The sequence below is a fragment of the Oncorhynchus nerka genome, linkage group LG8 (assembly GCF_034236695.1).
Source record: "Oncorhynchus nerka isolate Pitt River linkage group LG8, Oner_Uvic_2.0, whole genome shotgun sequence".
NCBI classification, from domain to species: Eukaryota; Metazoa; Chordata; class Actinopteri; order Salmoniformes; family Salmonidae; genus Oncorhynchus; species Oncorhynchus nerka.
In genome coordinates this window covers 43566419-43627366 of record NC_088403.1, presented here as the reverse complement: position 1 = coordinate 43627366, position 60948 = coordinate 43566419, and the positions used below count along the sequence as shown (strand labels likewise).

The 60948-nt window shown below is 43.5% G+C and overlaps 2 protein-coding genes across 2 annotated transcripts; both read right to left on the bottom strand.

Annotated features, from left to right (window-relative positions):
* Positions 1-283: 283 nt before the first annotated feature.
* LOC115133348 (adenylate cyclase type 4-like) lies at positions 284-33772 on the bottom strand. Its single transcript, XM_029666485.2, is given in 28 exon segments — positions 284-1177; positions 1294-1418; positions 1704-1818; positions 2195-2302; positions 6972-7118; positions 7659-7817; positions 8016-8100; positions 14453-14628; positions 14818-14898; positions 15014-15151; positions 15248-15332; positions 15654-15751; positions 20065-20128; positions 20222-20281; positions 20373-20404; positions 23047-23223; positions 24824-24983; positions 25306-25464; positions 25854-25981; positions 26511-26622; positions 27316-27452; positions 27697-27846; positions 29378-29539; positions 29951-30012; positions 30015-30147; positions 30569-30671; positions 31043-32146; positions 33678-33772. Coding segments are annotated over 27 exon segments (3996 nt in total). The 5' UTR covers positions 31966-32146; positions 33678-33772; the 3' UTR covers positions 284-1060.
* A 6092-nt stretch (positions 33773-39864) lies between these two features.
* Positions 39865-60890, bottom strand: LOC115133347 (uncharacterized). The gene is given in 10 exon segments (XM_029666484.2): positions 39865-42365; positions 42560-42661; positions 47043-47150; positions 47450-47546; positions 47771-47901; positions 48203-48625; positions 48627-50494; positions 50663-50797; positions 59648-59937; positions 60750-60890. Coding segments are annotated over 9 exon segments (3537 nt in total). The 5' UTR covers positions 59912-59937; positions 60750-60890; the 3' UTR covers positions 39865-41956.
* Between the last annotated feature and the right edge of the window lie 58 nt (positions 60891-60948).

Genomic DNA, 60948 nt, shown 5'->3' with positions numbered 1-60948 from the left:
GTGATGATCAGTTCGTTGAGGTCTGGAGATGCTCTGAAAAGTCCATTTTAGCATTTTTTGGGGAAATCAATTCAAAATTCAAAAATATAGTTTAATATTGAATTCACGTCATCTTGCTTCACCAAACTAACATACGTCGAAACAATTGTTTAAATATGACATATTTCCACACGTCCAGTGCTTCACAGGTTCCTGAAACGTTATGAGTAAAAGGAAATACACACATTTTCATGAGCTTACAAAAACATCAATGCAATTTGGTATTTGGTAGCAGACACAGAAGCACAACCTTCCACATCTTAGTTTATTTCTATGTACATTCATATACTGTATGCCCAGGCGTGCTTATAAAGTCGTTCAGAATAGACAAAATATATCAATCTCTTTTAAAAACAAAATAAAAAACATTGATCTGAAATTACACGATCAAAAGTTAAATACAGTAAGTTATATTGCATTTTCATGGTATTAAAGTGTGAATGCAGATGGATTCAAAAGTGTGAATGCAGCAGTACCTTTGGCAGTGATGGCCTACTGTCAACTACTTCCTCGTCCATTGAAATAACATAACAGCCCATATGAATTCTTAGTATATATAACATCCCTTTCAGGAAACCATTGAAAAGTACACAATCTTGTGTTTCCATATGGCCTTATAATTTCCTAATAAGGAACATTCCCTGTCATTGCTCGCCTTGAACCCACTCTGTGTCACTGTCATTAGTAAGAGCATATTCCTCAATGGCTTTGCTTTGTTGTCTGTCAATCAAAGATCACACACAGATAGATACAGTAGTTCACGAGTCATGACAGATTCATTCAAAACACAAATAATAAATGATCACAAATTGCCTACCAACCAACTATTTATTTTTTGACATCTGTAATTGGTTTAACTTATTCATCCAAAAGACAGCACCTCCTTCCTCCAAATGCAGTGTCCCCGTTCACAGCATTACTGCATGAGAATAAATAAGGACGACTGAAGGTCAGAGTTTGATGTGTGGCTGGATGAGTGATGATGATTGGTTGGAGAGGTCAGAACAGAGAAGATGATTGGTCAGTCGGTGTTGATGAAGTAGGTCGTAAGTTCTCCCTTGCCCTTGACGGTGATGACTCCTCTCTTGGTCACACTGAAGCCAAAGGTCTTCACCACCTGCGCTGTTTCCTCTGTCACCTGTAGAGGGAGACAGAACCATTTAACAAGCGCTCTCTCTCATTCAAAATGTTTCTCCCCTCTCTCCAACCCTTCACTCTCGCTGTCCCTCCCTCCCCTCTCCATCTCTCTCTCACCTGGATCTTGTCTAGTACTCCGGTGCTGTCCATCCTACTGGCCACGTTCACAGAGTTCCCCCAGATATCATACTGTGGTTTGTGGGCTCCGATCACCCCCGCAATCACTGGACCATGGTTTATCCCTATATAAGGCAAAAGAGATGAAGTGATGAAAAAGTTAGTTGGGAGGGGGGAGATGGTTATCAAATTAAGGGAGTTTAGTTGTAAAAGTCTCAATCTCTTTTTGTTGTCCGTTGATTCCGTGCATCCTTTCTCAACCATATTGAAAGAGAAAGTCCAAGGTCCCTCCTGTCTGACCTTCTTCTCCAAATACATTTTGAGAAGCAGGCAAGGAGAGAGGATGCACGTAATTGAGGAAAGATGAGTCCATATCTTTCTTGTCCATCTGGCCATACAGACAGACTCACCGATGCGTAGCTTAAAGCTGTTGAAGGAGTGTTGGTTGATGGACTCCAAGTTGTTCTTCAGAGCGATGGCAAACTCTACCATGCTGCGCACATGGCTGTAGGACACATCACAGTCCTGTTGGTGGAGACAGAGAACACTCAGTCAGAATCAATTGTGAGCTCAGAATTCAGTCTTGGTTTAACCAGGCTCTGAGAACACACTGAATCAGTTAGAATCCATACAGGCAGACAGACTAGAGACCGTGTTCGAATAAATACTTCAGACATGGATTTCCTCCTTCCTGACTTCCAAGAGTTAAGAGCTTTCACTTCATTGATGTGACCATGTTTGATTGGGGCAATGCAATAGGATAATAAGTAACCTTTCTTTTGCTTATCCAATCATGTACAGGTAGGTCCCTGACTACCTTAGAGAAGGGAGTAAGTAAGGTTGTGTTTGAACAGGACCCGGTGAGGCAGAACAGAGCTGTACACAATAGGCTACGACCAACCTTTCGCTCGTCCCCTATAGCAGGATTGGTCAGACCAGCAGCTGCCATGTAGGTGCTGCCAATAGTCTTGATCTTCTCCACAGAACAGAACTTTGGCTTTGAGAGAAGCTGTTAGAGAGAGAGAATAGAGAGGGGGGCATAGAAAGAGAAAAAGGGTAAGGTTTGGTGACAAGACTAATGGTCAGTTCATTGTTAGATTACCATTTTTTTTTTTTTTACTCCTGTCCCTTCTTCCGTTCTGAGTAGTTCCAGACCAAGCTCTGAAATGACCCCCAGTTCAAAAGTAGTGCATTATATAGGGCGGCTACCCCCAGGGGTACGCACAATGCCGTTGGCGGTACATCAAATAAAAATGTTATTCACATTTTCACACAGTCCATTTCGATTTTCCAACAAGGCTATACATTTGGGTGATGTTTTTTTCTCGCCCTGAGTAGCCTCGTTTCCCTGCCAAAAATAAAATGAAACCATCTAGTGTTCAGCGAAGTAACAACACAATGTCAAATACAGGCATCCTAGTCAAATATCCAATCACATTAATCGTTACTCTCTCGCGGGAATTCCACTAACGGTCTGTATGTATGATTAAAAAAAGTAAGGCCTGCGTGCATAGAGATTACATACCAGCAGTACTACACCTGCACCTGTCGACAACACAAGTTGTTCTGCTTCCACGAGCACATCCAATGCTAGCATCAGTAATTCTGCATGTGTTGCTAGCCCAGCTAGCATGGACACTGACAATTGTGAATCTGATGCAGCCGAAGAGCTACTGCCCCTTTACCCGGGAAAGCACCGAACAACAGACAGGGACATTGGACCATAGAAAGAGGCCCAAATATGACGATATCTACATTGATTTGGGGTTCACTTATACTGGGAGTGGTGCCTTTTCTCAGCTACAGTGTGTTATATGTGCCAAAGTACTATCTCCCAACTTGATGAAACCTTCACTCTTGCGTAGACGTTTAGAAGCCAATTTGCCAATTAGAAAAATAAGCCACAGGAGTTTTTCGAGCGAGAATTAAGACGACTTTCGAGTAGTAAGGCATATATAAAAGCAACAGATACCATTAATAAGAAGGGGCTAGATGCGTCTTATATGGTGAGCTCCCGAGTGGCTAGGACAGGCAAGCCCCATACTATTGTGGAGGACTTCATTCTTCCCGCTGCCGCGGATATGGCTGGGACAATGCTGGGGGAAAAGGCCCAAAAAACTATACAGACAATGCCTTCATCAAACAACACTGTTTCACAACGCATCAGTGACATGGCAGGAGATGTTTTGAAACAATTACTGCTTCGTAACTTCACAAGCCAGTGAATTGTCGGCGTTACAGCTGGATGAGTCAACAGACATGGCGGGCCTGGAACAGCTCCTAGTATATGTCCGTTACGTTTATGGGGGGTCAATTAAGGAAGACATTCTCTTATGCAAACCACTGGAAACCAAGACAACAGGAGATGATCTTTTTTAAGTACTGGATAACTTTGTGACATCAAATGGACTTTGGTGGTCAAGATGTGTTGGTATCTGTACTGATGGCGCAAAAGCCATGACAGGGAAACATTGTGGAGTGGTAACGCGCGTGCAAGCTGTTGCTCGCGACGCCACTTGGGTACACTGCAGCATCTACCGAGAGGCTGCCAAGGTGATGCCTGACAGCATGAAATACTTTTTGTACACTACAGTGAAAATGTTTAACTTTGTTAAAGCAAGGCCCCTGAATTGTCGTGTATTTTCTGAATTATGCAATGATATGGGCAGTTACCATGTAACGTTTTTACAACATACAGAAGTGCGCTCGTTATCAAGGGGCAAAGTATTGACAGTATTGTTGCTAGCCAGTATTAAATCAGGGACAGCTGTCTACGCTTAAGACCTCCAGTGCGCCTCCAAGGCCCAGTGTATCCACCACGCATCAGGCTTCCAGTGCATCTCCCGAGTCCGGTGAGATCTGTTCCAGTTCCACGTACCAGGCCTCCAGTATGTCTCCGCAGCCGTAGAGATCTTTTTATTCTCTATATTTGGTTGGTCAGGGTGTGACTCGGGTGGGAAACTCTATGTTCTGTGTTTCTATGTTTTGGCCGGGTATGATTCTCTATAGGGGACAGCTGTCTATCGTTGTCTCTGATTGGGAATCATACTTAGGCAGCCTTTTTTCCTTTTGTATTTTGTGGGTAGTTGTCTTTGTTAGTGGCCTGTATAGTCCTAGTAAGCTTCACGTTCATTTTTGTTGTTTCTTGTTTTGTTGGCGACATTTATATTAAAGTAAAATGCACGCTCACCACACTGCACCTTGGTCCGGTCATTTCCACGAAGACGGCGATCGTGACAATGAGGCTTAACAGCCTAATAGAAGTAGGATTTGTTTTATTAGGCCTGCTTACAATTGCAACTGGTCAAAAATGTAGCATCCTACATAAAACAATCATTTAAAGAAAAAAAGTCTGCATGTTCCAACTAAAACAAAAGTATTTGATCCCCTGCTGATTTTGTATTGAGATAAACTTTTGTTATTGACCAAATACTTATTTTCCAACATAATTTGCAAATAAATTTAAAATCCTACAATGTGATTTTCTGGATTTTTTTTCTCATTTTGTCTGTCATAGTTGAAGTGTACCTATGATGAAAATTACAGGCCTCTCTCATCTTTTTAAGTGGGAGAACTTGCACAATTGGTGGCTGACTAAATACTTTTTTGCCCCACTGTATGTTTCTCCAGAAATAAATCATTCTAAATAACAAACTGGCTTTATTTACAAATGAGTGAGAATGTCTCACCCCATGTTCAAGAATGGCCTTTTTCTCGTTCACTCTAGGTTAATTGAAAATGAAATCTCCAAAATATTGTTACTTTTAAATAAAGCAATTTTTATTATTATTAATTAATTTAGAATGATATAAAAGCCACTTAGATATTCTCAGATATTCTCACAGATCCTAACAGAAAATGCCTCTTAGATATTAATTTAGAATCCTCCAATCCTCTAAATGTAATTACTGATGTCACGTCATTGAAACAAATATTTTTAGATATACTGTAGGCCTACCATAGGCAAAATGAGTCTCACTAGTGTTGAGTAATGTACTGCTAAAAGTGATGTAGATCTTATTTATTTAAAGAGCATATAGAAGCAATAGGATTTGAAGCAAAAGCCTATAACTATTTCAGCATCGTTTCACGCTGCTCTGAGACAAGCATGGGGACTGATCTTGATAAATCAATGAGATTTTTATTTTCACTTCATCTCCGTTTGGGTATTGGTTAGACTAGAATGAGAAAATTAGGGTGCAGAAATGTTATGCTCTTAGTGTAACCTTTATTTAACTAGGCATGTCAGTTAAGAACAAATTCTTATTTACAAGGACAGCCTACTCCTCCTTCCCCATCGGGAAATTTACCCACGTGCCCTGCCCGCACGACACAGGGATTCTTTAGCTAAATAGCCCAGTACTGTACCCCCGACCGTCACGTTGTACAGCACCATATTTTCCATTTCATCTTAATGGAAATCCTGAGGGTTTTGTTTTTAGTTTTTCTCGGAATAGAAACACCATAATATTAATCAAATTAATTAAGCCAAATTTCTTAAAATCAATGTCATATACTATGTTATTACAAAAAAGGTTTTAAAATCTCTGGTAATGCAAATATAGAAGACTATAAAATGCTTCTCAAAGATGCCCTCTGGTGGTCAAACTAGCAGTAACTTGCATTAACAGAAAAAATGGCTGACAATTAAATAACATGCCACAGAATGCTGCAGCAGCCCGCAAGGTGTTCTGCAGTATGACACAACTGTTAAAGGAGCAACCACTGTATAGTCAATGTGCGGGACAAAATTGAGGCTATGATTAAGAAGTTGGAGCTCTTCTCTGTCTGCATTAACAAGGACAACACACAGGTCTTTCCATCAATCTATGATTTTTTTGTGTGCAAATTAACTCAAGCTTACGGACAATGTCAAATGTGATATAGCGAAGCACCTGAGTGAGCTGGTGTGCAATTACGCAAGTACCTTCCCGAAACGGATGACACAAACAACTGGATTTGTAATCCCTTTCATGCTTTGCCTCCAGTCCACTTATGGATATCTGAACAAGAGAGCCTCATCGAAATTGCAACAAGCGGTTCTGTGAAAATTGAATTGAATCAGAAGCCATTGCCAGATTTCTGGATAAGGCTGCGCTCAGAGTATCCTGCCTTGGAAAATCGTGCTGTTAAGACACCGATGTCCTTTGCAACCACGTACCTATGTGAGAGTGGATTCTCGGCCCTCACTAGCATGAAAACTAAATACAGGCACAGACTGCGTGTGGAAAATGATTTAAGACTGAGACTCTCTCCAATACAAACCAACATTTCAGAGTTATGTGCATCCTTTCAAGCACACCCTTCTCATTAACCTGAGGTAAGCTATTCACAATTTTTGCTGAACAAATAAGGTTTTATATGTAATATGGCTAAATAAAGAGCAAAATTATTGATTATTATGATATTATTATTTATGCCCTGGTCCTATAAGAGCTCTATGTCACTTCCGACGAGCCGTGCTGTGACAAAAACTCGCACTCATTCTTATGTGTAATAAATGTATCGTATAGTGTGTGTGTGGCAGGCTTACAATAATGTCAAAAAACAACATTTGAGAGTGCGCTGACCCTGGTGCTAGAGGGGGGTACGCAGCTGGAGTTGAATGTTTGAAGGGGTACGGGACTATAAAAAGTGTTGGAACCACTGATATAGGAAATAACGTGGCATTTTTGTACCTCATCAAAGTCTGAGATGATCTCATTGAGGAAACGTAAACACTCCAGTCCATCTCGGTTCACACTGCTCTCGCTGTAGAACTCCTTAAACTGGGGTACCGAGGCGAACATCACACACACACAGTCACATGATTGGCTGTACAGGTCCTGCAACACACCCACAAGACACACATTATATCACAACACTGACACAAACATGTTATATACACACACACAAAACACGTTATAACGTCATATCACAACCCACACACATTTCACAAGCACACACGTCATATCCCAACACATACACGTTATATACATACACAAACATATTATATGCATGTACACACACACACACAATAATGACGCCTCGCTTCGTCCTACCCAAGGCCTTGGTATTTACATGGTCATTTACATGTTTTTTTTTAGCATGATGTGGCCCTAACACAGTTACAGCATTGTTGCTGGTGGTGGAGCCCATTTGCCTCACTGACCACTACCCACTGTACTCTCCAGACCTAGGTTCAAATACTATTTTATTTTGTTCAAATACTTGCTTTACCCTGCCTGGAGTCCCAGGTAAGTGTTTTTTTTCCTATTGGTTCCATTGCAACAAGCAAGCTTAATCAAACACAGCGAAAGTATTGAAAATGATCGCAAATAGTACTTGAACCCAGGTCTGACACTGACACACACACGTTGACTTACCTGGTTGCGTATGGTCTTGCCCATGAATTTAGATGCTACATGAAGAGGCAGGACATTCTTCAGTAGTAGTTTGTTAACATTCTCCATGGTCTCCATCTCAACCCTCTCAGTTCTGAAACACTGCTGCAGTAGGAACTCCACGCGACAGCCCAACTCGTCCTGACGAACACACACATCGTTAAACACACACACACACACACACACACACACACACACACACACACACACAATTTAAACACACACGCATAGAGTAAATATACACAAAGACATATACAAGCAGAAAGGCATGGACGCCACAAGCACGTACACATGCTGAAAGCAAGCACGCACTTATGAACACACACACAGACCCCTTACCTGTCGTGCCAGTATCAGGCATGTAAAATAGAAGATGAACAGCCAAACTCCAGCCATGATCTTGGGCTCCTTTAGGACTCCAGGCCTGTGGGAACACACACACACACACACACACACACACTTTGAGACACTTTGTAATCATCCCTCTCTCCTTTGTTCTCTCTGTCATGCCACAGTCTTTCTTAAAACGTACTCAAACAAACACGCATATACTGGTCTGACTCAGCCCAGGTTATTAGAGTTTCTTAGCTTAGAGTCCAGAATGTGAATCCCAGACGACAGTAGCATTTTCCCTTTATTTATTCAAGCAGCCCATATAAAGGCCCAAGGAGATAACACCGCCTCAGGCTTCATTGACTAATGTATTGAGATACATTTACATTTAAGTCATTTAGCAGACGCTCTTATCCAGAGCGACTTACAAATTGGTGCATTCACCTTAAGACATCCAGTGGAACAGCCACTTTACAATAGTGCATCTAAATCTTTTAAGGGGGGTGAGAAGGATTACTTTATCCTATCCTAGGTATTCCTGAAAGAGGTGGGGTTTCAGGTGTCTCCGGAAGGTGGTGATTGACTCCGCTGTCCTGGCGTCGTGAGGGAGTTTGTTCCACCATTGGGGGCCAGAGCAGCGAACAGTTTTGACTGGGCTGCGCGGGAACTGTACTTCCTCAGTGGTAGGGAGGCGAGCAGGCCAGAGGTGGATGAACGCAGTGCCCTTGTTTGGGTGTAGGGCCTGATCAGAGCCTGGAGGTACTGAGGTGCCGTTCCCCTCACAGCTCCGTAGGCAAGCACCATGGTCTTGTAGCGGATGCGAGCTTCAACTGGAAGCCAGTGGAGAGAGCGGAGGAGCGGGGTGACGTGAGAGAACTTGGGAAGGTTGAACACCAGACGGGCTGCGGCGTTCTGGATGAGTTGTAGGGGTTTAATGGCACAGGCAGGGAGCCCAGCCAACAGCGAGTTGCAGTAATCCAGACGGGAGATGACAAGTGCCTGGATTAGGACCTGCGCTACTTCCTGTGTGAGGCAGGGTCGTACTCTGCGGATGTTGTAGAGCATGAACCTACAAGAACGGGCCACCGCCTTGATGTTAGTTGAGAACGACAGGGTGTTGTCCAGGATCACGCCAAGGTTCTTAGCGCTCTGGGAGGAGGACACAATGGAGTTGTCAACCGTGATGGCGAGATCATGGAACGGGCAGTCCTTCCCGGGAGGAAGAGCAGCTCCGTCTTGCCGAGGTTCAGCTTGAGGTGGTGATCCGTCATCCACACTGATATGTCTGCCAGACATGCAGAGATGCGATTCGCCACCTGGTCATCAGAAGGGGGAAAGGAGAAGATTAATTGTGTGTCGTCTGCATAGCAATGATAGGAGAGACCATGTGAGGTTATGACAGAGCCAAGTGACTTGGTGTATAGCGAGAATAGGAGAGGGCCTAGAACAGAGCCCTGGGGGACGCCAGTGGTGAGAGCGCGTGGTGAGGAGACAGATTCTCGCCACGCCACCTGGTAGGAGCGACCTGTCAGGTAGGACGCAATCCAAGCGTGGGCCGCGCCGGAGATGCCCAACTCGGAGAGGGTGGAGAGGAGGATCTGATGGTTCACAGTATCGAAGGCAGCCGATAGGTCTAGAAGGATGAGAGCAGAGGAGAGAGAGTTAGCTTTAGCAGTGCGGAGGGCCTCCGTGATACAGAGAAGAGCAGTCTCAGTTGAATGACTAGTCTTGAAACCTGACTGATTCGGATCAAGAAGGTCATTCTGAGAGAGATAGCGGGAGAGCTGGCCAAGGACGGCACGTTCAAGAGTTTTGGAGAGAAAAGAAAGAAGGGATACTGGTCTGTAGTTGTTGACATCGGAGGGATCGAGTGTAGGTTTTTTCAGAAGGGGTACAACTCTCGCTCTCTGTGTTAGGTTCCATAACACCAAAGTGTATCGGGCAGTTACTAAAAGTGTGTGTGTAAGTGCAGGTGTACAGTTGAAGTCGGAAGTTTACATACACCTTAGCCAAATACATTTAAACTCAGTTTTTCAACAATTCCTGACATTTTGTAAAAATTCCGTCTTAGGTCAGTTAGGATCACCACGTTATTTTAAGAATGTGAAATGTTAGAGTAATAGTAGAGAAAATGATTTATTTCAGCTTTTATTTATTTCATCACATTCCCAGTGGGTCAGAAGTTTACATACACTCAATTACTATTTGGCACTGCCTTTAAATTGTTTAACCTGGGTCAAATGTTCGGGTAGCCTTCCACAAGCTTCCCACTATAAGTTGGGTGAATTTTGGCCCATTCCCCCTGACAGAGCTGGTGTAACTGAGTCAGGTTTCTAGGCCTCCTTGCTCCCACACAGTTTTTCAGTTCTGCCCATAAATGGTTTACGGGATTGAGGTCAGGGCTTTGTGATGGCCACTCCAATACCTTGACTTTGTTGTACTTAAGCCATTTTGCCACAACTTTGGAAGTATGCTTGGGGTCATTGTCCATTTGGAAGACCCATTTGCGACCAAGCTTTAACTTCTTCACTGATGTCTTGAGATGTTGCTTCAATATATCCACATAATTTTCCACCCTCATGATGCCATCTATTTTGTGAAGTGCACCAGTCCCTCCTGCAGCAAAGCACCCCCACAACATGATGCTGCCACCCCGTGCTTCACGGTTGGAATGGTGTTCTTCGGCTTGCAAGGCTCCCCCTTTCTACTCCAAACATAACGATGGTCATTATGGCCAAACAGTTCTATTTCTGTTTCATCAGACCAGAGGACATTTCTCCAAAAAGTACAATCTTTGTCCCCATGTGCAGTTGCAAACCGTAGTCTGGATTATTTATGGCGGTTTTGGAGCAGTGGCTTCTTCCTTGCTGAGCGGCCTTTCAAGTTATGTCGATATAGGACTTGTTTTACTGTGGATATAGATACTTTTGTACCTGTTTCCTCCAGCAAAGGTACTTTGTTGTTGTTCTGAGATTGATTTGGACTTTTCGCACCGAAGTACGTTCATCTCTAGGAGACTTCCTGAGCGGTATGACGGCTGTGTGGTCCCATGGTGTTTAGACTTGCGTACTATTGTTTGTACAGATGAACGTGGTACCTCCAGGCGTTTGGAAATTGAGGTCAACAATTTATTTTCTGAGGTCTTGGCTGATTTATTTTTATTTTCCCATGATGTCAAGCAAAGAGGCACTGTTTGAAGGTAGACCTTGAAATACATTCATGGGTACACCTCCAATTGACTCAAATGATGTCAATTAGCATATCAGAAGCTTCTAAAGCCATGACATCATTTTCTGGAATTTTCCAAGCTGTTTAAGGGCACAGTCAATTTCGTGCATGTAAACTTCTGAACCACTGGAATTGTGATACAGTGGATTATAAGTGAAATAATCTGTCTCTAAACAATTATTGGAAAAATGACTTGCACAATGTAGATGTCCTAACCGACTTGCCAAAACTATAGTTTGTTAACAAGAAATGTGTGGAGTGGTTCAAAAACTAGTGTTAATGACTCCAACCTACGTGTATGTAAACTTCCGACTTTAACTGTACATGTTACTATCTATTATCCAGTCTAACTTGGTGTCGTTGTAGAGCAGTGCTTCTCAATTATTTTCTGTTACGCCCCCCCCCCCCACCCCCCGAGGAAGAAGTAAACATTTCGCGCCCCCCCAACTCTCCGCCGTGAATAGTATCATTTGTCTATAAAATTGTTATAAATACACCTCTGCATAACATTGTATCCTTATTAACATTAAAGAAAAAAAAAGAAAAAAGAAAGAAATATAGATCTACTTACAACAAATAATAACTTTATTAACATTGTTTTTAGTCTGTAACAGAAAAGACTGAAAGTGCATCAATTTGCCTGAAATGTAAAAATAAAATAAAAAATCTTATTTCAACTGTAATTTTTTTTGGACCATTTGAAACTGAAAAATAAAATAAAATATAATCAATAAATAATAATAAATTCAAATTGATCAGCAACATTAACTCAGGAGCACAATATATGAAACACTTTGACCTATAAAACAAAAATGAATAAAACAATTTGTGCTGATTTTTTAAAATCAAAATGAGGAATTCAGGATTAATGGCTACAATGAGCACGTTTTGCAGAGCACAGCTTTTCAAAGCGGGTTTGAAGCATGATACTGCAACTCTCAGCTCCTGCTCAATGTTTAGCTGGGACCTGTACTTGATCTTCAGTGCAGCAACAGCAGAGAAGCCAGTCTCACAAAGATAAGATGTTGCAAAAGGAAGAAGAATGCCCATGGCCCTCTGCCCTAAGAGTGGATACTGCCTCTCTACACTCAGCCAGAATTCACTCAGTGTCTGTAATGTGAACCTCAGTCTCAATGTGGAGTTAGACGTCATATCAATGAACTGGTCCTCCTCTGCAGAGCTGAAACCAGTTGAAGCTGGTGCATTGGAAGGATCTCTCACCCAGTCATATTGGGAACTGGTCCTCCTCTGCAGAGCTGAAACCAGTTGAAGCTGGTGCATTGGAAGGATCTCTCACCCAGTCATATTGGGAACTGTTTTCAGGGAAGTACTTTTTAAAGAATCCCATCAGTGATGAAATATGCTCCTTAATATATGGAATCACTGAAGTGGCATCATAGTCAGTAGTGTCAACAAATTCATGCAGGTTCTCAAATTAATCAGTATTTCCTTCATCAAGTCACCTGCCCCACATTACAAGTTTTCGAGTGAAAGAGCTGATCTTGTCTGTGACCTGAGGGAGGAGTTTATCTTTCCCTTGAAGCTGTAGATTTAGTTCATTTAGCTTTCCAAATATGTCACTCAGGTAGGCCAGTTTTGCCAGGAAGTTCTCATCGCTACATTTTTCTGCGAGGTCATACTTGTGCTCCTGCTCCGAAAACATTCTTATCTGCTCTCTGAGCTCAAAAACTCGGGACAAGACATTTCCTCGTGACAGCCACCTTGCTTCACTGTGAAACAGCACAGCTTGATGTTCAGCTCCCATCTCCTCACAGATAGCAGAGAAGACTCTTGTTTTTAGTGGTCTGGTCTTTATAAAATTGACTACACCTACAATGTCAGTCATAACCTCACTTAATTCAGAGGAAAGGTGCCTTGATGCCAGTGCTTCTCTGTGTATAACACAGTGTGTCCACTCAGCATTAGGTGAGACCTTCTTGATGAGTCCCGAAGTCCTTTTCTCATCCCATTCACATGCCATGGTCTGTGCATCATCACTGCAAACACCAATGCAGTTCTCCCACTTTAGCCCATTCTCAGTCAGGAAGCAGTCCAGCATTTTGAATAGCTCTTCAGCTGTGGCTCTGTCTCTGACATATTTACAAAAAAGTAGATCCACACACAGGGAGTTTGTCATGTCAAAACGTACATAAAGAGATAAACAAACAGTCTTTGTTGCTGTCAGTTGCTTCATCGAACTGTAAGGCAAAGTGTTTGTCTTTGAGTTTATGTACCAGCTGTTCTTTAAGATCGTTAGCAATGTCATTTATACGTCTGGCGATAGTGCCATTGGACAGAGGGATAGTTGTTATTTTTGCAGCACTTGCGTCATCCAGCAGGACAGAGACCAAGTCTAATGCTGCAGGCAGTATCAGCTCCTCTGCTATGGAGTGGGGTTGTTGCACTGGGCAATTTGGTACGCCACCTTATAGGATGCTAACAGTGCTCGCTGGTTTACTGAAGTAGCATTCACAAAGCGGGACGATTGTTGGCAATATTCGGCACGTTTTCGCTGAACAAACTCAAGCGGCTAATCAGCGTGATTGGGGTGTAATGTCTTTAAGTGACGCCTTAATTTATTTGGCTTCATACTGTCCTCTGCCAACATTTTTAGACACAGTAAACATACCGGTCTTTCCTCGTCTCCCACCGTAGTCACAGTGACGACAAGCGCTACATACGCTTCATCATATCTCCTCGTCTCCCACCGTAGTCACAGTGAAGACAAGCGCTACATACGCTCCGTCATATCTCCTCGTCTCCCACCGTAGTCACAGTGAAGACAAGCCCTACATACGCTCCGTCATATTTCCTCGTCTCCCACCGTAGTCACAGTGAAGACAAGCGCTACATACGCTCCGTCATATCTCCTCGTCTCCCACCGTAGTCACAGTGAAGACAAGCGCTACATACGCTCCGTCATATTTCCTTGTCTTAGCTTTCGGGAGACTTACGTTTGTCTCATTATCTCCATCTCTCTCCGCCTTTCTTTTCATCCCTGTTAAGGGTTTGTTATCTGCACTTCATATCTCCTGCTCTGTGCTGTGTGCTCTTGTTCGGTGCAAAAAAAACCTACTCCCTGCGGCAAAAAAAAGCATGTTCCCCGGGGTCACACGCGCCCCCCCTGGCATCGCTCCGAGCCCCCCCAGGGGGGCGCACCCCACTATTTGAGAAGGACTGTTGTAGAACAACGTGTGTGTGTGTGTTAGTCTCACTTTGTATCGTTGTAGAGCAGGGCCATGTAACAGTCTGAGCGAGGTGCGTAGACGTAGAGGAAGAGAGACAGGTAGACTACTACAGCCAGTGTGAGGAGCAACACCTTGACGGACAGGCACGTCCTCACAAACACCACCACACCTAGCATGGCCAGCAGGCAGCAGTACAGGTAATACTGTGGGGGGGGGGGGGTATGGACAGACAGACACAGATGGGAGAGAGGGAGAGAAGAGAAAGAGAAAAATATATTGATATGACCAATTACCGATAATAGGCCCAAGTGTAGTTGTATGCACTGTGTGACAAGTGTATCCATTACACTACATGCAAATGCAGTTTGATTGATTGGTTGATTGGTACTTACAGGGACGGTGTACAGGTTGAGGTTCTGTAGTTGTGATGTGTTGTACGAGTTGGAGGCACAGTTGTCTCCAGGTAGAAAGAACTGGGGGGTGAAAAACACAATGGGTGTGTGTATCTGTCAGAGTGTGCCAATGTACGTGGATTTATATATTTGTGCGTATGTGTGTGTGTGTGTGTGTGTGTGTGTGCTGACTCACAAAGTTCAGTATGGCCATAAGCAAGGTGATGAGTAGACAAAGGCAGACCAGCAGTAAACGTGCCGCAGGCCTTGTGGCCACTCCTTGCGACAGCGACGTCACCCACTGTAGACTGAGAGGGATTTTAGAGCGCCATCTCTAAAAACACCCACACAGACAATACCTGGTTAGAAATGTTCAAGAGAAACATGCAGCTAGGGTTGAGCCGTCGTTGGGGTTAGGTTTAGTGTTTACCTTGAGGTGTCCCGTGCAGACCACAGAGAGAAGCAACACTAGAACAGGGAAGGTGACACCATACGACACAGCCATGTGAACGTTTCTGAGAGAGAGAGGGAGAGAGAGAGAATGAGAGAAAGAGCGAGAGCAATGAAATGAATTCTCAATTTCTCTCCATTCGGTCCTCAGGCCCTCGACACCTCGCCCCCCCCCCCCCTCCTTTTATCTGGATGTTGTTTGTGGTTGATGCTCACAGTTAGTGCAAAACGCAAATTCCTTTTTTTCTTCCGTTCTCTGCGACATTTGCATGAGTTTGCATTGTGACGTTGGCATTTGCATCAAAACAGCAGTATGTGTTTGGGTTTTTGTGTGTGCATAATGTGCGTTGAAAGGTTTTTGTACCTCACGCACATGGGATACTCACTTCTCGGAGACGAGCATTTGGACAGTAAACAGAGACACGAAGATGAGAGCCATGCAGCCTACTGACTGGTGTAGACCTTTGACCTCTGAGAGACGAAACTGCAACACACACACAACAGACAACACCATTAGCCTATATCATTACACAGACAACACACAACCCTATAATACCAAACACAACTCAGATATAATTCCCACTAATAAATTAGGCACAACAACAGGTACACCGCCATTACATCAGATACACCGAACTAACACAACAGTCAGTCATAATAGGTTTGGAAATGTCATGTCATTAATATAGCTGTCAGTGCTGCCGAAACTGCAATCAAGTTTGACAGAAGGGGGTCCGCCCTATATTCCCTCAGCCCTATGTTCCCTCAGCCCTATGTTCCCTCAGCCCTATGTTCCCTCAGCCCTATGTTCCCTCAGGATCCAATGAACCAATTCCAATCAAAATTGGCTCAAATGCTTATTGTTATAATGTAGAAAATGCTGATTATTTCATGTAAGGATATGGGACCTACTGAACGTGTTCAATCACTATGTCAATATTACAGCGGCCCGCATTGCATTTCCAGAAGAAGACAAAAATGGATCTCAGCATCTACTCAACACATTTATATAATGATTGGATCAAATGTGTCAACTCATATGGCCTAGGACCTACTGAAATATTGAATCACTGCTGAGGACATGAAGTTGGAAAATGGCTCTCCCTCTCATTTGGTTTGACGACCCCTGGTTTAGAAGTTAGACCTGAGGGAACATGGGGCTGAGGGAACATCGGGCTGAGGGAATTGCCATGGGCTTCGTTTCAAATTCATAAAAGACACACCCTCGTCCACTTATCCTCGCCTTATGCCCTTGGGGGAATCCCAGTGGCCATATTTGTCGTCGGTCCAAATGATTAGCCAAGCAAGGGAAGTTTGCAACATAAGCCCCTCAGCCCTCGTTTTTAATGGAGTTTGAGTGTCCATTTATGTTCCCTTCGGGGCCTGAAACGCCCCATATTTCAATTCGCGATGATTGTAAATCCGCTAAGAAAAGTCTGCCAAAACTTAAAACCTCAACATCAATATGGAGTCAACATACAAGTGTAAGTAAAAACTATTGTAAATAAGTTACAAATTGTGCTACTAATGCATAAACATGTTTCGTAAAAGTAATGATGTTTTTGTTTGGTTAGCTTTTGGAAATTGTAGAAATCAAACATTTTCCTTCTTCAAAAGTTCCAGCTAAGCAGGCTAACGTTAGGTAGCTAATTAATTTGCTAGATTTCATACAGTAGGCATATATTAATAATGATATAGTTAATAAAAGTAGACATGCAATCATAATTGACTGCCGCTGTCACACTCTGACCATTATTTGCTCTGACCTGGTTTAGATCTTATCTGTCGGAAAGATATCAGTATGTCTCTGTGAATGGTTTGTCCTCTGACAAATCAACTGTAAATTTCGGTGTTCCTCAAGGTTCCGTTTTAGGACCACTTTTGTTTTCACTATATATTTGACCTCTTGGGGATGTCATTCGAAAACATAATGTTAACTTTCACTGCTATGCAGATGACACACAGCTGTACATTTCAATGAAACATGGTGAAGCCCCAAAATTGCCCTCGCTAGAAGCATGTGTTTCAGACATAAGGAAGTGGATGGCTGCAAACTTTCTACTTTTAAACTCGGACAAAACAGAGATGCTTGTTCTAGGTCCCAAGAAACAAAGAGATCCTCTGAATCTGACAATGAATCTTAATGGTTGTACAGTCGTCTCAAATAAAACTGTGAAGGACCTCGGCGTTACTCTGGACCCTGATCTCTCTTTTGAAGAACATATCAAGACCATTTCAAGGACAATTTTTCCATCTACGTAACATTGCAAAAATCAGAAACTTTCTGTCCAAAAATGATGCAGAAAAATGTATCCATGCTTTTGTCACTTCTAGGTTAGACTACTGCAATGCTCTACTTTCCGGCTACCCGGATAAAGCACTAAATAAACTTCAGTTAGTGCTAAATACGGCTGCTAGAATCCTGACTAGAACCCAAAAAATTGATCATATTACTCCAGTGCTAGCCTCCCTACACTGGCTTCCTGTCAAGGGCTGATTTCAATGTTTTACTGCTAACCTACAAAGCATTACATGGTCTTGCTCCTACCTATCTCTCTGATTTGGTCCTGCCGTACATACCTACACGTGCGCTACGGTCACAAGACGCAGGCCTCCTAATTGTCCCTAGAATTTCTAAGCAAACAGCTGGAGGCAGGGCTTTCTCCTATAGAGCTCAATTTTTATGGAATGGTCTGCCTACCCATGTAAGAGACGCAAACTCGGTCTCAACCTTTAAGTCTTTACTGAAGACTCATCTCTTCAGTGGGTCATAAGATTGAGTGTAGTCTGGCCCAGGAGTGGGAAGGTGAACGGAAAGGCTCTTGAGCAACGAACCGCCCTTGCTGTCTCTGCCTGGCCGGTTCCCCTCTTTCCACTGGGATTCTCTGCCTCTAACCCTATTACAGGGGCTGAGTCACTGGCTTACTGGGGCTCTTTCATACCGTCCCAGGGAGGGGTGCGTCACTTGAGTGGGTTGAGTCACTGATGTGATCTTCCTGTCTGGGTTGGTGCCTCCCCCTTGGGTTGTGCCGTGGCGGAGATCTTTGTGGGCTATACTCGGCCTTGTCTCAGGATGGTAAGTTGGTGGTTGAAGATATCCCTCTAGTGGTGTGGGGGCTGTGCTTTGGCAAAGTGGGTGGGGTTATATCCTTCCTGTTTGGCCCTGTCCGGAGTGTCCTCGGATGGGGCCACAGTGTCTCCTGACCTCTCCTGTCTCAGCCTCCAGTATTTATGCTGCAGTAGTTTATGTGTCGGGGGGCTAGGGTCAGTTTGTTATATCTGGAGTACTTCTCCTGTCCTATTCGGTGTCTTGTGTGAATTTAAGTGTGCTCTCTCTAATCCTCTCTTTCTTTCTCTCTCTCGGAGGACCTGAGCCCTAGGACCATGCCTCAGGACTACCTGACATGATGACTCCTTGCTGTCCCCAGTCCACCTGGCCGTGCTGCTGCTCCAGTTTCAACTGTTCTGCCTTATTATTATTGGACCATGCTGGTCATTTATGAACATTTGAACATCTTGGCCATGTTCTGTTATAATCTCCACCCGGCACAGCCAGAAGAGGACTGGCCACCCCACATAGCCTGGTTCCTCTCTAGGTTTCTTCTTAGGTTTTGGCCTTTCTAGGGAGTTTTTCCTAGCCACCGTGCTTCTACACCTGCATTGCTTGCTGTTTGGGGTTTTAGGCTGGGTTTCTGTACAGCACTTTGAGATATCAGCTGATGTACGAAGGGCTATATAAATATATTTGATTTGATTTGCGTGTTTTGTTTCTATGTTTTGTTTGGTCAGGGTGTGATATGAGTGGGCATTCTATGTTGCATGTCTAGTTAGTCTGTTTCTATGTGTTTTGGCCTGATATGGTTCTCAATCAGTGGCAGGTGTTTGTCGTTGTCTCTGATTGGGAACCATATTTAGGTAGCCTGTTTTGTATATTGGTTCGTGGGTTATTGTCTATGTGATGTTGCATGTTTGCACTCAGTTTTGATAGCGGTCACGGTCGTCTTGTTATTTTGTTTGTTTAGTGTACTTCGTGTTTTTTTCGTTTTTCATTAAAAAGATGTATTCACATCACTACGATGATCGTGACAGCCGCGCATATAAAGCACCCACAAGCTACCGGTGGTTGAAAACACAATCATCGTGGGATGACGAATTTCGGTCCATTAAAAATAATAATTCCTTCCTCCCTCCCTCGCCCCTTGCCCTGTAAGTGTATACTCGTCACACGTCATGAAACGTTATCAGAAGTGTCCACTTAATTTGAGGGCTGAGGGGGAGAGGGTGTGTCTGTTAAGTGTTTGAAATGCAGCCATGATCCTGACAGATGAGATATTAGCCAAACGGGACCTGTATTGGCATCAGGGCTAGTGATTTCGCAGTCCGTACATAAAAAAAAAAAAAAAGTGAACCTTGACCTCTCCTTAACCAGTTTCAACTGAGATGATTTCATTATGAACTGTACTTGCTAGCTTAGTTCGTTGTTAGCTCGCTGCTCACTAGCTTGATAAAACAGTTCTGGCAATATTTTTGTCAGATAGCTAAATTGTACAGTCAGCATTTTGTCTAAATTGATCCTCATACAATAACCAAACGATTGGATAAACAAATAATTTGTGGGTTCTATATAGAACCACAAAGCAGCCTTATTTTTTAGGATTGTACTGTAATACCAGACCGATCACGACATACGACACGGACATTAACACCACACTTCAAAAGACAAATCTAACACACAGACATGTCACAAAACACAACTATTACACAACAAATGAAAAACAGCAGCATTAAAACTCCCACCTGTTTCTCCAGCTTTAGGTCATTGAATAACAGCGTGAAGCAGTTCAGCTTCTTTTCTCTCCGCCTGTGATAGATAGAATAAGAGAAGAGAGGAGACATATAGTGGAGAAAATAACTGAAAACAACAAAGATCTTACAGATATGGAAACACACTTACCCTGCACCGTCAATAGTATCCAACGACCCTCGTATGCCGTCGTCCAGGACCTGACTGGTACTAAGGAGGGATTATTTTAATTAATTATTTAAAATTACACTTATACAACAATTGGAGAATAATTCTAAGTAAAATGGAAATGCATGTTTACCTGCTGGAATCGGTCTGAGTTGGTGGTCTATCCTACACACACACAAAATCAAATATTATTTGTCACATGTGCCGAATACAACCTTACAGTGAAATGCTTACTTACTAGCCCTTAACCAACAATGAAGTTTTAAGAAAAATAACTGTTAAGAAAGTATTAACTAAAATAAACTGAAGTAAAATAAACAGAAAATAAGAAAATATACACATTAAATAACAGTAGCGAGGCTATTGGTCACTGCAAAAAGTCCGGGTACCCATTTGATTAGCTGTTCAGTAGTCTTATGGCTTGGGGTAGAAGCTGTTAAGAAGCCTTTCGGACCTAGACTTGGCGCTCCGTTACCGCTTGCCGTGCGGTAGCAGAGAGAACAGTCTATGACTAGGGTGGCTGGAGTCTTTGACATTTTTTAGGGCCTTCCTCTGACACCGCTTAGTATAGAGTTCCTGGATGGCAGGAAGCTTGGCCCCAGTGATGTACTGAGCCGTGTGCACTACCCTCTGTAGTGCCTTGTGGTCGGAGACTGAGCAGTTCCCATACCAGGTGGTGATGCAACCAGTCAGGATTCTCTCTATGGTGCAGCTGTCAAACATTTTGAGGATCTGAGGACCTATGCCAAATCTTGTCAGTCTCCTGAGGGGGAAAAGGTGTTGTTGTGCCCTCTTCATGACTATCTTTGCGTGTTTGGACCATGATAGTTTGTTGATGATGTGGACACCAAGGAACTTGAAGCTCTCAACCCGCTCCACTACAGCCCCGTCGATGAGGATGGGGGCGTGCTTGGTCCTCCTTTACCTGTAGTCTACGATTATCTCCTTTGTATTGATCACGTTGAGGGAGAGGTTGTTATCTTGGCACCACACTACCAGGTGGCCTTCTCCCTATAGGCTGTCTCATCGTTGTCGGTGATGAGGCCTACCACTGTTGTGTCGTCGTTAAACTTAATGATAGTGTTGGTCATGCTTGGCCATGCAGTCATGGGTGAACAGGGAGCCCCAGGATCCTTAGCTTAGTCATGAGCTTTGAGGGCACTATGGTGTTGAACGCTGAGCTATAGACAATGAATAGCATTCTCCCGTAGGTGTTCCTTTTGTCCAGGTGGGAAAGGGCAGTGTGGAGTGCAATACAGATTGCATCATCTGTGGATCTGTTGGGGAGCTATGCAAATTGGAGTGGGTCTAGCGTTTCTGGGAATGTTGTTGACGTGAGCCATAACCAGCCTTTCAAAGCACTTCATGGCTACAGACGTGAGTGCTACAGGTCGGTAGTCATTTCAGCGGGTAACTTTGGTGTTCTTGGGCACAGGGACTATGATGGTCTGCTTGAAAGATGTTGGTATTACAGACTCGTCAGGGACAGGTTGAAAATGTCAGTGAAGACACATGCCAGTTGGTCAGCGCATGCTCGCAGTACACGTCCTTGTAATCGATCTGGCCCTGCGGCCTTGTGAATGTTGACCTGTTTAAAGGTCTTACTCACATCGGCTACGGAGAGCGTGATCTCACAGTCGTCCGGAACACCTGGTGCTCTCATGCATGCTTCAGTGTTGCTTCCCTCGAAGAGAGCACAGAAGTTATTTAGCTCGTCTGGTAGGCTCGTGTCACTGGGCAGCTTGCAGCTGTGCTTTCCTTTGTAGTCCGTAATAGTTTGCAAGCCCTGCCACAACTGGCGAGTGTCGAAGCCGGTGATGTACGATTCGATCTTAGTCCTGTATTGACGCTTTGCCTGTTTGATGGTTCGTCGGACGGCATAGCGGGATTTCTTATAAGCGTCCGCGTCCCGCTCCTTGAAAGCGGCAGCTCTACCCTTTAGCTCAGTGCAGATGTTGCCTGTATTCCATGGCTTCTGGTTGGGGTATGTTCGTACGGTCATTGTGGCGACGACGTCATCAATGCACTTATTGATGAAGCCAGTGACTGATGTAGTGTACTCCTCAATGCCATCGGAAGAATCCCGGAACATATTCCAGTGTGTGCTAGCAAACCAGTCCTGTAGCTTAGCATCTGCATCATCTGATCACTTCCGTATTGTGCGAGTAACTGCTACTTCCTGCTTTAGTGTTTTCGTGTAAGCAGGAATCAGGAGGAGAGCTTTGTACGCATCTCTGTGTGTTTCGTAAAGGTGGTCTAGAGTTTTTTTCCTCTGATTGTAACACACACACACACACACAATGTTCGAGTTCACGCTGAATATCTACGATTAAACTGCCAATATTGAAAGATTGACAGAAGTGAAAAAAGAGAGAAAAAATACGTTTGTGAACATTGTTAGGATTGCTAAGGCAATATGTTCATGAAAGGCATAAGAACGAGTGGGAGAAAGATTTAGGGTGTCTGTATTTGTGAAAGTATGTCATGCATGTGTGTGTAATAGGAGAAGGTAGAAGGGATTAACAGGGTCATGTTCATTAGGGAACACAATGGTAAACGTTTTAAAATGAGTGTTTCTTGTTGGACAAGTCCAGGTGAGTTTACTTCCATTTGGTGCCTTATGACCCTGGTATGTGACTTACTTAGGAATATGAGTGGGTGGGATGGGATATGGGGTGTGTGTTTGTGAAAGTTTGTCATGCATGTTGGCATGATTCTGTGTGAATGGCATAAGTGTGGATCAGCGTTGAATGCGTGTCTGAGTGAGAACAGAGAAGGTAGGCGGGTTCAACAGGTACATTACTCACTGCGGATGGCTGTGATTGATTCGTGCTGGCGCAGGTCGGGTTGATTGGCAGCTGGGTGGGTGTGGCCTCAGGGTTGCTGAGGTCAGAGAATGGACAGATGGTCTGCCAGGACTGCAGGTACTGAGACATCCTCACCGAGGCTCGCTGCTTATGACCACTGACCGTCAGGATGTTTGTCTGGAACACATGCAAACATCAGGGATGCAGGCATGTACACTAGGGCTGACCCCATTTAGTTGACCGGTTGATCGTTTGGTCGATAGGCTGTTCGTCGACAGATATGTTATTAGCCGAACAGTCTAAAATATATACAGTATATCTTTTCTTTTTGGCACATGAGGGAACAGTCTGATTCACGCCTGTCTCAGTGGACGCCTGTCTCAGTGGAGGCCGTGGGGATGGCACACCAGTATCACCAGTAGTATATTTACCGTTAATTCTCATAATTTCTAATCTACAATGTTTTTTTGGTTATGGTAATTTCTGTTAATACATTCAGTATATTATTATTACAGTCTTTTACCGTTCTCATTGTCGGAGTGGACACGTTGTTTGCGGCCCGCACAACCTTTAGGCTACACTTGTGAGGAACAAGTTTTTGTTTAATTCATCCATTTCGGAATTGACAATTTGTTCATTGTCGTTTGTTTGTAGCCCTCCTGTCAATGTCGAGTAAGGACACACACCTGATTATAGGCTAGGCTACCTGGCCTGCGCACAAATGTAGGCCTATAAATGTGCCCATTTGGGGATCTGATAGTATTTCTGATTGTCTTAACTCACCACCACTGTGGAACTTCTCAAAGTAATTTTTTCTTCACCTCAAACAGCAAGTCTGTTTTTACTTCCATTGTTGAGAGTGACAATAGTTCCTCAATGTAGCCTGTTTGAAAAATCTTTCCAGCTCTCTTTCGATAGAGTGAAATGGGGAGAGAAGTGTAATGCTCTGATCCGGTGGAAACCTCATAAAATAGGCCTAACTGTCTTTCTGGAGCTCACTGGAGCAGAAACTCTGAGAGCCCAGAATATTTAATACAACGTTGCAAGTTTGCTAGCACAGCTTCAACCTCAGTTAGTTGTTGATACAACGTTTCAAGTTCCTTGCAGGCAGGCCAGGCTGAGCCAATTTGATTTATAGGATATTTATTTTTATCAGGATATTTCTACCTGCAGGTGGCAATGTTTTTATTTGTTGGCTTTATGTAGACTATTTTACATAGTTGGAAATGGCAACAGAAGTTACTTTCAGAATTTAGATTTTGATATATGAAGACTTTGTTATAAATTAAATGTAACTGTTCCATGAAAATGTGCATATAAAAATCATAACTGGCACACAGATTGGTAAAAATGGTAAGATAAATTGCCACTCCAAATGGAAAAGGTTGCCGACCCCTGGTGTAGCCTATTAGGAACGTAACAGCAGAATCGCCCCGCAGCAACAGGAGGAAGAGAGTCGGGAAAAGGTATTTTTTCTTCTGGTTAGGCTTGATCTCTGGCTCCCTCCAGTCATTTGTGTGTCTTAATGATTTAATCACACTGCACACACACACACACACACACACACACACACACACACACACACACAAACGTCAGGGATGCACGCACACACAAACACACACACACACATCAGTGATGCATGCACACATACTGAAACATGTACACACACATCATTTTTGTGCAGGTGCAGGCATCTAAGAGAATTTAAATGCGTACATACACACACATACACACAGATACAAGGACAGACTTTCTAAAACATGCACATTGCACACACCTTTTCCTTCCTCTTAGAGGTGGTGTCTTCCTTATGGGGGTCGATCACCAGGTAGGTTTTCCTCCCCTTTAGCAGAGCATCCCGGCTTCCCCCGTCAGTGTCCTCCATTTGGTACACCCCAGCTAAGTGTCCCAGTGTCTCCTCTGTGATGTGGACACGCCTTAGGTGGGTAACATTGCAAATAGAAATGTAATGATTAGAACTGGCACAATTCTTTATTCTGTATGGCAAACAATCATATTTGTTTTACGTAAGGTGTTTCTATCTGAATGATCTGTTAAATTGTGCATTGCCTCCTGAACACACACTTGCAGAAAGTATATTTGAGTAAAGATATCACACACAAACATAATAACACATGTATAACACGTCTATTACACATTTACAATAGTTTATAACACGTGTATGTCATCTTATTACACATTTATATCAGTTTATAACACAGATTATAACACAAGCAAATGCATTTCCTGGTTCCTTACCCTGGCATGCCCCCAGACTCCATATGGTTGGCCAGAGTCACGTCATGTGACCAGACGTCGTACTGCCACTTTTGTAGACCAATCACGCCACAGAGAACGTTGCCGGAGTGCACACCCACTCTCATACTGATCTCCACACCAGTAGCCTCCCGTAGTTTACTACAGGACATGACATGGTTATAACCATGGTTATAACAATCAGCCAGGACCTCAAACCAATGTCATACAGATTGTGTTCAACTATTTTTGCATTAAATCATATTTATGGCAGCATCACAAGGTGATATGTCAGAAATATGTCTACATTTAATAAAGTAGATAAGCACATGTGATTAATAATTTAAATATTTACATGTTATCATAAAATGAAATAACTTTATATAATAATCTGTATAAGCAATTCACTAAAGTGATTCTCAGAGGTGATACACATGGAGTTGATTGACACATATTGAATGACAGTTAAATACAGATGAAGGGGAGAATTATATGTGAGCGGTGATGGAGAGCAGGGATTGAATTATTGATTCATTGATTGGCAGACTGACTTGATAGCCGTGCACATGTTGAGTCCCATCTGAACACAGTTCCTGGCGTGGGCTGGGATGGGGTCTGGCAGACCCGACACACAATAGTAACAATCACCCAGGATCTTTATACGCAAACACTCGTTCTTCTGGAGAGAGAGAGAGGGGGAGAAGGGTGGATGGGTATAGGGAGAGAGGAGGAAGGAGAGAGAGAGAGAGAGGGGGAGAAGGGTGGATGGGTATAGGGAGAGAGGAGGAAGGAGAGAGAGAGAGAGAGGGGGAGAAGGGTGGATGGGTATAGGGAGAGAGGAGGAAGGAGAGAGAGAGAGAGGGGGAGAAGGGTGGATGGGTATAGGGAGAGAGGAGGGAGGAGAGAGAGAGCGAGAGGGGGAGAAGGGTGGATGGGTATAGGGAGAGAGGAGGGAGGAGAGAGAGAGCGAGAGGGGGAGAAGGGTGGATGGGTATAGGGAGAGAGGAGGGAGGAGAGAGCGAGAGAGACAATAATAGTCAAGTTGTCTCAGTAAATTTGCACTACATCATAAGGATCCATTGACCTGTAGTTGAGATATTGTGTTGAGAGAATCTCTAGCTAGCCAAAACATACCTATACCTATACATCCAGCCCAGGGCAAGGTGAGGGGAAAGGTGAGTGACTGATTGGTTAAGGGAAGCTCTCACCTTGGCAATGTCATCGAACCTGCCGAAGAGCTTATTGAGGACTCCCACCAGCTCCTCAGGAGAACAGGTACTGGCCAGCTTAGTAAACCCCACAATGTCAGCATACAGAATACTAGAGAGTGAAGGACACAACAGGGATGGTAGTGACCAGGTATAGACCCTGGACTAGGTCTGCTTTAGCCCTCACAGATAAAAAACCTGGAAGTTAACAAAAGTCCTCAGGCTCTAGGATCAGGCCCCCTCTTTCCGTGTAATCTTGTTTATTATGATTATATAAGACAAAACTGTTCCTAGATCAGCATTCTTACTATGATACACTTTATGAATCCTGGCCCAGGTCTCAGACAAGGTTATATTCATCACATTAAATCAAATCTTATTGGTCACATACACATATTTAGCAGATGTTATTGCAGATGTAGAGAAATGCTTGTGTTCCTAGCTCCAACAATGCAGTAGTATCTAACGATTCACAACGATACACACAAATCTAAAAGTAAAAGAATGAAATTAAGAAATATATAAATATTATATTGAGCAATGTCGGAGTGGCATTGATTAAAATACAGTAGAATAGAATACATTATATACATATGAAAATGAGTAAAGCAGTATGTCAACATGATTTAAACATTACTAAAGTGACTAGTGTTCAATTCTTAAAGTGGCCATTTAATCCAAGTCTACATATATTTAGAGCAGCAGCCTCTAAGGTGCAGGGTTGCGTAACTGGGTGGAAGCCAGCTAGTGATGGCTATTTAACAGTCATGTTATGTATTGTGTGTATAAGCGCACATTTCCTCACCTGACATCTTTGTGTTGCCGGATGTACAGACTGTGAAAGTTCTGTCCTTTCTCTTTATTCTCCGACAGTCGTTTGATGATCTCCGTCTTCAGCTCCATGGCGATATATCGTGGCAACACGGACAGGAGGAGGTGCTCCTGTTGTCAAGGGGAGGGGCATGAGGAGGGTTTGTGTGTTCATTGATTAAATTATCAAACTATTGACTTACAGTAGCAGACTGTTTGCATGCAGGTCATAAAGATGGGCATCTGTGACTGAAAGCTCTCTTGGAAGAGGATGCCCTTTGATGGGCTCTAAAGGGATTGATTAATAGGACTAAAGAATTTGAGTTGAGTTTAACTGAACCGAATTGAACTGAACAAGTTTAATTGATTCAGCTACCTGCTGGTGTTTTTGCATGTCCCTCTGGGAGCGCATGGCGCTGAACCTCTCTTTCTTCTTACTGGACTTCCTGTGGGCATGCTCAGTCAGCCACAGGTGAAACACTCCCACACAGTTCACACACAAAAACAACACAGCATTGGCCACCAGCTGTCAGGGAGGGAGAGCGGGGAGGAGGGGGAGAGAGAGAGACGTTTTTATATTTTAAAAAACAACATTTAACCAGGCAAGTCAATTAAGATCAAATTCTTATTTGCAATGAGGGAGTGGCGAGAGGGAGGGAAAGGGGGGGTGAGTAGATGAGAGAGTAGGAAATGGAGGGAGGGAGAGTGAGAAAGACAGAGCGGGCAGGTCGACAGGGAGAGAGGATAAGGAGAGAGAGATAGAGGGGTGGGGGAGAAACAAAATGAGAAAGGGCAGAGCAGCATAGCAGGTGTGGTTCTTACTTATCATTGTTCAGTAAAACAACAGAATCGCCATGTCGCACCAAGCTGAACTTAGACACACAAACAATATAGGAAACAGTGTGTTGTGGACTGTGCTAGCGTACACAGTGTCCTGGCGAATTGGAATTTGGGATGCTATCAGATGATGCAAATGTGTGTGTGAGTGTGTCTGTGTGCTTACTGTCACTCATTCTTTCGTTCTCTGCAGCTCATTTGCAAGAGTTTGCCTGTGACCTTTCCATTTGCAGCACATTTAGTGTGGGTGTTTCTTTCATACTACGGCACCGAGCTGAGACAAACCAAGCGCTACTGTGCTGAACTTCATGGGTACACAACCCTTAAAGTTGCCAGAACCAAATCCACAATTACAATATATAAAGAAAATATCTGATTTGCGTTGGCACAATAGTGTGAATAGGGTGTCTGCGTGTCTGTGTCTATCGATGTGTGTGTGCGTGTCTATCTATGTGTGTGTGCGTGTGTCTATCTATGTCTATGTGTGTGTCTATCTACACTACCGTTCAAAAGTTTGGGGTCACTTAGAAATGTCCTTGTTTTTGAAAGAAAAGCACATTTTTTGTCCATTGACAATTTCTTGCATGGAATAGCCTTCACTTCTCAGAACAAGAATAGACTGACGAGTTTCAGAAGAAAGTTCTTTGTTTCTGGCCATTTTGAGCCTTTAATTGAACCCACAAATGCTGATGCTGCAGATACTCAACTAGTCTAAAGAAGGACAGTTTTATTGCTTCTTTAATCAGAAGAACAGTTTTCAGCTGTGCTTACATAATTGCAAAAGGGTTTTCTAATGATCAATTAGCCTTTTAAAATTATAAACTTGCATTAGCTAACACAACGTGCCATTGGAACACAGGAGTGATGGTTGCTGATAATGGGCCTCTGTACGCCTATGTAGATATTCCATTAAAAATCAGCCGTTTCCAGCTACAGTAGTCATTTACAACATTAACAATGTCTGCACTGTATTTCTGATCAATTTGATGTTATTTTAATGGTCAACAAATGTGCTTTTCTTTCAGTAACAAGGACATTTCTAAGTGACCCCAAACTTTTGAACGGTAGTGTATGTCTACGTGTGTCTATCTATGTCTATGTGGGTGTTTCTATCTATGTCTATGTGTGTCTATCTATGTCTATGTGTGTGTTTCTATCTATGTCTATGTGTGTGTCTATCTATGTCTGTGTGTGTGTGTGTGCTACTGTGTTTATTTTACCTGCACTGCCAGGTTTGGTGTGTTAGGCCTGGTGACGGGAACGTAGACACTGATGATGATGATGTGTGACACACTGGTCCCTATGCCCACCATCAGAGCCCAGGCTAGGGACAGGGGCAGCACCGTGTACACACACAGAGACAGGAAAAGGAAGAACGCTACCTGTACAGGGAGGAAGGGAGGGAAAGAGAGAGAGACAGTGAAAGAAAGTTTGATAAACCACATGGACAGAAATAGAATTCATATTAAGATACATTTAATACACAAGACCTCGAACCAGAGAGACAGAGCTCTTCCACATCGCCTCGCCACAGCTAGCCACGCCTCAGACTACGTTCTGATCTAGGATCAGTTTTCCCATTTAGATTATAATCAGTACGATTACATGGACAGAGGGAGGACCTGAACTGAGATCAGCACACGCACACTAAGACGCTTTGTGAATACAGGCCTTGACCTGCTCCTCCCCCCTCATTCATTCTTCACCCCCCCATCCCTATCTTTGACCTGCTCCTCACCCCACCCCCTACCCTTCCAACCCTTCCCTCAACCCGGCCCCTTCTCCTGTCTGACCTGTTCCCATGCGGTGACGGGCCCTCCGGTGAAGGTGAAGACTATAGCTGTGACATACAGGGCCCCCAGAGGCAAAGTGACAGCGCTCCTCCACACCGCCTCACCACGGCCAGCCAGGGCAGGGCCACCAGCAGGGCTGTGCTCAAACACAGCACCACACAGACCACGGACAGGGCCCCTACATGGACACTGATGTTCTGGAGAGCGGGAGAGAGAGAGCAAGAGGGAGTTAAACACCGCAACATACATCACACTGATACTCTGGAGAGGGAGAGCGACAGGGAGAGAGATAGAAGGGGGAGGGGGAAGAGAAGGGAGAAGGGAAAATTGAGAAGGTTGAAAATGGCTAATAGTTTGTTCATTCAATTATAAATATATCTAGAATCCAATACAGCACCTCAACCCTTAATTTACCTCCCCATCCTCCTAGCTCTTACCCCTGGCTACGGTACACCCTCCACACATCCTCCTTCCCCCCAGCTCTCTCACCCTGCGTGTGGCTGGGATGAGATTGATTATAGCCCCAGAGTCCATACTCCTTCCCCTCTACCTCCCCTTTACCTCCCCCTACCCCTCCATCTCCCCCTCTATCCCCCCCCCCCCCTCCCACACACCCACCTCTTTCAGCCTTCCGGTAGTTGGTATAAGGATGATGATAGCCACACAGAAGCCCATGGCCAGCAGCAGTCCAGGGAGCATGGCTGGTGTCTCCTCTAGGCACCTTATGAGAGAAGGGTTTATTTAAATAAAGGCAACATAACATTGGTATCAATGGCATCGAAGGCTAAATGATTTGATGCAATTGACGGTTTCCACAAATGTGAAGAATAAGCACACACTGGAATTATGCAACAAACAGTACACATTTAAAATGTATGTTTAGTGCAGAGCCGTGGTGTCGTGGTAACATTCCACGGCATATGTCATATGTACTACTCTCCACCGGAGACAGGGGTTCAATCCCTGTGTCCATTGTTTCTCCCACTTGTCCGTCTCCCTCCTTGATTTCTTGCTGTTTGAATAAAATAAAGTGTAAAAAAGACCTACAAAATAAATAAAAATACAGTTTTAAAAGGTAAAAATCATACAGACCTTATGAAGGCCTTGTGTACTGCTCTGTAGCAGCAGCACACCCCCTCCGCTACACTCCTCTGTGAGGGCGGTCTACCGTCGCCTTCACCCCCCTCCCTGACGTTCGGGTTGTCGTCCCATGTGGTGTCGGGCGCCGGGGCCAATTGGTTGAGAGGGACTGAAGTTTCCGATCTGGAGGTGGAAGTGTCGTCGGACGGGATGTCGGGGGTTGTGTAGTTGTCGTGGTTACGTCTGCAGAGGGTTGTTGTGGAGTCCATCATGGCCAGATCAGAGTTGTGATTGTGTGGGTTTGTTTTTAATTTAAAGGCATCAGTACTCTTTTTGTCCAAAGAATCTTCCCTGTTGACTTTGCCGCTATCATCTATGTTGTCATAAGTGTCAGTGGTCGTTTTAGCGCTGTCATTATCAGAGTCATTGCTGGATTTTGTGCTGTCATTCATCAAAGTGTCTGTTTTAATGTCAGTACCATGGTTACCTGTGCTCGCAGTGGACGGGAACTCTGGAGATTCTTGGAAAGACGATTGGGCCTTGAGTGGTCCCGAGGCTAGCTCCACCTTAGCCACACCCACCTCTATGTAGACCCGAGGCTCACTGTGCTCTGATTGGCTCTCGGAATCACCGGTGACCTCATCTCCGAAGTCATCACATTGAGTCCTGATGTCATTCATTTTTTCTGTGATGTCATTCCTTTGCGTTATGATGTCACCGTCCTCATCTTCTTCTGCAATCGGATGTTCATTGTCTGTTGTGCTGCTGGTCAAATCCTTCAGCTCCATGCTTGTGTCTTGCCCATCTCCCCTGTCTCCTCCCCCGTCTCCCATACCTCCCCCATCTCCCCCACCAGCAAACCCACTACCAGTCCTGTGGATGTCTCCCGTTCTGTTTCCCCCAATCACCAAGTATCCCTCAGGGTCGTCCTGCATGGTACTTTGGTGCTTTATCTCTATGTCCTTGTTGTCAGGGAAAGGCGACTGAAGGACAAACAAAAGACAAAGTCACTGTATAGTCCCTTCAGGTCCCCTGGGTAGTTCTAAGACATGCTACAACCACAATGTCGTCTTCCTTGGATGACTGTAAGTCCATGTGAAGTGGAGGATTGTTTCACTGTCAAAACGGATAAAGATGAAAAGTAACTCCAAAACCCACACATAATCCTCAGTGTTAAGTCATGCTAACCACTACTGCTAACCAGACCATAATTCTATTACCACTTATGCTACCCACATATGCTAAAGCTAACCACTTGTTATTTATGCTAACCAAGCCATAATGCTAACCAAGCCATAATGCTAACCACCACTTTCCTAAATACCATCCTTTCTCTTCTCCAATAAAGAATTGTACTGGAAAGCGTACATTGTTTTAAATGTTAGACTAACCCCTTATGCTAAACCAGGACATAACAACTACAGTCCTAAACACAGCCTTTCTCTTCTTCAATCAAGTAATACATGAGGCTGTTTGGTTGACTGCTGTCAGTCAGGTTTTTAATGCCAGTTAGATTACATGCTTCCTAGTCAGTCATTTCCCTATTGTGTTAAACTAGTTCTGCTAGATGAAGGTGTTTCCTCATTCACTCTGATGACAGGGGTGAAGTTTTCATAAGGTACAGAAATGCAAAACTGACCCAAGATCAGTGTTTAGGGGCAACTCCACCCTGCTTCACTCACTGATGACTCCACTAATGCAGACCTGGGTTCAAGTAGCATTTTAAATCGTGCTTGATTGACCTTGCCGGCTGTATTGAACCAATAGACCAGTCCCAAATCTGTAAACCCCACCCATCTTGCACTCTAGGCAGGCTAGAGCAAATGCTTGAAGTATGTGAAAGATTTCAAATAGTATTTGAATCCATGTCTGTTCTGACGCTCCCTGTCCTCCTCCCTGTTGGTCTGTGACATGATAGTGACGCACGCCTAGCAATTATCATGACACTCATTCATGTCTTCTTTCTCTCTCTCTATCTCAAAGAGCAATATATATGAATGAGGAGAATTCTAAACAAATGAACAAAAACTATATTCAACTGCATTTCAAATCATATGTAACACAAATGAATAAAACTGCATTTCCACATTTCAAATCATATTTAGGTCTACATAACTGTTTACAAATGGGTGCAGATGAAGGATCTTAATTTGATCACCCTGAATTTACAAAAGATACATCAACCCCTACAAAAAATGCTCATTAATTAGAATCACATTGCATCACATAATTCACATTTCCTGTTGCTGCAGGATTATTTTTCCTGCTGTTGCAAACTGGCTCAAATTAAGATCCTTTATCTGAATATCCTAGTCTCAGTTATTAGTGTTGTGACACTAGGCTACACCAAATTCTTTAAAAAAAGGTGCTATCTAGAACCTAAAATGGTTCTTCGGCTGTCCCCATAGGAGATCCCTTTGAATAACCCCTTTTTGTTCCAGGTAGAACCCGTTAAGGTTCCATGAAGAACCCTTTTCACAGAGGAAACACTTTCCAAGGTTCTCCTATGGGGACAGCCGAAGAACCCTTTTGGAACCCTTTTTTCTAAGAGTGTAGGAAGATAGCACACACGCTTGAATTACTGTGATACAAAAATCACAGTTATCAGTAACAAAACAAAAAGTGAAAGTCGAAAGCAGTAACCTACCTTTGTTTTTCAAGTTATTTTATGTTAGTCTGGCTGACTGTTGCTTGCTCTCCCCCCTCTCCTTTTCTCTCTCCCTCCTGCTTCCTCTCTGTTGCTCTCTGTATCGCTCACAGGTCCATCTCTCATTTTCCTATCCTCCTTTTTTATGACCTTTTTCTGTTTTCCTCCTCCACCTCCTCTACCCTTTTGCTCTTTCCTTCTCTTTCTATCTGTTCGATTGACTTGAAACTCAACATACATCAACACATCTGAACTGAAACCATGATCCTTTGACTTCGAACATAATTTTAACATCAATTGAATTCACAGCTGTATAATGTCACATCCATGAGTTAAAGCCACAATATGTAATTTGAACAACAAAACAGCAGCCTGCTCTTGGTTTGCTATAAAACTGAGGTATGACACTAGGGAAATGTAACCGCTCTCAAATTCAATTGAGCTATAACACATGAGGAATTTATAAATGATATTCAATGAGATATAATGCTCAAAAAATTGCAGAGTGATGCTTTAGGCAAGTAAGTGTGTGTGTGCATGGTTGCATCCCAAATTGGCCCTGGTCAAAAGTAGTGTACTATAAAGGGAATAGGTTACCATTTATGTCTCAACTTATGTGTGCACAGACAAGTGCGCATGTGTGTTACAATGAAAAGCCCCTGCGCCAGCTATGCAAATACACTGAGGTAAACATAGATGAACGAGAGAGACAGAAGGGAGAGAGGGGGGGGGGGGGGGGCAAGGGGAGAGACGTGAGAGAGGAAGGGGAGAACGCGAGGATAAGAGGGCAAGGGGAGAGGGAAGAGAAGGAGGGAGAAAGAGGAGAGACTGATGGCAAAGGAAGAGAGGAGTTTCGGCTTTCCATGGTGACATCATTAAGCAGTAAATTGGTTAACAGACCAATAACAAAGAGAGTTTCAAACCTCTCTGCCAATAAAAGCTAGTTGTCAGTTTTCACCTCCCAGACAGTCCGAGCAAATTATTGCTTTAGAAATAGCTAAAAAGCTATTTTTGGCCATTTTAATGGAAATCTGTAACAGTACGGTACCCAAAAATGATATGATATAAAAAAAACAGCTGCATGTATAAAGTCATACACATGACAGTTATTATAAAGTGTTACCTCCATATCTTGATCTTGATCCTTATCTGGTCTCTTGTCTAGCTTATGCAATCACAAAGAGATGAAATGAGGTTATTCTCCATTCAGATTGAACCCATGAATAATAGTAATTATAGCTAAAGTTATAAAGGAAGTATAACTCTTGAAATAATCCACCATTATAAATATGTCAGCAGTTTCTCAACATCGGTACATTATTAAAGCCAGAAACCAGGATACCCTCACCTCGCTCTCTTTCTCTCCCTCTGTGTGTGTGTGTGTGTGTGTGTGTGTGTGTGTGTGTGTGTGTTCTTTAGGAATGTTCCTAAAATAGTTGGCGGGTTCTCTTTTTCCTCGCCCGAACTTGACAAACCAGTCCTAGATCACCACAAGCTATTGTACATAATGAAATGTACAGAATAGACTAGAATAGACTAGAATCTCGTTTGTCCTAGACTTGAAATTATGGTTGGAAATACAGAGTGGGGCTTTCAATCATGGATGCAATATCATAAGCTATGGATTCCATTGATGTTTAGATTGTTTGACATCATGAACTACGTAATAAAATGTCTAGAATAGAATTTATGCCCCAGAGACTTGTTTTCTTGCATGCCAGAAACAAATGTATTGTCAAGTGAATTCTCCTTAAATGTACATTTAATTGTGTCACACCATGATTTTAAGTGGCGGCAGGTAGCCTAGTGGTGAGAGCATTGGACTAGTTACCGGAAAGGTTGTTAGATCAAATCCCCGAGCTGACAAGGTAAAAATCTGTTGTTCTACCACTGAAAAAGGCAATTAACCCACTGTTCCTAGGCTGTCAATAAAAATGTGTTCTAAACTGACCTGCCTAGTTAAAAAAATATATATTTCACCTGTCTTGTGATTGTCTCCAACCCCCACCAGGTGTCTCCCATTACCTTGTGTATTTATACCTGCGTTTTCTGTTTGTCTGTTGCCAGTTCGTCTTGTCCCATCAAGTCCTACCAGTGTGTTCCCCGTGCTCTAGTTCTTGTCTTTTTCTAATCTTCCCAGTTCTGACCTTTCTGTCCTGATCCTGATCATTACAATTGTGCTGGGGACAATAGTGACAATGACAACAAGCTCAGTCCGACGATGCTGTGACACACCGCCCCAGACCATGACGGACCCTCCACCTACAAATCGATCCTGCTCCAGAGTACAGGCCTCGGTGTAACGATCATTCCTTCGATGAAACGCAAATCCGACCATCACCCCTGGTGAGACAAAACCGCGGCTCGTCAGTGAAGAGCACTTTTTGCCAGTCCTGTCTGGTCCAGCAACGGTGGGTTTGTGCCCATAGGTGCCGTTGTTGCCAGTGATGTCTGGTGAGGACCTGCCTTACAACAGCCCTACAAGCCCTCAGTCCAGCCTCTCTCAGCCTATTGTGGACAGTCTGAGCACTGATGGAGGGATTGTGCGTTCCTGGTGTAATTAGGGCAGTTGTTGTTGCCATCCTGTACCTGTCCCGCAGGTGTGATGTTCAAATGTACCGATCCTGTCCAGGTGTTGTTACACGTGGTCTGCCACTGCAAGGATGATCAGCTGTCCGTCCTGTCTCCCTGTAGTGCTGTCTTAGGCGTCTCACAGTACGGACATTGCAATTTATTGCCCTGGCCACATCTGCAGTCCTCATGCCTCCTTACAGCATGCCTAAGGCACGTTCACGCAGATGAGCAGGGACACTGGGCATCTTTCTTTTGGTGTTTTTCAGAGTCAGTAGAAAGGCCTCTTTAGTGTCCTAAGTTTTCATAACTGTGACCTTAATTGCCTACCGTTTGTAAGCTGTTAGTGTCTTAACGACCGTTCCACAGGTGCATGTTCATTAATTGTTTATGGTTCATTGAACAAGCATGAGAAACAGTGTTAAAACCCTTTACAATGAAGATCTGTGAAGTTTTTTTGATTTTTACGAATTATCTTTGAAAGACAGGGTCCTGAAAAAGGGTTGTTTCTTTTTTTGCTGAGTTTAGTTGGTGTGGACAACCTACCGTCAATCATACCTTAACATTGTTACATTTGATTAGATACAAAGTATCTAAGATGAGAAAAACATGTCTAGACTGTGGTTTCTCACTCTACTTACTGTAAGCCATCAACCACACCTGTGTAGTGTCAGGTGCTTTGCTACTTTCGGAACATCTCGGCCTTGAGGCTGCATGACTATCAGCAGGTGCAGGCAGTTCTCAGCCTGAGAACTAAAGCAGTACATCTCCATTTCCCAGTACTTTTCCATCATTGCGCATTGCAAGCATACAAAGGTTATCACATATATACAGTAATCATGGCATTGGTGTGGCCCCGCATACGACCCCCAGGGTAACCCCCAACAATCTTCTTGCCAATCTTCTTAAGATGTTTGTTGCTAGGCAACCAATATAGCTAGCTATCTAGCTAACAATGGCAATCATGTTAGCCTACTTCGTACTGAGATTACTGTTTTAAAACATGTTCTTGGGTTTACAATAATCAATTCTGAAACTTTCATGTGAATTTTGTGAGTGAATTAAACATGTTCAATTGCTTTGAAGAGCTTTTTCTCTCACTGCTCTGAGTTTAAGACAGGGGTTTAGCTATGTTGGAATTAATAACATCTCCAATAACTGTATTTTAAAGAATCAAATTTATTCTTAACTGTTTTGCTTAAGGAGAAACATGAGATCTGGTTTTGTTTTTGTTTTTAAATCCGTATTTGAGATTTTAAGGTAAGAAAATGTATCTGGCAGAATGGTCCATTTACAATTATTTTCACATTTCTTTGCTAAGAACATTTATATGTTCAGGTACGCTGGTTGAAAGTTACCCGAAAAATGTTTTTTGCTTACATCACACTGCATTGAGAGCACCATAGCAGCAAGCACAATTGAAAGCTTGAAAAATACTTCTCTATCTGATACAATGTTGAGAACATGTTAGTCTTTGGTGTATTTACAGCTCAGTGTTTGTACTATCAGAACATTTAGACCAGGATTGCTGACAAACGCATTGGTCTTGTTGAGGTGGTGTCAGAGGTGGTGTCACGGCTGTTGGAAGGAGAGGACCAAAGCGCAGTGTGGTACGTGTTACTTTTATTAGTTCAACTGAACACTGAATAGCAAAACAACAAAGAGAACAACTGAAACAGTTCTGTCTGGTGCAGACACAAAAACAGAAAGCAACTACACACAAAACCCATGTGGGCAAGAGCTACCCAAGTATGGTTCTCAATCTGAGAGGGTGACTCTGGCGCCTCCGGACTGACGGGCGGCTCTGGCGCCTCCGGACTGACGGGCGGCTCTGGCGCCTCCGGACTGACGGGCGGCTCTGGCGCCTCTGGACTGACGGCGGCTCTGGCAGCTCCGGACAGAAGGGGGACTCTGGCAGATTCGGACTGACGGGCGGCTCCTGAATACTCGACCGAGACACAGTGCGCATCACCCCATAGCACGGGGCCTGACCTGTCACCTGCTCGTCCCGGTAAGCACGGGGAGCGGACTCAGGTCTCCAACCTGACTCCGCCACACTCCCCGTGTGCCCCCCCAAAACATTTTGGGGGGGGGCTGCCTCTCGTGCTTGTGCCGCTGTACCAACTCCTCGTAGTGTTGCTGCTCAGCCTTTGTTGCCTCCAATTCCTCCCATGGACGGCGATACTCCCCAGCCTGTGCCCAGGGTCCCTTGCCTTCCAGCGTCTTCTCCCATGTCCATTTCTCCAGATAACGCTGCTGCTCCTCACCACGCTGCTTGGTCCGTTCGTGGTGGGTAGTTCTGTCACGGCTGTTGGAAGGAGAGGACCAAAGCGTAGCGTGGTACGTGATTCATACTTTTATTAGTTCAACTGAACACTGAATAGCAAAACAACAAAGAGAACAACCGAAACAGTTCATACCTTAACGTTGTTGCCACCGAAAACATCCCCATAGCATGATGCTACCACCACCATTCTTCTCCAAAGGGATGATGCCAGGTTTCCTCCAGATGTGACGCTTGGCATTCAGGCCAAATAGTCCAATCTTGGTTTCATCAGACCAGAGAATCTTGTTTCTCATGGTCTGAGAGTCCATTTTGGCGAACTCCAAGTGAGCCTTTTACTGGGGAGTGACTTCCATCTGGCCACTCTACCATAAAGGCCTGATTGGTGGAGTGCTGCAGATACGGTTGTCCTTCTGGAAGGTTCTCCCACCTCCACAGAGGAACTCTGGAGCTCTGTCAGAGTGACTATCGGGTTCTTGGTCACCTCCCTGACCAAGGCCCTTCTCCCCCAGTTGCTCAGTTTGACTGTGCGGCCAGCTCTAGGAAGAGTCTTGGTGGTTCCAAACTGCTTCCATTTAAGAATGATGGAGGCCACTGTGTTCTTGGGGACCTTCAATGCTGCAGAAATGTTTTGGTACACTTCCCCAGATCTGTAAAATATGGTGGTGGATTTGTTTAATGTTATGGGGCTATTTTGCTTCCACTGGTCTTGGGGCCCTTGATAAGGTCAATTGCATCACAAACTTGACCCGTACCAGGATATTTGAAACCCATTGAAAACCTGTGGACCCGACTGATCCTGCCGTTCAGGAGGCCATCTTACAGCAGGTGAGTCTCACCTGCTCTTCCTCTCAGCTATAATTTACTACAGACTTGTCTGTCTTCTGCAGCGACTATTAAAAGTACCTTTTAAAGCATCTTATTGCACTTGGTCATGTTCATGACTGCCTATCGCTGATGCTATAATGTGTTACGTAGCTTTATGAATGCATACATAAGGGGGCGAACAGTAAAGTGTTAGCCAGTGCTGGCTGCATAGTCGGTAGTCAGTACACAAAATGCTGTTTTATTCCTCAGATAAAGAAAGAGCTGAGTGGATGTCTGATGTCAAACTGAGATGGACGGAGCAGCCCGATGGAAAGATCTTCAACAAGCAAGAATAGAGCAAGAAGAAAGGAGGAAAAAGTGAACCGAGTGTGAAGTTGGAACGGTAAATATTGTTACAGGAGGCTATTTGGGACATTTCTGACAGACATCCCAATTTGCCAAAACCTAAAACTGGCCTTACCATAACCGACCCCTTAACCCGAACCTAACCAAGAACTGTCAATGTTTCACCATTTATTCATTTATTTAACATTTATTTTATGAGCCCTGAATGACATAAATGACAGAAAATACACACATCAATATAAATACGAAATGCAAGCAGAAGGAAAGAAACTACACGGTCATAAAACAAATAACACATTCATCAGTAATAAGGTCCTAAAATCAGCTTTCTGAATTGCCACAGAGGCACCAAAACAACACATTTAAGAACATTTTGAAGATCGTTCCACATATAAGGTGCATGAAAACTAAAAGCTGATTTACCTAACTCAGTAGAGAACAAATACAAAGGCCAGGTGTGGTAACTCGTATGTCAAAGGTTCAGTAATGACGTTAGGTAAAGTGGGACTTTTTTGTAAAAGTGCTTTATAAATGAAAACAAAGCAATGTATCAAAAAGGGCCAAGCAACTTTCTGGTAGAGAATGCAGAGTGATGAGCATTACAATTGTCGCACTAAAACAAAGCGCAATGAGCTTTGATAAACGGCATCTAATGGCTTTAATGAAGTAGCAGCTGCTTTCATATAGATGTTGCCATAGTCTAGGAATAATCTGCTTTTTTAAATGGATTTTTTGAACCTTTATTTAACTAGGCAAGTCAGTTAAGAACAAATTCTTATTTTCAATGACGGCCTAGGAACAGTGGGTTAAACTGCCTGTTCAGGGGCAGAACGACAGATTTGTACCTTGTCAGCTCAGGGATTTGAACGTGAAACCTTTCGGTTACTAGTCCAACGCTCTAACCACTAGGCTACCCTGCCGCCCCAGTTCCTCTATTTATCGAGAGACAAGACCTGTTTCTATAGAAGAAGCTCATTTTTATTCTCAGCTTCTTAACTAACTCATGAATATGCTTTTTAAAAGACAGCTTTTCAGCTATACAGATACTTAGAAGCAGGGACACAATCAATGTTGACACCATCCAAAGTACATATGCTTAACACAGAGCTATGTTTATGTGCTCTAGAGAACTACATATACTTTTACCTGTATTCAATACTAATTTCAGGTCAATAAAGTTTTTCTGTAATACAATGACGGCAGACTGTAGTTCAGACAGAGCCTGGTCAACCATGCTTGGTCAACAATAGCATTAAACAACAGTACTTTAGGCATACAAGTGCAGGTTACAATTGTTTTACAGACAAGTCCATTTTGTTAATGTAAACAGTAAAAAGTACAGGACCAAGAATCAACCCCTGTAGAACACCTTCCATGTTTTTGATTCAATGTACTTACTTTTCTTGTTATTTCTAAGTGTAAACAACTGTCTTAACATGACAAACGTGTGTTTGAATTTACATTCTGTGGGTTACATTCAATGTAACAGTCCCCACAAGGAGAACATGTGTAATTGGTTAATTCGTTGATTGATTAATGAGACTTGATTGATTATATTTTTTCAATATTACCAACTAATGATTGTTCAATTTGTTAATTCTTATTATGGTTTATATGCATTTTCTAACTCTTCTTACAATAATATTATTCCTATTTCAAACGGCATTTATGGTATGAATACACAGTATAAAAATAAACAATTGTCTTACTCTTTAAACTACAGTTCATGTAATAACATTAACAAAGTTATACTATTGAAGTACGACACTTCTGAGTTTGAAATTATTCATTGGAAGTTGAGCATCATCAACTTAATAATTCCATGCTGTAATGTCATGTTCAATAGATAACATTGTACACTGAATTCAGCAACACTACTCATCCCTAACACAAAATCCAACAGTGGCCAGAAGTGATACAAAAAATAAAATAAAAATGTAAGGGTACGAAATATGTTTTAAAAATTGTTTTGCAGTATTTAAGTCCTGTTTCCAACATTAACTGGATAAAAATCTATTAAGAAACATAATTTGAAGATCTGTCTGTCTTTTAACTAAACCTATCATTCAAACACTTAAATAATACACATGAATACATCAATATGCACACGATGGACTAGACTGAATAGAAAGGAAGAAAGAAAGTTATTGGTCTTCAAACATTAGTCTTATTTTTCTGGAATACCACCTCAAACACACGCACGCACACACACACAGACACACACACACAAACAAGCGTCCTCCCCCATCACTCAGTCTACGCCCCCATGCTCACTCTCTATCTGTTGCTGCAGCATAAAGTGTGACAGTGAATTGATGTCAGTCACTGTAGGGTTACACTGCAGCACCAGAGTAACAATGCTGTCTTGTCCTGGGAACACCTGGGATAAGCTCTCCCTAAGTCTGGAGGTCTCTGCTGCACTCCTCTCCATATCCAGGCCAAGGCCCATCCCTGGAACAAGGTCCATTCCAGGGCTACCGTGTCCAGCCTTAGCCTGCCCCTTCCTTTTCCCTCTGCCGCGGGCCTGGCTGGACTCTGGCTCTACAGCTACACCAGGTGTTCTGTCCCTGAACTTCAGGACCTCTGTCTGGGCCCTGGGAGCTTGGGGGAAGGGGGTGGAGGCAGTGCCCGCAAATGAGTGACTGCCTGAGACAGGAGTCCTGAGAGAGAGAGAGAGAGAGAGAGAGAGAGAGAGAGAGACAGAGAGAGAGACAGAGAGAGAGACAGAGAGAGAGACAGAGAGAGAGAGACAGAGAGAGAGAGGGACGTAGGGAGAGAAAGAGTATGAGCAACGTGTACATGTTTATGTGGGAGAAATCTAGTCAAAGAGTAAGAGGAAATGTGTATGTGTTACCTGTGCAGTAAGCGTAGGAAGTCATCCAGATGGGGTCCTTCTCGGCCCAGCGGGTCATCAGGCACCATGAAGTGATCACCTACAAACGTGTACTGGAGGAGTCTGGGTAATACAAAATCAGTATGACACTGAGACCTAATTTACAGCTTGTATTAGTCCCATCTGAACAGCTGTGATTAGGATGACATGCCGAACATGGGCCTCGCATTTACTTGCAATTAAACCTTGTTCATAAAATGCATGCACTCTGGCCGCATTGTGTTCAGATCTAACTTTCCCTCCCATTTATACAGATCATTTGTGGTCACAATTAAATTACAGTATATACAGTGTATAGCCTATAAGCCTACATAAGTGGTCACCAACCTTTAATGAGTGAAAATGCAAGCTGAGATCCACCACTCAGATTTTATTTGACATCAATTAAAAAACGTAAGCCTAGGCAACATTAACCTATTAAAACCAGTACTGTAGCAATGAGGTTGTTGCAGTAGGCTATTAGCCCAAAACATTAAAAAAACATTTGAGGTAGGCCATATGATCACACAAGTAATAGATCAGTTGTTGTATTACTTGTGAAGCACAGCTGAGGGAGCATAAATTTAAATAATTCACTTTTTATTATACTGGGCTTTTTTACTGGGCCAGCATCTGATGGCAGACAAAGGGTCTGCCTCTCAACATCCCTCCACTAACACTGACCAAAAAGCAGCAGTCTTCCAGATAATACCGAAACTCAAGTCGCACCGCATTATTTCTGCATAATGCACAAATTAATGTTGTTACTCCTATGAACAGAGAAAGTTAAGTATTTCTCGATGTTAAAAGACCCAAGCCGCTAATAATAACAACACAAGCCTATAGATACACTTTCCTTTTACTCATTCATACTTCTGCAGTGCTGGTTGTAGCGCGAGTAGAACACACATTTTATGGCTTATAAAAGTTGAGTAAAATGCTCATAGCGTGGAACTGAGAAAAAATTGCTTTAATTCATACAACGTGACAGAATAACCGACCCTAAATGGAGACAACGGGAATGGACCATCCGACACCACCACAACTTCGGGCGGCAGGGTAGCCTAGTGGTTAGAGCGTTGGACTAGTAACCGAAAGGTTGCAAGATCGAATCTCTGAGCTGACAAAGTAAAAATCTGTCGTTCTGCCCCTGAACAAGGCAGTTAACCCACTCTTCATAGGCCATAATTGAAAATAAGAATTTGTTCTTAACCAACTTGCCTAGCTAAATAAAGGTAAAACAAAATTTAAAACTGGCCTGTCCTCCACCGCAACTTCGGGCAGCTGCAACTGACCCCTCCGATGCAGATGCAACTTCGGCAGCTGAAACTGGCCCATCCGACGCAACTTCGGCAGCTGTAACTGGCCCGTCCGACACAACTTTGGCAGCTATAGGCCTTTCGTTGGCCAGCTGCCGGACGTGCGATTCCGCTGTCTCCATTTAGGGTCGGTTATTCTGTCACGTTGAATAAATGATTGGAGAAAGGCGCAGGAATAACTAATATGGAGTTTTAATACTCCACCCAAAATTACACGGCTTCGTTTTGGGACAAAGCCCAAAACATACACATATACAAAAACACAGGGATGTAACCCAAACAAAAGAGTGAGGTTAAACCTCTAATAAATACACGGGACGAGACCCGTAATAACAAGTGCACAATACACGCAGCACGAAAGTCGAAACAAAGCACAGGTACTCACAAGAAGAACGGACATGGGAACAATAACCGACAAGACAATGGTGAACAGAGGGCACATATATATACACAATTACTAATCAAAGGAATTGGAATCAGGTGTGCGTAATGACACGGAATGAGCAGCAGTACCGGGGGAATCTGTGACAGCTACATTACATCAATGGAGTGCTATTCAACTTTTTCACGTTAACAGTTTTCCATCGTTCCCTTTGAGTGTCATCTTAGGCTATTTCGGAATGAACATGCCAATATTTGCTGACATTTTCACTGCAATATTGCAATAACTATTTACCTATTCCGGACTAAATTGTGGGCATATATTCTGCACAGGTTTTATTGTATATTGTGATGAGTGAGAATGTGATCGTTGGAACAGGTTAAAGAGCAAACAATGCAATTATTACAACATAAGTTGATGATAAATGACATCAAATCACGTTATCTACCATAGCTTTGATTGGACTGATCATGTCAACATCATTCTTTCAGAATCTTAGCTAGCAAGCAGTCATCTTCATGAATCAAGTTGACAATCTACTGGCAAGTCCTTTTCAATCCTTGTCATTTGAAGAGAAATTGTAGATAAAACGTATCGATGCTCATCGGCCATTGGGCATAAACACTACACAGTTGGAAATCGCAAATTCAACCATGAGTGGTTTGGAAGGAATCAGTGGCTAACTGCTAGCGTTGCAAAGCAATCACTAGCCTGCTTTTCAGTGGAGAGGGTGTTTGGTCCATGTCTGGGTTTAAGGGTCTCTTTTACAAGCTTAAAAGGATCAACATTCACATGCAACACCATGGTCCAGATAAGGTTGAATATATTGGTCATGCTGTCAATCCAGCATTTCTGCCGCATTCAAAACAACTGGAAAATTGGAACTAGGAAATCTTAGACTTCAGTGAGTTCAAGACAACTGGGAACTCGGATTATACCCTTTGAGTGGTCATCCAACTCTGAATTCCTAGTCGGGAACTCTGGCCTCTTTCTAGAGCTCCAACCTGAAGATCACTTACGTCATGATTCGACTGTGTTTTTTTCAGTTCCCAGTTGTCTTGAAAGCACCATAAATCCAGAGCATGCCAGACTGAAGACAAAGTTTGATGACAAAATTTGCCCACAAGAAGGGCTGCCGCGCCACCTTCCTGTTCAAATGAGCACAACAAAACAAAGTCCAAAAATGTCTTGTATGCTGCTGCATAAAGGATGTAATATGCCAGGGAGATACGTATACTGTAGCTAAGAAAGTAATACCAAATGTATGTTGTGTAGTAACCATGTGTCTCACCCTAATAATTTGGTCCCTTTCCCCCTCATAGCATAGCCTACTGTTCTGACTTGGTGGTGCACATGTAGCCTATTTTAGATAAATGTCATCATCGAATATTGTAAGAGCTTTCATTGTCTGCTTATATGCCCCCTTTATTTATCCTATGGTTCTGACTTGGTGTACAGCGAGAGTACTGTAAGAGCGGCCCATGTTCTGAATTATGTCGCCGTACATTTGAGAACAAATTGTTATATTCACTACGCCCGTCTTAGCTCGCTCATTAATATCTTAATCTAAATTACGGATTGCCTCTTGTCCGCTCATCGTTCCCAGTTTGTACATCTGAAATGTCAGTAGAAACCACATTTGTTAAAGGAGGTCAGCCACATCAGCTATGTTTTTTAAAAAGGCAGTAAATGAGGCTGAATGAACTGCTTCGCTGCCAGGCCAGGTGTAGCGGTGGTAAGGATTCACTCCATGGTGCTGAAAAGAAAGTTCTGCTGTTGGGACAGATTTATGTAGGTCCTAACAGTTTGTGGACACCTTTTGTCACCGTACAAATACAATTAATGTATTGTTTAGTGTTGTGTAGAGGCTTTGCTGGTATGCATCAAAACATTTTTGGAGGAGTTTGCCCCACAAAGATTTACATGCTAAAATCGCCACTGACTAGGCCGAGTCTACTTGTAGGCCTACGCCTACTGTTTCAAAAAGACCTACCTAAAGCAAAATATCAGAAATAAATTAGCCTATAGCTTACCGGATAATGCAAAGACACAATGTATGAAACTTGATGGGGAAAGTCTGAAGGGGAGAGAGAGACGGTTATAGTGCGATAGTGATGATGAAGACGAAATTGAAAACTCCAAACAAAAATGATATGCACCTGTCCTAAATAATGATCCGCCGTTGATACGTTTTAGTAAAACGGGTGGTTAAATGCCGACACCACATTTGAATGTGTGTGCAGTAGTACGCTCGCCCCTTGCTCTTTTGACATTCAATAGGTGGAACACTTAAAATAACGCTTTATTTTAGACGGAGCACTGATGATGTTGCCCACTGAATGTGGTCAGGCTGGCCTAATTGCATTTTACACTGAGAAAATCTGCATTTAGACCTGGCATGAAGATGCATTTTTTGATACATGAATACAAATGTGCATTCAGTCAGCATTTTTTTTAAACAAGATGTAAATAGGGTCTGATGTCATAGAGATATGAGGCGAAAATATATCACTTTCAAATCAAAGGGGTGTTTGGTTTATTCAAAAAGTTGACTTTAGTTGTCAAATCCACTAAGGGAGAATGAAAATGATATGGTTGCTGTCCTGTGCAATGCACACATCTATCCAAAATCTATTTCAGAAAATGTTTCTGATTTCACTGGACAGTTGCTAATATACAGTCAACTTATTGACAAAAAAATATTTCATGCCCATTTTATCTCAACTGTTTCCTCTCCTCCATTCCTTTCTTTCTCTTGCTCTACCTTTTCTTGATGATGTCTCTCCATTCATCGGACTCATCCAGCAGGTCTCTAAGGTTGTCATTTGTCACGATCACGCCATCCGTCTTCTGGGCCAGCTGCAGCATGAACCTGCAGAGAAGAGAGGGATGAACGACGAGGGAAGAGTGCAATGGGGATGTCAATTCATCCATTTAGAGAATATTCCCTACTAAGCGAACAAGCCTTATAATGTACATATATGAACTTAAACTGTAACAAAGCTGTTTATAAGCAGTTTTAAGGGAGTTTATAAAATATATTAATGTAAAGTTTAGAAGCCGTTAATAAGCGGCTATTAATATAAAGATTGTAAGCTGTTTATAAGCAATGTATATAGTTTAAAAGCTGTTTCCAACAGATCTGTAGTATGACAGAAGCGAGGATCCAACCTGTCATCGTATGAGTTTATCCTCTTCCCCTGGACCTCTCTGGAGGGGGTGTAGGAGAGGAGACCCAGGTTCTGGAGCTCAGTAAGGTAGTGCTGCTCTGAAAACAACACATACACATTTGCCACAATGAATCAATTCCTTAGGGATAATACTATACAGGCTTGGGGTCAATTCAGGAAGGGAATTAATTAATGGACAAACACATTAATGCCAAATCCATACAAAAAACTTCACTTCCTGAAGTGACTTGACAAAACTGGTGAAATGAAAGAGCTGGATGGATGTAAAAGTCTGGCCTTCCAGATGGACAGGAAGTGTTACCTTTGACCCGGGGGTCTCTCTTCTGCCTCCACTGGGGCAGTAAGGTGCTGATTCTGCGATGGCCGCGGTTCCAGAAGTGTTGCACGGCCAGGGCGATTCCTCGACACGAGAAGAAATTACCCAGACCGTGACTACAGAGGAGTGAGATAAAAACATTAAACACTGCTGTGTAGTATACTTGTTATTTGAATCATGAAAACAATAGCTGTTAGTTGGAGCATAGCATTACAACTAAAACAGTTGTGGAGTCATGTAATGCAGGGGCCACACAGGTATGTCACTTTGTTGTTTCTACACTGCTTTCTGTGAAAGCGTTTACTAAATAACTTAATGAATGAAGGAATAAACTCAACATTTTGCCTGCTCTTCTACATTTTCCATCTTATTGTTAATCTATTTGTCCTCTCACCTCTCTCATTCCCTCGTTCTCACCTCATGGCAACATTGCTCCCGTCGATGACCACCATCCTGAGCCCTGGGTCTCCTGGTTGGTCAGTCAGCTTGAGGTCAAATGGCGTCTGTAGTCCTTCCAGGAAGCGCTGCTGCCCGGTCACTAACGACCCTGCTACCATTGGCGGGAGACCCCATCTGTCAACAGCCGGGGCAGGGAGACCCTTTCTTTCTCCAACCTCTGTTGCTAGGGTAAGGAAACCCAGTTTCTCCTTCACTCTGGTTGCTGAGGAGTTATTCACGGTGAGGGCGGAGTCTAAGGTGGTCTGGTGTGGCTGGCTGAGAGGGTAAACGAGTTGATGGGGAAATAAGGGAAGGTTGGTGGGTTGTGGAGGTAGTGTGATGGGGTAGGTGGGCTGGGGAGGCCCTCTGACTAAAGGGGGGCTGGCTCGACGGGGGGTGTGTCTGGCCGGGTTGCTGTCGTGTCTGTGTGGGGTTCTTCTGGAGACCATGGGTCGGGAACGGAACCTGGTTCATCACAGCATTCCACTGAGCCAGATCCGGTTCAACCCTAACTGGGCCATCAACGGTTCGGTCTGGCACCTTCACTCCTCCTACCTCATCCGTCTTCCTTTCACTCATTCCTTTGGCACTCTTCCTTTCTACTCCTCGGTTTTCAGTAGTTGTGAATGGTTGTGCCGGTGCCTTCCTCTCTTTACCCCTCTCCTTCTCCGCTTCCTCTTTTCTGCACTTCTTTTTCCGTACCTCTGAGACAACCTCATTCACCTCTCTTGGTTCGTCACGTACCCTGTCCTGGGATTTGGCTTCTGTCTCTCTGGTGTCCTCTCTCTGTAGCTCCAGGAGTAGCTGACGTATGGACAGTTCAGGTAACATACTGTATACTTCTGTTACCTTCTCCTCTGTGTACCCACAGTTGGCCGCAGCCCTCTTCAGCACCCCCAGTACAAAATCGTTCCCCACCTCTCCTCCCTTACTGTTCCCTTCATCGCTCTCCCTGCCCCCCTCACCTCTCCCCCTGTCTACCTCTGTTGAATCCTTGGACAAATCATCAGACAATCCTGCACTCTCCCCTCCTCTTCCCTTCTCCTCTCTTTGCTCTTCTCTAGCCCTCACCCCTTCTCCCACGCCTCCCTCCATCTCCACTCTTTTATCTATACCGCTTCTCTTTCCTCTCACTTCTTCACCTCCGCTCTCCTCCCCCTCGCTTCCCCTCTCCTCCACCTCTCTATGCGCTAGCTCCACAAGGCTGTTCATGGCCAGTCTGGTCCGGTCCTGCTCTTGTTGCACCAGGTCCAGGATCTGGGAAGCTTCTCTGGGTCTGGGCTGGGCTAGGACCCTCAGTACCACGTCTTCCGCATAGCCCATAGCCGTGAAGAACTTCAGAAGCAGGCCAAACTCCTCCTTGCTCCCTACTGACAACATGTTCCCTTCTCCCTCCTCTGTCTCTATCTCCTCCTCCTCTTCCAGGTGTCCCTCCTCCTTTACCTCCTGTGGGGAATGCCCTTGTACCTCTTTTGCCCCCTCCGACCCCTCGGCTCGGCCACAAATGTCTTCGTTTTGGGGGAAAGAGTGGAAGATGGGATCTCGGGGGGCTGCTTCGTTCCCAATCCCTATCCCTCCTTGTGTCCCATATCTGCTTCCCTCTGTAACTTTTACAGTTGCGGTAGTGAACGTCTGTTGAGAAAACAGTCCAATATTCTGTAGACCAGGGTCTTGGTTGTGGTAGGAATGTTCGGAAGGTTTGGTCGTTGATTTGGTCATTGAAATCCCCTGTACTTCCTGTATGTCCCTTGCCTCTCCAGCTCTGGTCCCTATTCTGGTATCCATAAGTGTTAGTGCATCTAATTCGAATTGGCTGTCCCATAGTCTCTGTGTATCAGTGTCCATTAGACCCACTCTGTCTCTAGACCCCCCAAGACCAAGGTTCAAGCCCAGCCCTGGAATGGGGTTTGAGCCCAGCCCTGGACCAGGATTTAAACACCCATGACCTGGGTTTGAACCCCCATGACCCGGGTTCAAGCCCCCGGGACCAGGGTTAGATCCCAGCCCAGATTCCCTTACCAGACCCAGTAAAGTCTCCTTCACTGCTCCCGGTAGCACTAGCAGGTCCAGAGTGTGCCTGTCATCCCATCTCTCCACCAGAGACTTGAAGGCCCGACGAGAATCCAGGGTCTCGCCTGCTGCCCTGTCCCTAGGCTCGCTGAATCGTCCCTGGGTGCCCTCGGAGCGCTCCACAAGGTCTGTGATCAGGGAGTAGGCCCTGACCACTGGTTCTGCCAGACCTGAGATGAGCAGGAAGCCTGGGGAAACCACCTGGAGGAAGGAATGTGCATTTCCTTCTTTCATTATCCATCTATACATTTGATTGTGTGTGTGTGTGTGTGTGTGTGTGTGTGTGTGTGTGTGTGTGTGTGTGTGTATACACTTGTCTGTATGCCTGCATTTGAGTATGCGCCTGGAAGCGAGCATGTGTATGCTTACCACTATGCAAGCAGAGGTGTTTCTGATCAGGCAGTCCATGAACAGCCCCCGTGCTCCACAGAACACACAGTGAAGGACCCCTGGATACGTAACTTCCTGCGGGGCCTCCTGGTTCACAACTCCCTTAACAAACAACTGGAGGACAGAAGGGACGTAAGCAACTTCCACACAGACCATCCGCTGGCATGGCGCGGTGCTATATTAACACACTACCCCTCTGTCAAGAGGGGGGTTGTTCGCGATGGGTGGAAACTCAGGACACTAGACAACAAGGACTCCGAGTTAGCCAATGTTAAGTCTGGAACAGTATTGGTACAGGGCAACCCCAAACAGTTCAGCTGGACCTACACCGAATCAAAGAGGGAGCGCAGCAGGAGAAGTTCTCTCTTGAGAAAGACTCCCCCACCCCGAGCGAGTCAGACCTCTTCATTATACAACCCCATAGACTAGCAACCCAAGCAGAAAGTCAACCTCCCAGCACAGATCACTACAACCTCACTAAAATGAAGGATACATTCACCCAGCTGGAGGTAAGGCAGGTGGAGCTGGGAACAGCAAGTGAACACTCTCCAGTCAACACAGACCCAGACAACAGTCTAGCACAAAAACACCCCCTCAGCCAGACCTGAAGAGCTGGAGGGGGAGAGAGACATTTCAGAACTCTGGATTGTGGTGTGAGAACTTCAACAGGAGACAGAGCAGGAGCGGAAGAAGAAGGCCCAGCGGCAGGAGAAGAACAGAGCACTAGAGGAGAAGGTGGAGGGAGAATGTCATAAGGTGAAAGCACCAATTTGTAAGTCGCTCTGGATAAGAGCGTCTGCTAAATGACTTAAATGTAAATGTAAATGTAAGGTGAGAAAGATGACGTGTGAGAGAGAACAACCGATTAGAGAGCTGGCCTCCCCTGAAGAGAAGCGAGCAGAACAGCCCACCTCAGATCCTAACCATAGCCTCGACATCACAGCAGGACAGATAAATGAAGAACCCCAAGCCCAGGGGATCCCACCCCATAGCACCCCCCTATAGCCCTACTGAAAACCCCCCTACACCCACTGAGGACATACATGAGCCACAGATTGTACTTTTTATGGACTCAAACAGGAAATATATAGAAGAAAATCAAATTTTTCCCAAACACAGTCTCTAAACTCTGGTGTCCAAACCCCTCCCCCCCCATGCCCACATAGGCCCCTTCAGATCAGACCTATGGCCCTCCTGCCTACCCCATGGCCCCCACTCTCGCAAAGAGGACCTCCACATGAAAGTCACACATATGCCCAGGCCGTGAGCAGGTAAACAGGCCCAACCCCCACTCCTACACAAGCTCAAGCCAATGGCATGTACCAGATGATCAGCAGGCTCTGCTCACACTTACTGGTCTGAGGCCGAACCACACGACTAACAACACTGGACACTTTATGGAACACAAAACCTTCACTATCTAATCATGGACTATCCAAGGCCTGAGGTCATCTGCCTTTGGCCTAAAGACCAGGAACCTGGACTTCATCAAAGAAATCAGAAATACAGACATTGTCATCCTGGTTGCCCTCTAGGTCACAGAGAGCGGGAAGTCCCTTCCACCAAACAAACCGATAGTAAAACAGGGGAGGGACTCAGGGGGTATTCTTATTTGGTATAGAGCAGACCTAAGTCACTTTTAAATTAATCAAAACAGAAACGTTTTTGCTCGAAATTTAAAAAGGAAATGATCTCATCAGAGAAAAATGTCCTCCTGTGTGCTACCTATATCCCCCCACTAGAATACCCATACTTGAATGAAAACAGCTTCTCCATCCTGGAGGGGGAAATCAATCATTTCCAGGCCCAGAGACATGTACTCGTCTGTGGCGACCTAAATGCTGAACTGGACAGGAACCGGACACCCTCAGCACACAGGGGAACAAACACCTACCTGGAGGTGACAGCATTCCCTCCCCCATATGCCCCCCGAGGCACAACTATGACAACATAACCAACAAAAACGGGTCACAACTCCTGCAGATCTGTCGCACGCTGGGTATATACATAGTCAATGGTAGGGTTCAAGGGGACTCCTACACTAGGTACACCTACAGCTCATCTCTTGGCAGTAGTACTGTAGACTACTTTATCACTGACCTCAACCCAGAGTCTCTCAGAGCGTTCAGTCAGCCCGCTGACACCCCTATCAGACCACAGCAAAATCACAGTCTAGTTGAACAGAGCAATACTCAATCATGAGGCATCAAAGCCAAAGGAACTGAGTAACATTAAGAAATGCTATAGATGGAAGGAATGCAGTTTGGAAACCTTACCAAAAAACAATTAGGCAACAACAAATGCAATCCCTTTTAGACAATTTCCTGGGTAAAACGTTCCACTGTAATAGTGAAGGTGTAAACTTGGCAGTAGAAAATCTTAACAGTATATTTGACCTCTCAGCTTCCCTATCAAATCTAAAAATCTCAAATAGAAAACCGAAGAAAATGAACAAAACAATGACAAATGGTTTGATGAAGAATGCAAAAATCTAAAAAAGAAATTGAGAAACCTGTCCAACCAAAAACATAGAGACCTGGAAAACCTGAGTCTACGCCTTCACTATGGTGAATCACTAAAACAATACAGAAATACACTACGGAAAAGAAGGAACAGAACGTCAGAAATCAGCTCAATGTAATTGAAGAATCCATAGACTCTAACCACTTCTGTGAAAATTGGAAAACAATAAACAAACAACAACACAAAAAATTATCTATCCAAAATGGAGATGTATGGGTAAACCACTTCTCCAATCTTTTTGGCTCTATAACAAAGAATAAAGAGCAAAAACATATACATGATCAAATACAAATCTTAGAATCAACTATTAAAGATTACCAGAACCCACGGGAGTCTCCAATTTCCTTGAATGAGCTACAGAACAAAATAATAACCCTCCAACCCAAAAAGACCTGTGGTGTTGATGGTATCCTTAATGAAATGATCAAATATACAGACAACAAATTCCAATTGGCTATACTAACATCATCCTAAGCTCTGGCATCTTCCCCAATATTTGGAACCAAGGACTGATCACCCCAATCCACAAAAGTGGAGACATATTTGACCCCAATAACTACCGTGGGATATGCGTCAACAGTAACCTTGGGAAAATCCTCTGCATTATCATTAATCATCGTACATTTCCTCAATGAAAACAATGTACTGAGCAAATGTCAAATTGGCTTTTTACCAAATTACCGTACAACAGACCATGTATTCACCCTGCACACCCTAATTGACAACCAAACAAACCAAAACAAAGGCAAAGTCTTCACATGCTTTGTTGATTTCAAAAAAGCATTCGACTCAATTTGGCATGAGGGTCTGCTATACAAATTGATGGAAAGTGGTGTTGGCGGTAAAACATACGTCATTATAAAATCCATGTACACAAACAACAAGTGTGTGGTTAAAATTGACAAAAAAACACACACATTTCTTCACACAGGGCTGTGGGGTGAGACAGGGATGCAGCTTAAGCCCCACCCTCTTCAACATATATATCAACGAACTGGCGCGGGCACTAGAAAAGTCTGCAGCACCCGGCCTCACCCTACTAGAATCTGAAGTCAAATGTCTACTGTTTGCTGATGATCTGGTGCTTCTTCACCAACCAAGGAGGGCCTACAGCAGCACCTAGATCTTCTGCACAGATTCTGCCAGACCTGGGCCCTGACAGTAAATCTCAGTAAAACCAAAATAATGGTGTTCCAAAAAAGGTCCAGTTGCCGGGACCACAAATACAAATTCCATCTAGACACCGTTGCCCTAGAGCACACAAAAAACTATACATACCTTGGCCTAAACATCAGCGCCACAGGTAACTTCCACAAAGCTGTGAACGATCTGAGAGACAAGGCAAGATAGGGCATTCTATGCCATCAAAAGGAACATAAAATTCAACATACCAATTAGGATCTGGCTAAAAATACTTGAATCAGTCATAGAGCCCATTGCCCTTTATGGTTGTGAGGTCTGGGGTCCGCTCACCAACCGAGACTTCACAAAATGGGACAAACACCAAATTGAGACTCTGCATGCAGGATTCTGCAAAAATATCCTCAGTGTACAACGTAAAACACCAAATAATGCATGCAGAGCAGAATTAGGCCGATACCCACAAATGATCAAAATCCAGAAAAGAGACGTTAAATTCTACAACCACCTAAAAGAAAGCGATTCCCAAACCTTCCATAACAAAGCCATCACCTACAGAGAGATGAACCTGGAGAAGAGACCCCTAAGCAAGCTGGTCATGGGGCTCTGTTCACAAACACAAACAAACCCCACAGAGCCCCAGGACAGCAGCACAATTAGACCCAACCAAATCATGAGAAAACAAAAAGATAATTACTTGACACATTGGAAAGAATTAACACAAAAAAAACTGAGCAAACTAGAATGCTATTTGGCCCTAAACAGAGAGTACACAGTGGCAGAATACCTGACCACTGTGACTGACCCAAACTTAAGGAAAGCTTTGACTATGTACAGACTCAGTGAGCATAGCCTTGCTATTGAGGAAGGTTGCCATAGGCAGACCTGGCTCTCAAGAGAAGACAGGCTATGTGCACACTGCCCACAAAATGAGGTGGAAACTGAGCTGCACTTCCTAACCTTATGCATGACTATATTAGACACACATTTCCCTCAGATTACACAGACCGACAAAGAATTCAAAAACAGACCCGATTTTGATAAACTCACATTTTTATTGGGTGAAATACCACAGTGTGCCATCACAGCAGCAAGATTTGTGACCTGTTGCCACAAGAAAAGGGCAACCAGTGAAGAACAAACACCGTTGTAAATAAAACCCATATGTATGTTTATTTATTTTCCCTTTTGTACTTGAACTATTTGAACATAATATGACATTTGTAATGTCTTTATTCTTTTGGAACTTTTGTGAGTGTAATGTTCACTGTAAAAAAATATATACAGTGTGGCAAAAAAGTATTTAGTCAGCCACCAATTGTGCAAGTTCTCCCACTTAAAAGATGAGAGAGGCCTGTAATGTTCATCATATGTACACTTCAACTATGACAGACAAAATGAGATAAAAAATCCAGAAAATCACACTGTAGGATTTTAAATGAATGAATTTGCAAATTATGGTGGAAAATAAGTATTTGGTCAATAACAAAAGTTTATCTCAATACTATATACCCTTTGTTGGCAATGACAGAGGTCAAACATTTTCTGTAAGTCTTCACAAGGTTTTCACACACTGTTGCTGGTATTTTGGCCCATTCCTCCATGCAGATCTCCTCTAGTGTAGTGATGTTTTGGGGCTGTTGCTGGGCAACACAGACTTTCAACTCCCTCCAAAGATTTTCTATGGGGTTGAGATCTGGAGACTCCAGGACCTTGAAATGCTTCTTACGAAGCCACTCCTTCGTTGCCCGGGCGGTGTGTTTGGGATCATTGTCATGCTGAAAGACCCAGCCACGTTTCATCTTCAATGCCCTTGCTGATGGAAGGAGGTTTTCACTCAAAATCTCACGATACATGGCCCCATTCATTCTTTCCTTTACACGGATCAGTCGTCCTGGTCCCTTTGCAGAAAAACAGCCCCAAAGCATGATGTTTCCACCCCCATGCTTCACAGTAGGTATGGTGTTCTTTGGATGAAACTCAGCATTCTTTGTCCTCCAAACACGACGAGTTGAGTTTTTACCAAAAAGTTCTATTTTTGTTTCATCTGACCATATGACATTCTCCCAATCTTCTTCTGGATCATCCAAATGCTCTCTAGCAAACTTTAGACGGGCCTGGACATGTACTGGCTTAAGCAGGGGGACACGTCTGGCACTGCAGCATTTGAGTCCCTGGCGGTGTAGTGTGTTACTGATGGTAGGCTTTGTTACTTTGGTCCCAGCTCTCTGCAGGTCATTCACTAGGTCCCCCCGTGTGGTTCTGGGATTTTTGCTCACCGTTCTTGTGATCATTTTGACCCCACGGGGTGGGATCTTGCGTGGAGCCCCAGATCGAGGGAGATTATCAGTGGTCTTGTACGTCTTCCATTTCCTAATAATTGCTCCTACAGTTGATTTCTTCAAACCAAGCTGCTTACCTATAGCCTATTCAGTCTTCCCAGCCTGGTGCAGGTCTACAATTTTGTTTCTGGTGTCCTTTGACAGCTCTTTGGTCTTGGCCATAGTGGAGTTTGGAGTGTGACTGTTTGAGGTTGTGGACAGGTGTCTTTTATACTGATAACAAGTTCAAACAGGTGCCATTAATACAGGTAACGAGTGGAGAACAGAGGAGCCTCTTAAAGAAGAAGTTACAGGTCTGTGAGAGCCAGAAATCTTGCTTGTTTGTAGGTGACCAAATACTTATTTTCCACCATAATTTGCAAATAAATTCATAAAAAATCCTACAATGTGATTTTCTGGATTTTTTTCTCATTTTGTCTGTCATAGTTGAAGTGTACCTATGATGAAAATTACAGGCCTCTCATCTTTTTAAGTGGGAGAACTTGCACAATTGGTGGCTGACTAAATACTTTTTGCCCCACTGTATAGTTTATTTCACTTTTGTTTAATATATATTTCACTTGCGGTGGCAATGAAAACATGTTTCCCATGCAAATAAAGTCCCTTAAATTGTATTGAAATTGAGAGCGAGAGAGATAGAACGAGCGAGATGGGTTGGGATAATGGTGGGGGCAGATTGAGAGAGAGAGTGAGACAGAGAGAGAAAGAGAAAGACAGAGAGTGAGAGACAGACATATATATATATATGAATGAGAGAGAGAGAGAGAGAGAGAGAGAGAGAGAGAGAGAGAAAGACAGAGAGAGAGAGAAAGACAGAGAGAGAGAAAGAGAAAGACAGAGAAAGACAGAGAGAGAGAAAGACAGAGAGAGAGACAGAGAGAGAGAGCGAGAGAAAGACAGAGAGAGAGAGAAAGAGAGAGAGAGACAGAGGCAGAGAGAGAGACAGAGAGACAGAAAGACAGAGAGTGAGAGAAAGACAGAGTGAGAGAGAGACAGAGAGAGAGAGAGAGACAGAGAGAGAAAGAAAGAGAGAGAGACAGAGAGAGAGAAAGAGAGAGAGAGAGAAAGACAGAGAGACAGAGAGAGAGAGAAAGACAGAGAGACAGAGAGAGAGAAAGACAGAGAGAGAGAGAGAGAGAGAGAGAGAGAGAGAGAGAGAGAGAGAGAGAGAGAGAGAGAGAGAGAGAGAGAGAGAAAAAGACAGAGAGAGAGAGAGAGAGAGAGAGAGAGAGAGAGAAAGAGGTACTTGGGTCCTATATAATGTTATAACGTAGGGTTTGGAGTTTTCCCCGGTCAGATGACGTGATCAGAAAACCCCCAGGTCCCTTATGACACATATAGTGAAATTACCACCTAGTGTTAATGCAAAAGACTAAAAGGTTCATTTCAACCATAAAACATGTTAACATAAGGGCATTTCCATCTAAAAGGACCCATGAGCACCAACATCTGAAGTTCATAGGAGCATGTCAAATTGGGTGTCAAATGAAAGTTAAGGGTCTATATGTTATTTAAAAACATTTTTCAAACTTTTTCCATTCTAAAAATGTGGAATAAGCAAAGGCTTTGATTTCTGGTCAAACATGGAAAAGAGGTCTTAGACAACACATGTCTTAAGAGGTATTAGAACAACATTTGAGTTTTTCTTCCCTCATGTGGAGGGAGGAAAATGTATGTTCACAGAAGTAACAAATAAAGGTTGACCTACAAATTAGTTATAGTGTTGTTACTGACAAGAAGTTTGTTTATGAATGATTAAGTGAATGAAACTCATAATTATGATAATTAATCAGTAACAGAATTACTACAATTGAATTGGCTTCAATAGTAGTCAAACACCACAGTTGGGTCACCTGCTACTGTCCTCCCTTCCACTGGCATACTATTATGTTCAGCTCATAACAGTTTTATTCTCTTTCTGTCGTTTGGTGGTCAACGCAAGACTGTGACTGTCTTGAAAACCTCTCCCTCTCACTCTCTCCAGTTAATGTCACCTACCACCGACCCTATTTCGTTTTACTGTAACAAACATCCTCACCCACTGAGCACCGACCAACACTGGACGTCAATGTACGTTAAAAAGTCGTTGAAATTTGGTCCTGGCTGGAACAGATCTGAACCACTCATAGACGTCTATGTTGCACAAGTTTGGACAGCACAGTACAGTAGATCTCAGTAGAGAACAGTACAGTAAAGACTAGTATAGTAGAGTAAAGCACAGTACTGTAAAGTAGAGTTCAGTACAGTACAGTAGGGCACACTAAAGTAGAGCAGTCTAATATACTGTACTGAACATATCTACTGTGCTGTGCTCTACTGTATTGTACTGTACTCTACTATGCTCTACTGTATTATACTGTACTCTGCTGTACTGTGCTGTCCAAAGTTGTGAAACATAGACGTCTATGATTGTTTCAGATTTGGTCTGGTCCGGACCTACCAAATGTGTTATTGTTTGGGGGCAGAACTCATTAAAATAATAGCCAGATGTGTAGAATAATACCCATATATGCAAAAGAAGGATATTGCATATTTCTACCTTTGTTTACCTATTCAGGATACATCACCATGAAGAGAATGATATTTATATCCATAATTATGCATTTCTGTATCATACAGATCAGGGACCCATAATGTAATTCCATTACCAGATGTAAATCCACTTCACCTACTGTCGTTCAATAACAATATTTGGGGGGGGGGGAAACGTCGTCGCATAAAAAACTGAGGGAGATTTGACCGTAATTCTGTTACCAAACTTTGGTATCAGCACGGTTCTTCCAGTAAACGTTTTTAAAATAATTTTTTAAATATCTGTGTAAATTGGTGTAAATAAAGTGTACATCTGTGTAAATAAAGTCAAAGCGTAATTCTGTTACCATGAAATTGCCCATAGCATTAAAACTAAGAGTTCAGAATAATAATAATAAAAATAATAATTATACGAGTAATTTCTTACTTTGGCAGCCACAACGTCGTTCCTTCCTCCTCTTAGTTTAAGCCAGATCTGTCCATCATGTGGCAACACAGCATCCTCCTCTCTCCCGATCATAAAGGACACCCCAAATATCCTCTCCAGGGAGGGGTGGAAGGACAGTAGGGCTCCGCGTAGCGCGCCGGAACACGCAAACTCATCCTCCACCCGGTCCTCTCCTCCTCCATCACTCCATCCTTCTCTCTCTCTTCCAGACATTGGAGAGAGATGGCTCAGGGCAGAGGCCATGGGAATGGGGGTTGTGTCAGAACTCACTGAGAGGGTGGGAGAGAGAGATAGAGACAAAGAGACAGACAGAGGGATATGGAAAGAGAGAGAGAGCGAGACACACAGAGAAATAAATGATCTGTCAATTTATTCTATTTCCATATTCTATTTCCAATAAAATATTAATAATTTAATATGCCCATGTCAGGCAATGATCTGCTATAGATCTATAGAGAGAAATAGTAATGTTTTTTTTTTGTAGGCACTAACTCCGCCATGGCTCGTTGGACAAAGTCTATGGGGGAAATGAATGGCGTTTTTTTGGATAAACGCTGAAAATAAGGACTTAATAATTCAAAGGTCATGTTAGCTGACTGCTATTATTTCATAGACCAAAACGTATAACATCTCCTACGCCTGTGTTAACCTTCTTTTCGGCGTTTATTCCAAAACTCTTTCCCCGTTCATTTTTATCATAGAGATGGTTGAACGAACGAGGTAACTCATTTCCGGGTTTTAGGACTACAAGCTGGCGAACTCTATGGGTCGAGCGAGATTTGGAAGGTTTGCCTCGCGAGGACTTCTTAGTAGGAATATTAACAGGAATTGACAAACATTCTCTAAACCCAATCTCGTCCACAGCTAACAATAGTTTTATTTAATTTACAAAGTTAAATGTAGACTTTACATTTAAATAATATTATGAACAAACTCAACAATTCTCTAAACGCATTCCTCGTTCTCCCAAAGTTGCTCTCTTTCACTATGGCTCAAAATGTAGATTTCTAATAGGCTATTGGAATAATTTGATGCTGCCTTCTGCGAATTTAAAATAATACAGTACAAAATTCATAAATACCGTAAGATCAAAAAACGATGTGCCAGACCGACAGTAGCCGTTGGTAAAATAAAACGAGATAAAGTGTCAATTGAACAACATTTGAGTTTCTGTCTGAACTTGTGTGGTCTTCAAAAACGAAACAATAGACACAACAACGTAAATGCTAGAGTATCTGCGACATTCATAAAGCCAACTCAACTCATATCTCTTGCCAGTC